This window comes from Harpia harpyja, chromosome 16 (genome assembly GCF_026419915.1).
Source record: "Harpia harpyja isolate bHarHar1 chromosome 16, bHarHar1 primary haplotype, whole genome shotgun sequence".
Classification (NCBI taxonomy): Eukaryota; Metazoa; Chordata; class Aves; order Accipitriformes; family Accipitridae; genus Harpia; species Harpia harpyja.
In genome coordinates, this window is record NC_068955.1 from 452,202 (window position 1) to 515,607 (window position 63,406).

Sequence of the window (63,406 nt, forward strand, 5' to 3'; positions counted from 1 at the left end):
GAAGGTAACATTTCAGAACCTAGGGCACCAGCCAACCTTACCTGTTTGAGAGAGGACAAGTGGGCTCCCTAGATAGATGCAGTCTCTTTCATACACATGCAATGTACTACTCCTGAGAAGAAGGAAGTCTAAGCTCTTGCTGAAGTTTTGGCAAGGAGGGTCATCTCGAGTGCTTTTCTGATCTTTAACCTCATGATGCTGCTATATGTTTCTTCAAAAGAGCAAATAAGCAGCCTTGCCACAGACTTGAAGGTAAAGCACAGCAGAGTTACCAGTTCTAAATAGTTCACAACCTCACAATAATACAACAAAAGTCTAGTCAAGAGCCCCCAAAACAGAGATGAAGATATTCATCAAATCTGATAAGGCTCCTATTAATTAGGGTTGTTAAGTGGTAGTTACACTTTTGTTAGTATTACCATTTGGAGATTTAACTAACAAACCTAATGGGGCTACTCCTGCAAGATGTTAATTAGATATGGCAATTCCACTTACCCATGCAGCCTCGGCACACAACCATCACACATCAATATTTAATTTAATTACTGATGTTGTGGTGCAAGTCACATCTGATTTAAGAGATAAATACGCTTAATTAATAATGAGATAAAACACATACAGTATGTCACCTTTTGTCATTTGAGCTTTATTAGGTAGAGTAAGAAAAGACAAATGTGAACATTGGAGAGGCCGTGACGTGGTGCTCTGCATCTCTGCATGATCCTTGTCCTTCAAATTACCTGAGCTCACACTGTATTATAAATACGACAGACAGAGCTGCAAGTGTTCAGGGCACCATTCTACAGGAAGATACACTTGTGTCTTGAATAATTCATCATTTACTTCATTTTTTTGCATAAATAAAAAAGTGAACATTCATCTTGGATTGTATGTAGCATCTATAGAAATTCATTTTATCAGGTTTGATCACAGTATTCTAATTTGTGTTGATGTGGCCTGGTACAGAGGCCAGGTGTGCACGAAATCATTCTGCAGCAGCATCCTTTGGAAGCCAGCCTTCGTTCCATTGGCATTGGACATTCTCTATTCAGAGCTTCCTGTAAGAGGCTGCTGAGAACAGCGTATATGGTTGTCATGCCATGAGGTAGAGTTCTGAGAAGGTGCATCCAGAAAGATTGCTTACGACTTTGTAAAGTATGGGGGGAGAAAAGGACAGAGAGCTAGTCCTTGAGGCTAGTTATGATGATTAAACCTATTAAAGCAGCTTCCAGCCGGGACTGGATCCCTATTTCATAAGGGGCTTTATAACCTGGACTGGCAGTCTTAGCCCCAAAGACTTGCAGTTAAATACAAAACAAATGAATAAACAGGTACCGTACAACCAGTGCACCAGATCTGGTGAAATTAAGGAAACTTCTCATGTTCATTTCTTTATGGAGGATCAAAGCCTTAGAAGGTCCCCCTCTGTACGCAGTGTCCTTTGTAAGCCTGTGCTTCCAGGGGTTCACAAGCTAGCACTAGAAGTTTGTGTGGGTTGAAACTTGCTATGCAAGATCTTTGCCTGGGGGCCATTTGGTTTGATGTGTTTGACAAAATTTTAAGAGCTCCTAAGTTAAGTGCGCCAAACAAATAGTTTCCTAGAGGCTGAGAAGATTTTTGGAACTTTCTTGCGGGAAAATTCCCAATTGGCAGAAAATCTATGAAAGCAAAAGCAACTCATGACATTGTAGCCTACTGAAACATATATTGCTCTCAGATCCGTCTGTAATCTTTTTTTTGATATTGTATATAACTCTTCTAGTATTAATAGTGAGATTAACTAGTATAATGGGAACCTGTTGGGCCATCAAGAATGGTTTGTGAAGGAGACCAGTTCAGTATGGTCTGAGAGCTCCTCTCAGAACCAAAAAGAGCCAGCCAACAAATCAAGACTGGGAAAGCCTTCTGCTGTCCAAGCCTGTTTTAATACGCACTCATCCAAAAGAAAATACATGGGAGAATAAGAGGGGGAAGACTAATGCACAAAGCATAAGTGGAGTAATAGGCAGGGAATAATGGAAGTGCCAGTGCTTGCAGTGAGAGAGACTGTTCTTCAAGGATAATAAAATAGAATTGCTGTTTTTTCAGCTCCATGACCAGGTATTGTAGGTGGTCATCACGGTTGGCACTGTGATCTGTTGGTATGATGGATGTACTACAGAGTTTCCAAAGGGTGTGACTGAAGTATGGAATTCAGCAGTGCTGAGCTCACACCTTCCATCAGCTGCCAGAAGTGGGAGAGGCATCCTGGGACCTGTTCCCTCTAATTACACTCCCTGGTCTTGACAAGTAAATGCATCCAGAATCAGAGAATGGGGGATGGAGGAATCTGTGGAACCCATAGCTCCACCAGCCAAACCTAACATTGAGGAGTGGTGTATTAGGAACGCTTTCCCCATGAGACCAGCAGCCTGGATGACTAGCCAAGAAATGTATGGGAGATAAGAACTAATCCTCTTTGAGAATAACCTGTAATTTTCCCCCAGGAGAGAAACAGTGCTACAGCTGGAAGGACAGGGTAAGAGCAGCACTGCCTCCAGCTCTGTCCGAGCATACTGCAAATCTACAACTTCTATGGGAACACTGAGGCTGAACATCACCATAATGTACATGGTAGTATGTGTTCATCTGAAGAGAGAGTGGAGGAGGTAATAGTATGGCTCTCAGTGATTTGGCTTTCAGAGAATATGCAACACAAGTTATATCAATACCACGGATATGCCCTGGGCAGAGACAGACTGTGGTTGTTGTACCAGGATCAGTAGCTAAAATGGAGGTGTAGGATAAAATTAAGTTCTTCTAATGAAGTTGCACAGGTTGATGGAGGCTTTATCCCACTGTGTGGTTAGCAGTTGTATTGATATGTGAGGCACAAGAGAGTCCCGTTCTATCTTCCTTACAGTGCTGCTTTGGTAAACATTTGTTTGTCCCCTTTTATTTCTGAGAGCTTGCAGTCTAATCCTGAGGTAGTCCTGAATGCTCCAGTTTTATATTGTCATGGGGAGATTTTGTAAGTTCTTCTGTTACAGAATGTGGGCTCTCTGTGCCACAAAGTATACCCATGAGCTGATGGAGAGTATTAGAAAACTGGCTGATCCTTCATGAAGCCAAAGGCATGCAGGGAAGTGTTAATATTCTTGATCTCTTCTTTCCTCTTCTTCCTTCCAAATTCCTATCTGTCCTCACTAGGGAAGACCTGAGGACAGTCTGGCCCAGACCGATGATTCCAGCGAGCACATGTAATGCCACTAGCACCTACATGTGTGAAATACCCCTCTCACTCTTTCTGCAGAACACTCTTCCAGAACAGGGCCTGGGCTGTCCCTTATGGTTCAGGCAGCAGCAGCAGCCACTTAACGCAGTACAGTAGTACTTCTCACCTGCCCAGCCTGCCTGACTTTTCCAGGCTTGCTAGTGCCTGTGGGAGATGAGCTTGATCCTCCAGCTTTCCTTGCCGTTCTTCCTAGAGACTTGCTTTTGTATTAAAGTACCTGAATCTGGTCTCAGGATTCGGGAAGGTAGCATGCCACTGATTATTACTGATAGCAATTACTGCAAATTAGGATATACACCCAGATGACATCCAGCAATATAGGCTGAAGCAGATTAAAGATTAAAACAGTCGTTTGACAAAAGAATAATAGTGACCCTATCCTTTCAGTAAAGAACTGTTTCTGGACTCTGCAGTTTAGAGTATGTGCCCGATATTATCACTGTTCTGTTCATTTATACTTGGACATGTTTCTGAGAAGCCACAACGTACTTAGACCCCCTTTCCTGTGAATGAGTAGTTTAAAATTGTTTCTTCCGATGTTCATTATTTTGCACTTGTCTATACTAGTAGCTAATGGAGTTGTGTTGCAGAAGACTCACAGCTGGATATGACAGTCAGAACCAGATGTTCACACCCTAGGCCAGACACAGCTGTTTCTCTGTAGCTGGCAAGGGACGTAGAACAAGTAAATGCAGAGACAGCAAGCCTGAAAAAAATCTAAGGTAATCAGGCTGAATATGCCTGGAGATTTAGGCCATCTGGAAGATTGCCAGAGGGCTATTTATTTTGATGTCTACACCTGCTGAATGGGAATGCTTTGTGTGAACTCAAAGCTTTAAGTGATACTGTCTCTCTCCCTTTTTCAGCACTCCACTCCCTCTAGGCAGTGTTGCTTGCTTGATAAATTGTGCTCTACAACTTAGGTTTGGGGGTTTTAAAAAAAAAAAAAAACACTAAAACTTTTCTTGTTTCCTGGCTATTGGTGAGGGTAGAAGGAAAACACTGCAGCACTGGAGAATAGAAAGGGAACACAGTGTCATAGACTGCCCCTTGGAGGGTTAAAGTCTGTAGGCAGTGTAATCTGCTAGATGTGTTGTGAGCCACTGGAACAATTTTCTTTGGCCCATTTATAGTGAATTGGGAGAGAAATTCCCATAAGCTTTTTACCTACTGTTCTGTGCACACTACACCTTCATGTGCTTAGTGTAACAGATTTATCTCACAATGCCCCATGTGGCTCAGCCCTGCTGCATGCAATCCCCTCTTTACAGACAGCATGTGCCTGCCTTGCTGTGATCTTGAAAGCTCTTGGGATTTTTATTTTACGAAAAGTTTTGGTGTTGATAGTGGTGATGAGCATGCTACATCTGTGACAAACAGTTGAATAGGATGATTTGTCAGGGCCAAGGCAGGATTTTTGGACAAAGAAGACCAAGAGGATCAGAGATAGAAGGACCACTGTCTTAAAGTTGCTTACAGGGTAGAGGTCTCCCAGAAGATGCTGGTTTCCCTAAGTCCCTGTGCTACAGTAAGGAAACGAGAACATCTCACAGGTGAGAGAGCAGTTACCTTAAGGAGCGATGTCCACTGCTGCGATAGTAATCTCTTCTAAACACACAAAAATCTGTCTTCTCTTGTATTTGATTTTTACGAATATTTTCCTGGTATTGTTCTGATGCATTCAGCATAATTCTCTGAGCAATCTTCTACTCTCACACTCTCTGCAGCCATTAGCAACATAGATTTTGCCATCTCCCCAGTGTGTGCTGAGCAGTAACCCTGTTGTAGCTGACATGCAGCATATGCAGCTGCACTGACGGTAATTGTGCCCACTGCTGTCAGTACCGTTCTGGGTTCTCAGCTGTGCAGCAAACAAGCATTTTCTTTTTTGTTTGTGCATGTGACAGTTCTTCAAATGCTATTATTGTTCTGTACTGGTTTTGGTGGGGATAGAGTTAATTTTCTTCATAGTAGCTCATACAGCGCTGCCTTTTGCATTGTGATGAAAATAGTGTTGATAACACACTGATGTTTTAGTTATTGCCAAACAGTGCTTACACAGCGTCAAGGCCTTTTCTGCCTCTCACAGTGCTCCCCACCAGCGAGTAGGGTAGGAGTGGGCAAGAAGCTGAGAGGGAACACAGCTGAGACAGCTGACCCCAACTGGCCAAAGAGATATTCCACACTTTATGGTGTCATGCTCAGCAATAAAAGCTGTGGGGAAGAAGGAGGAAGTTGGGGGATGTTCAGAGTTACAGTGTTTGTCTTCTCAAGTAACCATTATGCGTGATGGAGCGCTGCTTTCCTGGAAATGGCTAAACACCTGCCTGCCGATGGGAAGTAGTGAATGCACTCCTTATTTTGCTTTACTTGCACACGCAGCTTTTGCTTTACCCCTTAAACTGTCATTATCTCAACCCACGAGTTTTCACACTTTTCATCTTCCGATTCTCTTCCCCCATCCCACTGGGGGGGAGTGAGTGAGCAGGTGCGTGGTGCTGAGCTGCCTGCTGAGGTTAAACCACGACATGTCCCAAAGGCAGTAGTCAATTCAGTGGATTAACTGAAAATCCACCATAGTTCTCCTTCAATTTCCCCACCTTTGCTGAAGGATACAGTGGATTTCCAAACCTTATTCTTACGGAATATCTGGTTTTTATCCTGACCCGGATAGTGGAAGAACTGGTATGTTATGCTATGATGCTTTGCCAGAGGAAGAAGATACAGTTTTTCTTTGTTTGTTTGTTTGTTTTCCATTAGCACATAGGTGAACTACAGAGAGTACTTGAGCTGACACCTTTGAAGGACACCAGATTTTAAAACAAATAAAAGGAGTTCTACTGTGTGTTATAAGCAATAATCAATAATTAAAAGCCTTGTTAAAGCATTGCTGAAGAGTACTTCAGAAGAAAAGTAGTTATACTGCATTTCATGGTTAATTCAATGTCAATTAGCTGATTGTTAACTTCCCTCCAGCTAAATCTTGTTCAGCACAGAGAAGAGAAATCAAAAGCATTCTAGCTTTAACAAGCCTAGTGTTTCAATCATTCATCTCTGCCCGCAGGCTCAAAATCAATGTCAACAGACGTTTCATTGCAATTTTATCAGCCGTTTCTGCATGTCACTGTTTTCTTGGCTGCCCTGATTGTCCCTGAAAACCGTCTGTGGGAATCAGAATTCATCTTGAGCAGAAAGCCGAAGAGACTGCACTTACTCTTACCTAACTCATGGTCGGGTTCCCTTTCATCTAGGTAATGACGAGTGCTGGTGTCCACCTGAACGTGCTAAGCGGCTCAGTGAACCTCTCTACCGTGGAAAGGCCCGCGGGAAGCTGTTCGCTCCGCCAGCCACGCAAGCGCAGCCTGCGGTCCGGTGCGGCCCGCCGCCCGCGCCGGCAGCCCTTCAGCACCGCGGACAGCGGCCTGCCCGCCCGCGGCGCTGGCGGCCCTTCAGCACCGCGGACAGCGCCCGGGCCGCGCCGCTGGCGGGGCTGGAGCCGCCGGTCGCCGCCGTGGCTGGCGGGCATCGCGCCTCGCCCTGTGCCCTGGCACGTCGGGCTTTGTGCTGCTTGCACGTCGGCCCTCCTCTTCCTCAGGCACCAGCCAAGCAGCCGATTTCAGCACGCACAGAAATAGCTTTGCGGGTGTGAGTATCTCTTAAAGCATGAAGAAACTGAGGGGTGCTCGGGCGCAAAAGTTTTTCTGCCTACGTGTGCTTGAATTGCCCGTATAAAATTGTGTCCAAAAATAACAGGTCACCATATAAAATCTATAAGATGTCACAGACGTTCCCGTTTGCTTCGCAATGACATCACTAACTGTGAGATGCGGTTCTGTGAAACGTATCAAGAACAAGAGCTAGGTTGAAGCCTGGAGTCAGATGCTAGTGGTGCTTGGGTCTTGTCTAGCTGTTGCAGAACTTGAACTGATAACAGGCTGCTTTCTGCCTGAAATCAGAGTATCTGACTGCTGCCCTCATACTACAAGCAATGTAGTATGGCATGTTACACTCAGGAATGACACAGGAATGGTATTTCATACTTCCTGCTGACTCCAGACCTGGTCTGTGGTGCTTCAGCTTCACTCCTGTCTTACAGCAGTGTAGACAATAGATCCACAATAATGTTTTTCATCTTCTGTGACTGATATGGAGATTGCTGCATCAAAGAAAACATTGTTTTGGGCTTAGAAATCCATGCCATTTTCATCTTTCCACTGTACAGTAACAGTGTTATATATCTGGTATAAAGCAGCCAACCTTCTGGAAGCTTAAAATAATACCGCAGCCTGGACTACTGCAAATGCTACAACATTGTCTTCTCTCCTTTCTGCTGGCTTTCTATGCTATTTAGTAACGTTGTGCCACAGCCAAGCCCTCAGTCCTACCTTTCAAGGTATTCTACCTAATCTGCAACTCTGGGTGGAGGACCTCTGTTGTCTGCTTTTCATAACAAATGAAACCATCCATCACAAGGCAGAGCCACTGTCTTCACAGAATTTTTTAAGGTTTGGCTCACGCTTTTGGATGTTGCTTTCCAGACAGTACAAACAGATAGCATTTAAGTTGGAGCTATCTGCACCATTGCATCTCCTGCTTTTAGTCTGTGTGGTGGAATTCTTTCTGGAGCGTTGCATTATGGTTTTACTCATTTAAATTCTGTCTGAAAAACCTGCTGTTTTGACACCCACAATATGATATTCAGTAGTAGTGCCTGATCTCTTGATTAAAAAATGTAATTGACAAAACCAGTTTGTATCTGTATGAGTCACCTACATGTCTAGTTGCTACAACTCTTTTATTCCTTCATTCATTCACTCTGTCATGACTAATGGTTAGACAGGGTGTTTGTGGATATGCGGATCTCTAGGATATGCCTAGAAAACTGCGCATCAGTTCATTCTAAAAGGAGGTATAGGTGAATTACCAGAACTGGATCTGTATGTGTCTCTTCCCTGTTTTGGGGGGTTTGGCTGGGGTTGGGTTTTTGTTGGTTGGGGTTTGGGGTTTTTTTTGAGGGAGGGAGGGGGTGTTGGTGTTTTTTGAAAGTAACCTTTCAACTCAGCTGTTTTGCCCCTCTTTTTTTCCCCTCAAAAAATAAGCTCATGGACAATACCATGGGTATCAGCTTTACTTGTGTGATGTATTTGAAAAATAAGTTCTAGCAACATTGTTATAGATGCTTAAATTTGTGAGGGCTATGGAATTACTACCCTTGAAATGACCTCTGATTTATGTTCAGATAGGGGCCTGATTTTCAGTGGTATTTTAGATAATGTTTTAGACTTTAGATTTGTTTCTAACTCACAATGACCCAAAACAACGAATGTTTAGTTCCAGTTACTCTTGCCTTTGTCATTATTTTTGTGGCGCTCTCAATTTTTTTTTCACAGGAACCAATAGTTGGCGGTGAAGAATAGGCTATGCGTGCTGCTCATTAATACAGTGAATTAATGTGGATTTACAAGAAAGAGAAACCTTTATTTTCCCAGCTGAGATGTCTGTCTTCCCCATCATTTTATGATTCATTCTGTTCCCCTGCCCCGCTTTCAGTTTGAAACTGTTGTCATCAAACATCTACTAGGCAACCTAGCAAAAGCAGACCAAAGATAGGATTGACCTACTCATAGCTCAGCTCAGAAATAACTTGGCTGTAAAAATCTGTATCAGAAGGTGAGAGAGACTTAACCTGAAAAAATAAATTATGGGCCCTGTAGGGTAGAATGTACATACTCTCAGTGTGTATTATATTTACACTTCTGAAAGAACTGATTCACTTTTGGGCCTGTGGCTTTCTGCCTACCTGCTTCAGGAACAGTGTGTACCAGCCCAGCACCTGGTGAGAAGAGTGGAGTCACCGTCGTTACCCTTAACACACAAATTGGTTCTTCAGCCGTTATCCTCATTCACCTTGGAAAAAATGACTTAGTGAAATGATGTGATCTGAATCTGCTCACCAAAATTAAGAGAAACTTGGCATCTGTCCAGACAGCATTTGGTCAGTGTTGCTACTGAGGTAAATTGGAGCAAAGCCAACAAAATTGACGTTATTTCCCCAGCTCAGAGATGTTTGCTAACACTGACACAATGCCCATGGATCAGATAGAAGTTTTAGAAGTTCGTTAATTTTGATGATGGACAGGAAGCCCACTCTGTTGCTCCAGTTTGTGTCATGTTGTTGGGGAAGCATCTACAGAGAGGCAAAATAAAGTACAGGTCAAAACAACACTGTTATACCACTTGTGTCTGAAAAGCTGAATTCTACAGTTGATCTTCTAACAGTTTCAAACATATTTGCCTTAATGGCTAGTATTGAATTTCTGATTCTGTTTTCCCAATTTTGCTGCAGGTTTGATGGTAGTTTTATGACGCTTCTGTTTCAACGGGGCCCCCGATAACAGTGATGCAGAGGAAGAGACCAGTTCAGGTACCTGCTACTCAGAAGGTCCTTCATCACAGAACTAGTTTTGTCTGCTTCCTTTTCTTTTTTTTAAGAGCATAGATGCTTTCATTCCTGTCGCAGTAAGATAGAGTATTGTTGCCATTATAAAGCTTTGCTTTTGTGCTACTGTTCCATGCTGCTTTTCCTTTGCTTTTGGACATTTTGCTTGACCCCCTCTTAGATGTCGTCATCCTTCCTTCCCATATTAGAGTCAGAGGTAACCAGGTACCATGGGAATTCCAGAGCAAGGGGGCATTATGGCTTCATAATGCATAATATGTAAATTCACATCCCAGTGTCTGACCGTAGAGTTGAATAGGAGTTCAGAACGGGAAATAGGAGAGAGAGGCTTCTGACTGCTTTGGTTTAAGAAAAATCCTTTGTAACAGAATTTTTGTAAAGTACATACAGCTAACACTAAAGGTCTAAACTAAACCAGGCTGCATGATATTAGGGATTAGAGCTAAAGCAAAGTTTCTGGCTCTTCACAAGGACCTATTCTGTTGGATAGCAGATTTAATTCAGGCTGAAAAAAGTCAAGTTCATGTGTTATACTGGGTCTCCAGTCACACAATACACATGAACTAGGCTACTGGTACTCAGCTTTGCAGTCTGCCTTTACAGTGGCAGGGGGGCGAGATGAGTTGGACTGGAGGTGAATCAGAGGTTGCTATTTCCTTCTTAGGTTGAAACAAGATGCATGACGTGGCCCCTCTCTCTCTGAAAACATGAATGCACATTATCAAGGTTGTAGCACAACAATAATGGGACAGGATTGATGGGGAGGGAGTAGACATGACCCATGAGGCAAAGGCAGGGGAAGAATATGAATTGACCAAATGGAGTTCTTGGATTTTCTCTTCATGAAACACTGATATTCGCTCGGTCATTTTACAAACATTCCTTCACTGAACAGTGTTGCACCTTAGCTTGATCTTGTGACCATATGATATTTCCTTTGTTTTTTCTCATATTTCTTTTCCAGTGCAGCATCTCAGTTCAAACTGTGGCTACGTGTTCTTTGTCAGGAGATGCTTCTGGTGTTTATAGAACTGTGCAGAGACTAGCAGGGTAGGAACCGGATGCCTGGGGCCTGCAAGTGCCACCAGAATACCAGTGACATTACCCAAGTTTCATTGTCAGAGTTCCGTTTCTCCTTGATTCTGTCTCAGAAACAGCTAAAATCAAGGCTTCTTTCAAGAGCTTATGCTAACAAAAAGCTGAAGTGCAACAGCGCAGAACAACGAACACCAAAAGACTGCAAAATTCAAAAATGTTTTTCCTCAGGAAGATACCGATCTTGCTGCCATTGGTGGAACCAACAGTTTGCCCTGAACTTGATACTGCATCGACCTCTCTGTGGGCACACATCTAAATCTTCATGCAGATATATCAAAATGAGTATTTGTTTTTCTAGTATAAACTGCTAAAAAGAAAGAATCAGTCCCTTGTGGAAGGACATGTGAGCTGACAAGAGCCATCCTCTCTTTTCAGGTTCTAAGAAGTGGTGTTTTCAGTGCAGGAAGGCGATTCTTGTCTCCTAGGATCTCTTTCTCTTGGGGCTGCAGAAACAACAGCCATCTTCTTTTTAGCCTAAATTAGCTGAGGATAAAGAAAATTAATCACACTGGGAAAAATTCTGAGGGAAACAAAAAGGGGGGAAGAAAAAATTTTCATCTGAAAAAACGTGAAAGGTTTTAGAGTAAAATAACATTCTCCTATTTAGATTTTTCAATTTCTGGGACTTCTAGGCTAAAAAGAAGTGCCTTTTCCTATAAAGAAAACTGCTTTCACTTTCCTACAATGAACAGAGTTCTGTTTCTAATGATGGAAGAAGTTGAGTGTAGTTGCTGAGTAGCTGGAGTGGGGATCCGACTATCAATGCGTCACTAGCTAAATGTGATTTGAGATGCAGTTTGCTTTTCTATATCTCAGATCTCGGGGCTAAACCACAAACTGTACATGACACAACTAAATTAATATTTAAAAATAATTACTTGCTGCCTGAAGGTAAACAGAAAAAGGGTAAATAATTGATAGCACTGGGACTGCCACACTGTAAGTCTGCTGAGCGTTTATGATGTGCTGTGAAGGTTCAAAGGGATTGCTCGTCTGCTGCTTCTGAAGGAGGGTTTTTGCTAATCATTCCAGGGCTTGTTTTGTCAGCCAGCAATGTTTTCAGAGTTTGAAGCACCAGAATAGAATGCCAGCTTAATTTAGGCGAATCTCTAACTTAATTTACTAACTTTCCTTCCAAGATTTGCATTGTAAATGATAAGGTGATTTTCATATATATAATTTTTTTTTTTTAATCCCGTCAACATCTGAAGGGAAATTTCATGTGGTCTGCTGCCAAGAATGTAAAGTAACTTGCATTTAAGGAGTGCTTACATAACATGCCACCCTATGACAATACGTGTCTGCAGAGCTTGGTGATGCCTTGATAGTTGGCAGCTATTCACTTTTCCATGGTAAATATCCCTCCTCTTATAGCCCAACATCAGAATAACCAGCGTTCAAAGTGGTAGATGACCATAAAGAAAGGTCAGTGATTTAAAATTGATTCATTTTCCCCTGCAGTCAGAAAACTTCTTGCACTGATCATTGCATTGACAGTAAAAAAAAAAAAAAAATTGCTGCCTCCACACAGGACTTCACAGATTTCTGGTGTTAAAGCAAAGGATAAGAAAATACACTGGCAATATATGTGGGGAGTCGTCAGCTTCAGGGCTGCAGTGTATTTAAATAAGGTGCCATACACCCCTATGGGGCAGTAATCATTAGATAAAACTTTTCGAAGGAGAAGAAAAACAAAGCAGATGCTAGGATCTATCAGCAATGCCAGCTGGGCCACATGATCAAATGATTCCTAAAGTGTTACTTGCAAATACATATTTTACTCAGTGCTAGGGATGGTCTTTGTCCCCAGTCAGACCTTCAGTAATGGCAGCTACTTTAACACCTAGCACTGCATCACACTTTACTTTCATTGCTTGAAAATGCAATCTAAGCTCTCATTTGGATTTTGCAAAAAAAAATCAAGTACTGTACTAAGGTGGACAAGCATGATTGTCATTTGAAGACACGCAGCAATTCTTACACTCTATTGAACAGCAGTAAGGCTCTAAGTGGAATCAATGAGACTTTTTCCAGCTGATCTGCATCTGGAAGTGAACAGTAAGAATGACTAAATAGAAAACATGATTTGCAAAGAGGGACTGACAAAAGTATGTTTTGTTCAGTCCAAAGAAGACAAATGGGAAACGGTAGAGCAACCATCATATGTGTAAAAAGTTGCAGCAAAGAGGAGGGAGTACTCTGCTCTCCCATATGTTTCTTATAATGGCTTAAACTGGGCTGGGGGGGGGGGCGGAACACGACGCTTCTGATGGTAGAGATAGGTCACTGTTAGAGCAGATTGCTGGGGGAGGGGCTGTGGAATCTCTGTCACTGGAGACTAACAACATGTCAAACAAATATTGTCTATAAGGGATGATTTTAAGAGTACCTCAGTCCTGTCTCTCTTCCAGCCCTGGTAGTCCAGGGCTAAATAATTGAGACACAAAGAACCTGAGCACTGAGTCTCAAGTGGGACATATGGGTCTGTGTATATCGGGTCCAAGCTCAATGTTTCTGTGAAACGTTAGGGGGAGTGAGGTTGCCAGTTTTCATATTTTATAACTACTATCACAGTATTTGCATATTCCTGTATGTCCTGGCTCCACAGGTCCTTACTTACCTGAGAATCCCCACTCTCATTGCTAGAAATAATACTATTTCCTTACGGTTTCAGAGGAAGGCCTAAAAGTGTGGCTGTCTACAGCCAGGAGGCTCAGCAAGCAGAAGGCAGCACACTGATATGCTTTCATTATATCAGTGGTGGGGCAGGGAACTCCTGCGTTTTCATGCTTGGGGTTCCCAATGCAAGGAAAGGCAAAACAAAAAAGTCTACTCTGAACTCCGTTCCAACATTCAGGTCACCACCCTTCTCCTTTCTTCCCCACACCCAAGACCACACACTTGCACTTACACCTCCAGGCATGCATGTCTGCCTGCCAACACAGAGGAGGTTACCGATCTCATCACAGTTCTGGTTATCTTTCAAAGAAAAATGTCCTAAAAGAAACCCCGAGAGCTCGGTGGTGCAACCCCACCCCCTGCCACGGAGCATGGCCACACTGAGCTGCACACAGGCTGTGGAAAGGAGTGCTTTTCTTTGTGTTGGGAAAGCGGCCAAGGGGTTTTAGAGGAAGAAGCAGCTAGAGGCAAGTCATTTTTGTTAAAGTGTTTGCTGCTTTAAGGGAATGTGAAGCACTGAAACAGATTGGGGCATCTCTGGCCAGTACAAGAATCACAGGGGGAATTTCATTTTTCTTACTTTTCTCTCAAAAGTTATTTTATGTTATTTGCAGGTATGTTTTATGAGACGCAGGCTTTTGTTGTATTACCAGCTTGAAGAATAGGAACATGGGGATTCTTTCTTGAACACTCACGTGACCAAGCACAGGACAAAACCAGCATCACCTTATGGTATCTGCTGATAGCCAGATGTCCACCCAGGTGCTCTAGCCCTTCTGTTCTTTCTGTGAGAGCTTGCTGCTCTGAGTGGGATGTCAGTTTTTAGCTTATCCATCTTTTCTGTTTGATGCCCCTAGAAGAAAGTAGCTAATAAGGTGTTCAGAACTGCTACTGAGTCAAACCAGAAGTTCAGTCCACTTTTCCAACAACTGGCCCAGCAAGGTCTGTGTTTCAAACAGCTGTAACACATATGACTGACAAGCTTTGGCAGGTACTTAACAAGCTAAAGCTTCCCCAGGTACCAGGGTACAGTTTACCTTTATTTGCTAATACATTTCACCTTCCACGTGGGCAGTACCCCCCCAGTAAGAGCCACCGTGCTGTAGCTCTGTCTTGTAGAATACTCTAAGTATAGATAGATTCACCTGGAATGGGACAAGAGGTTACTGTCTAGAAGGGGATGCTTTCTCCTTCTGCACAGCAGCAGTGAGGAATGATTTTCTACACTGGGCTCTTAGTATTGGACAAGACTGATCCTTCTTCAGCAAGTTCCCATCTGATCAGCCTGCCAGATGGTGAAGGAAGAGCCTGGAAGGATCCCTTTATTGTAAGTAGGTCTTGAATACAGGGACGCATTGTTAACACTTCCATCAACTGCTGAAATAATTTCTGCAAAGGATTTTGGTCTGAAGTAGTAAGGTGATGTTCTTGTTCTTCTCCAGCTCATAAATACAGATACTTAAAATCCAGTCTTTTCTAGGAACTCACTCTCAACAGTGTATTGAAAAAGGCCTTTTATAAAGGATGTGCTCACTCATGGTAAATATTACAGACACAGAGGAAATTACGCTTTTTAAAAAAATGGGGGGGAAATTCGCAGAAAGCATGAGCCTTTTAAAAAACTGCTCTGTTTTGCAGGACTGGTAACATTATTTCAGTCAAAAAATAAAATCTCTGGGAATAGTTACTGGGCTGAACACTACATTGGTTTGTCTCTAACAGGGAGTAAATTGGCATTTCTACAAACAGTGAATGGTATTGCTAATGCGAATTTTGCTTGACTAGGTAGTAATTTGGTGTATTATGAGGTTAGTCCTGTAGAAAGGACAGTAGTGAAAATAGCTACTGAGCATTGACTGAATCAAAAACTAAAAGCTATCACCTTGAAAAGAACTTGCCTTGAAAACATTGAGGCTTTCAGAGGTGTATGCCAGCAGCAGTGAAGCTAGCTGTCCCAGCTAAGCTTCCCAGAGAATGCAGTAATACATGCAATAAAGAGATTTTGCTAGTGAAATACCCACTTGTGAACTGTTCATGGGTATAAGAAAAATGGATCTGAGGTCTTGCCACCTGAATTCCCTTCCTCTCCCTTGGTAGGTTATCAGCATGAAAACAGGAAATGAATTGGACACCATTAATAAAACATGAAGCCTTCGTGTTCAGGCTCTGTGCTCTGTCGTTCAAGTGTAGAAGACACTGTGTGAGAAGGAAACAGAGGAGTCAAATCCACAAGTTCATTTACTCTTTTTAACTACACAGCAAACTTTGTCTCAGACTTGGAACTAAACCTTTCTTTTCTTCCCCTGAATTAATTGAAAAGCTTTCAAACCCTCATACAGAAATCCTGAAGGATTGTTACTGAACTGTGAGTAGTCTTTCAGAACATGAAAGATTTTCCTAACAGATTTCACCAATAATTAGATATTGCCAATAATGTTTTTTACTCAAAAGTGTCTTTCACTGTGATGTAAATTTTTAGACCTTGTTTTTGTGCATTTGCTTTTAGAGCTGTTTACATGGTGCAGATTTTTTTCACTGTGATAGATGCCCTTTTTTGCCAGTTGCTTATGTTTGTGATTTTAGGAATTTTCCAAGATAACGTACGTTGCTCTCTTTCGGGGATTCATTTTGCTAGAGGGGAATGTATGATTCACCTGTCTCATAAAAATGTTGCTTTCCACCAAGGAACAAAGGATTAGCCTCAAATAATAGAGGTCTATATGAAGTAGACTGAAAGACACCCCCCCCACCGCTGCCAACACCACCACTTTTTCTGTCTGTATTTTAAAACCATCTCATGAAAAGCTTATGGTCACAGCAGTATGCAACCCAAGGATGAGAACTCACAAACCTGTTATGAAAAAGTCATGGGAACAAAAGTAGAAGACCCGGTTCAGCCAGACAAAGAGGCCTTCTGCAGCTATAATAAAGGCTTGTTTTGCTCTATGGGGGAGTTTTAATTGCAAAATACTTAGCGTAGGTGAATCATAAGGAGCCTAACCATAGGAAGAGGTTAACCACAGTTATAGGAAAGATTCATCTGAGGCTACAATAAACAAGTTCTTGGTGCAGAGAAACCAGAAGACTCTCCTCAGCTGTGGACAGGCCCACTCCTGAAACTCAAAAGGTTGAGTTGCAAGTCCAAAGCAGGAATTCTTCTCCTGACCTTAGATAGTTCTTTTAGGAAATAGCCAAGTACAAGGTCAGGTGGGAAGATAAGATGTTTATTGCTAGTGGGAATTTTTGTTAGGCTGCTGTGGCTGGAACCACCAGTTCATCTCCCACGGGAGACAGTGCTTCATAGTAAGGTCTACCACAACTGTAAGTGTAACCTGGGAATTATTAGGGCTTCCATATTTTTTAACAAACTGATACATTCTCACTGTTAAATAAATGTGGAAGTACTGCTTCCTGGATCATGTCAGGAGCAAGAGGCTCTAGTCTCATAGAAATTTTAGGCCAGGTCAAAATTCCTTTGATTATTTCTGTTTAGTCTCCTTTGAAGAAACCTGTTTGCTTGATGTGCCTCTTAATTCCTGAAATGCAGAAGTAAAACCTCAAACTGAGAAACCTGGACAGTGAGACAAGCCACACTTGGCAAAGCTACAAATTCAGTGTTATAGTTCAACTCAATTAAACATAATTTTCTTGGCTGCCATCTACCAGTTTGATGATAGGAAACTGGATTTGACTTATTACAATACAAAGGGGCAGTTTGGTAAATGTACATTTTCAGCCAACTAACAGAATAGAAACAGATTTCCATTGAAGTTTATGTTACCATTTGGTTTACTTGTTTTTGCTGCCTGGCTCCATCCATAACAAGTGCAGCCAAGCTCTAATTCTCAACTGTTTGAAGTTATTCAGTCTCATGAGAGATATGCCAGACAATTCATTGGACAATATTCAAAGTATTAGTGAGGTTAATTCTAATTGCACAGAAGGATCTATATTAACATTTCTGTTTCAACACATTTTTTGTTACTTGGATTTTAGGTCATATGAATTGTTTTTCTACATGATTGCATTTCTGTTGTCAGAATAAATATGAAATATTAAAATTACTATACAATCAGTTGCTTTGCCAAAGAACTCATATTCCTTTGGTTGTGTCAGAATATTTTTGGGAAAATTCTGAGCCCTCAGAATGACAATCTGAAAAAAAATATTGAAACCATTCTTTTCCCTCAGAAGGATTTGTCTGAAAATGCCCATTTCCAGTGTTCCCATCCAGCTCTAGCCAGTACTTAGACAGTGGGCCATGGCAGCACTTGAAGACAGCTGAGATGCTCAGGACCATCCCAGGGGTGCTGAACACAGCGTGGGTGCTGAAAGCCGCACAGCAGCCCCACTCCAGCAGTGGGGGCATGCATGTGCCAGGGGCTGTGCAGCCCAAAGGTGTCAGGGTTGGGTGGGGATTCCGCAGCAAGGGGGGATCCCCCTGGAATGGGCTCGAGTAGAGCCACAGGGCCAGGCATGAGCTTCAGAGAAAACCTGATAAACGGGCCCATTCTCACTGTTGGTCTGCGCACGGGTGTGCTGGTCCATGTGCCATCTTACCACTGATTCCTGCATGGCTTCCACCTGAGCAGGGTCTTGCACTCTGGGGAGAAATGGCACATAGTAAATTAAAGAAATGGATGAAAAAGGAAATGTTAGAGACAGAGAAGCACTGCTCTGAAAAACCCTTTTGGACAAATCCTTCCTATCCAGGAACCACCTTCTGCTTGCAATTTGAGGTTATTGGGAATAGGAATTGGAAAATATTGTGAACAGTGAAGAATAATGCAGCTAAAGCCTTGCTGCTTGAGATCGTCTGAGTGAACATGATCAATTAAGTGGAAGTCTAACTGGATGTGTTCACAGAGGGGTGCCTTAATATGATTGAGGGGATGTGGGACTGAGCATGATTTATTGAGAGTAACTGAGTATTCGGTACTGGAGTAGGAACAGGAGTCACTTAACTTAGATTAAAATACAACAGCACCTGGTGCTTGCTGCAAATACAATTTTCCTGGAAAAAGAGATAGTTAGAAAGAGCCCTCATTACCCCTTTAGAGTGTTTTCTAAATAACACACCTCTGTTCTTTTTGAAATATTAGTATGTTAAATATCCAAATGGTTTTTGCTGAAAATGATGCCTCTGTTAAATTACTAGTGCCCGCTCATTTTCCAGGTAGAGGTACTAGGTACCCAGCGCCATTTGGAAACCACTAGCAGATGACTAACCAGCAGGGAAGGCTGGGAAAGACCACTCAGTCCTGCCAAAGGGTCCGAACCAGGCCCTTTTGCTGCAGTCATTCATTGCAACTTGCCTGCTAAAACTGCATCTGATTTCCTTGTAAGTATTTCCTGTGACTAAGTTTTTAGCCTCTTCCTGTAGGAGTCTGTTTTATGCCAGTCGGGGTTTTTTTGGTTTGATTGTTTTGTTTTGGGTTTTTTTTGCATCTAGCCTAAACTTTTCCTTCCCTAGCTCCGGGTCAGTGCTTCTCATGCTTGGTGCCTCCTGCCCCTCCCTCTCCTCATCCTACTGCTTGTTCACATTAACTGTAAGGTAATTAGAGACTGATCCTGTCCCCTGAGTCTTTGTTTCTCCAGACTATAGCTAAATCCTACCCTCCTGCAGCAAACCCCACTGAGATCCTCAGGTTTGGTCCTTTTGGGGCTGCTCTTGCTGTTGTATCTAGTTCTCAGCACAAAGTTCTTTGATATTATAATGTTGTAATGGCAGGAGACCCTGGTTAAGCAAAAACAGAACCAGCCCGCCTTCCCTCCCTCCCTCCCTCCCTCTGGGGGTTGTGGGTTATTAACAGAGCTTTGCTCAGCTGAGCAACATGGAACCATCAGGTCTCTGCCCGCATTCCTGTCTTGCAGCTTCAAAATTCTCATACTATTTAAAAAAGCAGGAACAAGGCACCCTACATGGTCCCACCAGATCCTCATCCTGGCATGGCTGCTGATCTTTTGAAGTTAGAGGCTCACAAAATCCTGTTGCACATCTCTGTTCCCCAAGAGGAACAGGTCTGGGAACTAGATCCTCTGTGGGGTCAGCCTGCACCCTGCTACTGGCTTGGCAAAGCCGGCTCCAAGGGGCAGGCACCCCGTTGACACCCATGCCCATCAGGGAATCTGCTGTGCGACCAGACCCCTGCCTGCTTGCCAGCCAGCCTGCCGTCCTCCACCCCTGCTCTGCCCTATGGAGACTTTTTTGTTTAGTATTACCTGCTTTAAGTTCATTATGCAGCAGTATATCAACTGTTTTATTGGAATAGAAATTAATTCTATCATCTGCAAAATCAGTGTCTCGCGTGAAGAAGTCTTTTGGACTTGCTTGGCACAACCTATTTTTAATAAGCCCCTGTTACATGCTAATTGTTAGACCTTATTCCCAGGTGTTTCACGCCGTTCACTGTGTTGTGTGGAGCTGATACCAGGCTGGATGGTTCGCAATTTCTTGCTTCTCCCTTTCCTGGTCATCCTGACAAGCCACAAAGTTGCTTCATGTGCTCACTGCAAACCCTCCAAAACTCATGCTGGACTGTTCCCAGTGCTGGGAATCCTGCCAGAGCTTCATCCCCATCCTATGCTCTCCTTTTTGGTACATGGACTGCTCTTTTAAGTCACATTGACAAAAGACACCACATCTGTGGTGCTTCTCAGCCCTGTAGTGGGGACAAGTAGCAGTATCGGAGCCAGATGAAAAGTTTGGTGCTTTAGAACCAGGTCTTGTTGGTTTGGGATCTTTCCATTTGAAGGCTTCTGGCACATTAAGAGCCCTCCCCTGAGTTTTTCATCGTCTTTCAAGCTGCTGTAACAAACTTTTTTTCAGTTGGCTCAGCTAGCAGTCTGTGGTGGGTCTCTTGCATTGTGCACATGCGTGCCCTGAGACCTGGACTGAGCATCACCAGACTCATCTCATGCACACACTGTAGAGAAGCTGCTGGCCTACAGTGCGCTGTGGAGTTGAGTGGATCTGGCAGCAGCAGCTGAATGACTGAAAGCTTCGTGTCACATATGCAACCTGCTATGCACCCTGCTCTGCTGGAGTTATGGGTCTGTGCAGCACCTAGCATTTGTCTCCAGTAAAGCAGGCTGTGCAGTAAGGCTCGGGAGTGCATTTTACATCGTGCGCATCATAGACTGGGTGCAGTCCAAGACTTCCACATGTCTAGCTGTAGCATAACCAAGGGAGGAAGTCCAGGAGACAGCATCTCCCTGAACAACAGCACCACTTACAGCCTGGTCTCAGATGCCAGTCTGGGGCTGGAGCCACAGAGCAGCAGTCTGCCAGCACCAGGGAGGAGGCTGGTATCTGCTTTTTCTGTGTGCCTCGGGATTAGTCCACCACAGCTGAGCATGTCCAGATCCCTACTCAGTGGCATCTGTGGTCTGCACCAGTCTGTGCTGATGATGGTCTCTGCTGAGTGGCTCTTCCTGCTTGAGGGTGCCTGGGACATTCAGCTGAGCAGGGTGCCTGTGCCCTGGACAGAGTCTGAAGAGTGGAGCAACGATTTGAGCTGCTGCTTAAAAACATCTCGTTGGAAAGCTTCTACCTGCTGCAACAAAGAAGGTGCCTAACCAACAGGAGAAAACATCATTGCTTGTGTCTTGGTTTGCCATAGTGTAGGACAGTGGCCTGCCAGACAATTACCTGGGCATAATTTCTGGCATGAACTTGAGATAGCTGGAACTGAGGGTCAGACTTCAGCCTCTTCCAGACAATCCCAGTAGCAGAAAGTATCTGAAGAATCCCACAGACTCACACCCAATTTTCAAGGCCAGCATTTCTCCCAGCATACACAACCCTGCCCAGGAGGCTAGCAGGGTTACATTATCTGGAGTTTGAATCTGGACATGAGGAGGCAGGTGCTGGAGAAAACAGGCAGGCACATGAGCAGTCAAAGGCAAGAGCAAGCGTTTCAGGTCTGCACAGTCAGCACATTGCATCCCATCCAAGCAGAGCTGGGGATGTTGAAGTGAGACAGCGAACAACTGGGGATGTGTTGCAGGGCTTCTGCCAGACTGAGCACTGGGAGTAGGGCAACATCAGTGCTCTGTGAGACAGGGGAAGGGAACTGCTTCTTAAGGTGAGATTCAAGGATCGAGAGGAAAATTATAGTGGAAAAAACAAAGCATATTGGGCTGCAGTTTCTGAGGGCTGTGATGAGAGACCCTCTGGCCCCTCCACATGTTCGCACCATTGCTGGAGTCTCGACAGACAGGCATGAGGGAGGATGGTCACGCCTGGAGCGGGTGTCTGCGGGAGGCGCTGGTGGGGAGGTTAGGCAGGGCAGGGCATTCAGGGCAGTCCCTCACGAGGGTTGCTTTTGTGATTGTTGTTGCTCTAACTCATCTGCTTTACGGGAATGTGTAGGGCAAAGCACAAAGCTGGAGGCCGGCAGTGCTGGGCATGCTGATACCAAGAGCTGCCTTGGCTCCCCTCCTTTGGTGCAGTTTAGCATGACCTGCGGCAGCCACAGGGAGAGGTGCCTACCCCTTCTGCGGGTCAGTGGCTGCTGGAAAATGCTCCTCACAGGCCCCCGTGTCCTCCGTGGGCTCACAGCTGCCTGCTGCCCCAGTGGGGCTGGTGCCAGCCCAGCCGCAGAGCAGACCCGCTGCCATGCCACCCTGCCTGGGAGAAAAAAAAACCAAACCTGAGTGCTAAGCGTCACAGGAGCATGCCAGCAGGGAAGGCAGCAAGGGATCCAGCCAACGTGGGCAGGCATGCCAAGGGGGGAGCACCCTGCACCAGACAGGGTGTCCCTGTGGGGTGCCCAGCTGCAGCTGGTGCCTGGAGAGCTGGCACCAGGGTTAGCACCCTGTCAGGCCTTTGCTTGTGTGTGAGTGTTAATCCTCCAGGAGTTTCAGCAAAGAGAAAGTTGATACAACTTAAATGAATGGTTTAAGGGCCGCCCTGTACTGGGAGGGGGCTCAGGCCACAACTGGCTAAACATCAGGTGAGTGGCAGAGGAGATAGTGCCTGTGGTGGGAAGCACTGCCAACACAAATCTCTTAATAGCCTTTCAGTCTCTGCAAGGCCTTAAAATCAATCAGAGGATTAACTAAGCAAAGCTGGTTTTATGATACATGATCCAGCGTTGTGCAATTGGATCTAACTTTGCTTAGGCCCTCCTCTGTGACTGGGCTTGCTGATGTGCCGCCTGCAGCCTCGGAGCCTTGTGGAGGAATGGCAGCAGCCTGAGGAGGAGCAGGAGAAGCCCTGGAGGAGTGGGGGGTCCCATCACCACAGGTGTAAGCTTCTTGGGAGGGATGGCAGAGCCGCAGCGTGGCACTGCTCATGCAAGCCAGTCACTTCCACTGGCATCTTCTCTTAATTCAGCATTTCTCCTTGCGGAAGTTCTCCGAAGGTAAGCCACTGACCCCTTCTCACTATCTACCAGCTTCCTGTGGCTTCTGTGACACCTTCCAAGGAACAGGTATATGTTGCACTTCCCCTTTTCTCTTACTGTAGTGGCTCCTGGGTGTGGGTGTTCAGGGCTGAGCAGAAGCCTGGGAACAGGTATACCCTTCTCCTGCCACATGCACTGGTAAGCCTCATCCTCGGAGGACCGCTTTTGAGATGCCACCAGTGAGGCAAATGATGAGTCTCCCTTAAAAGCACACTCTGGCTCCTGGCAGATCAATACTTGAATTCATTTGATGACAACAGGAGCAATCTGCCCAGCTGACACCAGGCAGCATCTCTGTTTCCAACCAGGTGTAGGAGTGTTTGTTTAGCTTTTTGCCAAAGCAGTTTGCTTTCTCTCAGGCTGAAAGTTACTCCTAGGGACAACGTGTGCATGGGAGCTCTGTCAGGTCCCTGACGGGAGTCTGAGTCCCCCAAAACACGCTGTGGCTGCACAGCACGGGCAGATCTGGATGCTTCCACTGTACCTGCTAAGCAGTCATAGTGCCAAAGTGATGTGAGGAATAATGAAATATGCCCTCCAGGACCAAGCAGTCTCAGTTTTCTGGCAAAATTCTCCTCTGCCCCTTTTTTCCAGACTCGCTTCCGCAGTCTGGGGCCAGGTTGGTTTGGTCCAGCAATGCAGAGGTCGTGATGCAACATAACACGAAGTGATACCTGGCTGCTGAATTATCCTACTCTCCAGTATCTACGCTGACTTGCGAGCCTCACAGCTTTAGGCCTGTCAGCCACCAGGAGTTCATCTATGCAAATTTGCTACAAGAAAATGAGGTCTATAAATAATAGACACCTTGGGCCTGCACGTCGGTACAAGGTAATCCATTGTCTTGCTTGAAATGTATCTGGTTATATTTCATGCTTCTGTGTGAAAGTTACAAGGAAAGAAAAGTACCCAGGACAAAATCCAACCTTTACTCACCTTCTGACCTAAAAAAAGAGAGGAGGGGAAATGTTTCTTGGCTGAAACTGGAACTGGTCTGTGAGGAAGCCACCCCCGGGACTTTGCTCTGTGCTCAGGGCTGCTGTAAGAAACACTCCTGCTGCTTCTGCCTCCTTTGCGGTGGTTGCCTCCCTCCCCTCTGTTTTTTTCAAAAGAAATGTGGGAAAGCTTATTTACACCATTTGCCCAGCAAAGGGCTACTTTAGATGTTAACAAAAACCAAACTGTTCCTAAGTTGTACTACCTTTAAATCTTTCTAAACTGAATGTATTCACCTCACAGCAGTCTTGGCTCTTGGGAGGCACTTCTCTCCTGATAGCTGCTTTGGGTGGCCCAGTATTCTTGGGAACGCAGGCCACAGAAATCAGGTGAAATCATTTAGTTCTCTTTCTATCCTAGTTGTCGAAGCATTTATATACCTGGAAAATATTCAGAAATGTGCAACAGGGCTGATCAAGGGTATAGAATAGCATCCATAGGAGGCACAGCTCCACAGACTGTGATTCTTCAGCCTGGAAAGGGGTGACTGTGGGACAAAATGATAGCAGTCTCTGAAATCGTGAGTAGCATGAAGAAGTCACCCAGAGGTGATTTGCTCACTGGCTCTGGTTCTTCAAACAGAAGAAGGTGGTTCTTTGCACAGTGTGTCATTAATCTGTAGAAATCTTTGGTGCAGAATGTTGTGGATGCTGAAGGTTTACATAAATTTAAAAAAATAAATTGGATGAAGTTGTGGAATGAAAAAAAAACCTAACAGCTATTGAATAACAAACCTCACTTCTGTCATGGGAAATCTCTGCAAACTGTCAGACTCTGGGACCGTATTCTGGAGAGGCATTGCTGCAAGCTTTGTGCTGTTCTGACAGTCTTCCCTATGCCTCTGTTGCTGGACAGGGCATCTTTGCTCTGACCTCCTATAGGCATTTGATGTTATGTTCCTATGCCTCTCCTCCCCCGTGATTTCCACCCCCATCACCTTTTTTCTAAAACTCACAGATTTAGTGTTACAATTAAGTTCTGCACTGAATATATTTTTGCTTTGAGAAGCATCCAAACAATTCTTTGTGAAAGCGCCTTCTGGCTGCCTGTATAGCATTCTGAAAAGGACGAGCCTTTAGATAAGCTGGCAAGTCATATAAATAGTAAATACGTGGTTCTGAGAATTGAAGTTTCCCTGGGAAGCCTGAATCTCTAGTTCTGTAACGGCTTGGTTATCAAACAGATGATTTACATCTTATTAGGTATTTCCATCTGTTGATAGAAAAATGCTCTATTGCATAATAGTCCTTTTGCTCCTGATTCAGTTCTCACCATTGCCAGAAGTGCTTTTGGGCCCCCAGACCAGCCTGTTTAAATAATCAGCTCGGAGCCAGTGGCACTTTGGGGTGCTTGCTGCCAGCAGGCACCCGGCTGCATGCCCTAAGGCCAGCTTCTGCCTACAGCTCTGCCCGCTGCCTGCTGATGCACCTCCGGAGCACCTACCTCGGGGCTCGGTGCCCACTGGGCTTACTGCCACCCACTTCTGAGAATGTATTTTTCCAAGCTTGGATGCAAATCTCAAGTCTCTTCTTTTTCAGCATTATGTAAATTTGTTCACTTTTGGTCAAGCTTGTCCAAAGGACAGAATCTGTCTTTATTGCAGTTCCAGGGGAACTTTGCAGTCCAGTTGCCTGCGGATGTTCAGACTTGGAGCCACAAGATGAAAAGGACAGTGTGTGCAAACCTGAGTGCACTTCATGTTGCTCTCCTTTTGTGTCCATTCCACTTTGCCAGTCTGTATGTGGACTGCTGTACTTCTGGAGGATGAACTGAAAAACTAGCAGTGCCAATAGTAATGCATTTGTTTGTTGACACAAATTCGCATCTCCAAAGAACCCTGAGAACTTTAATTACTCCGAAGTATCCCAGAATGCATTGCTTTGTAGCAGTCACTGGGAATATATTATCCTTACTTGTGAAACAAAGAACCTGGAAACTGTATTCAACAGGCAAGTGAAACAGGGAATATTTTAATCAGCAAAACGAGGGGAGAGTGTTGAGATGAGTGAAGGGAGGAGGGAAATACTGGGCTCAATGCCTGATTCCTAATCCCTAAACTGTCTTACTATAGTATTGTGAAAGCCAGGAGGAATAAACCTAATACCACAGCTTCTTGCCATCAAGAAACTATGTATTAATACAGTGCTGCTAAGGTAATTAACAAAATCAGACTTAGTCCGGTGCTAAAAAGGATTTCTTCCCCCAGGGATAAGCAGATGTCTCAATCTAATTATACAAGTTATTTAATCAGAACCAGAGGTCAGGTATCTAATGAAAATACTACCTAATGTGGGGGAGAGAGGTTGTAGCTCTGAAGCAGTGCAAGCAGAGGGTGGATACAAGCTTCCAATCCGGTGCAGTTTCTAGTGCTCTTCTGCCTTATTTCTATACATGACTTTAAGTAAGATCTTAGGATAGGAATTGGGGGGGGGGGGGGAATCACTTGTGAAAAGAACACATTCTAGCAAAAGTTTGCTTCACTGCCTGGTGTGAAAAGAAAATTCTTCTATAAATGTCATCAGTGCTTCACCCACCCACAGTGCTGACATAGGAACAAACAGCTGCGTTTTGTCTGAGGCAGTTGATGGCTCTAAGTGTTACCGTTTTGTTAGCCTTGCTTCAGCTAGGTAAAAACTGTAACAGATGCCTAAAACCTGCCAATTGTTCTGTGTGCATGTAGCTAACAGTGAGTGTGCAGTTCTTAACAACTGGAAAGTGCACACACTGCGGGCTTGCGGGAAGGGTGCTTACTGTGTTCTTGGGGACAGGCAGGGCCCCTGAACCTATGATTCTTGTGATATGCAGGTGTCTGAAAAGCAAGTGGAGAATCACTCCCACCGGGAAGGCCGTGTTGCTATCACCAGGAGCCAGTGCGTGGGCTTACTGAACAGTCACAGGATGGGACACATGCATGCTCCAATCCTGAGAAGACAGAGGAGCTGAATAATTTTATTATAATTGAAATCCAGGTACTCCTAACAGTTGTCAGGAACTTATCTGCATGCAGAGACCTTTCCCGCATGCTTGGAGGTAGCTGCTCCCAGGTGGAGCCGTGCAGTCCCCAAGGAGGGACACGAGGCTCCGGGCAGGACCACCCCTCTCTGTGCTGGCAGTGCTCACTCCAGGTTCCTGCCCATTTCGGTTTAGCACGTTCCATGACGGTCTTCTGTCTTGATTTTTTTTCTGACAGCTTTGTCTGCATCTCCACCACTGCAGCCCGGTGCCTGATGCCAGCCACGGGTGCTGCTCCTCTTACTGGCTTGCCAGCCCCTTCCGTTTCGGGGCCAGACTGGCCAGCAGTGCCACGTTGCCTAGCGATGCGTTTCTGGCTGTCCCACCTCATTAAGCTGTTCAAGCCGCATGCACCCATGGGGGAGTCGGGAGGGAACGCTGGCCCTGGCTGCTTTAATTGGCTCTTGTGTGTGTGCACACATGCATTGCAGATAGTGCTGAGTCTTGCCGAGCGATCACTGACGGGCAAGGAGTGAAAATGTACACCTGTGTGGCCAACCAGTCGCTGCCTTGGAAGCTTTGTAACTGAGGGAGTGTGGGCAGCACCCCCAAAATTAGGATTCTGCCCTTTTTTTATTGCTGGGACTCTCTCCCCCCCCTCATTTCTACCAGTCAGTTTCAGCAGAATTGGTCCCACTAACATATGGATGGGCACAAGGAGGCTCCTGCTCCACATTCTAGCGGTGAGCGCTTGCAGGCTCCTCTCTGACAGGCAAGAGCCCAGCTCCTCTTCCTCGCTGGGGTGCCCCTGGCACCACGCTCAGCCAGAGACTCTCAGCCTTTGTAGGACTGCAGGGCGATGTAGATGCCCAGCAATGCCTATGCATGTTTGCACGCACGACATACCCCAGCCTCGCTGCCACTGAGTTGTGTGGGCGTGGGTCCTCCTGAGCGAAAACAATGGAGCCTGTGCAGCAGCACCAGGCTGGGGGCTCACGGCACATGTTGCCCTCTCCCAGAGAGAAAGGGAGAAAAGAGCAACATGACAGCCACGTATTTTATTTTCAATTAAGTGAGAGTCCAGAAAGATCCAAAAGGCTTTACGTTTGCTGGCCATCCATAAGCTTGCCAGGTTGCTATTGTTTTTATGCTGCCACCTAAAAAGTTGTCCTTCTGCCCTTCTCGTGCATTAAGAGTTTAAAATAATAGCTTATGATCACATTGATTAAACAAGGACAGAGGGAAAATGCTGTTGAGCTGAAGATTTCCTTCAGTTATTTAAACTTACATGTATTTTTGTTGTTTAGTTTCAACGAATCTTAACCTTATATTTTGTCCAGTTTAAATGAGATTATGTGTTTTCTCTGTTGTGTATACGTATGAAGTGACACGCGCATCTAGAAAAAACAGGCAACCTTCACGGACATTCTTTGTTCTGAAACATAGAGCACCTGTTCATAACAGCCGAACTGAAGAAATATGGCATTTCTGAACATGTAGTTGTAGACAAATGGGTTGTGATATGCTGTGAGACTGAATGAAAGAGGGGAGGAAATAATGCACGTAGGCCACTCGAGTTTACGCAGGTATCAATTCCATTCTTTAAGAATCTGCTCCGCAGAGACATGTTTGCAAAGTGTAGTTTCTCTTTGTTCATACAGAAGTCTGCACACAAAAACTTCTGTGCAAAAATGGTCTGCTTTTCTACTAGCACCTACAAATGGCAAAACTACAAATTGAGCACAGATTGGGGGCAGAGGGCGGTGTGTGTTAAATTTTTTGCTGTGAGCTTATAGCTGTGCAGAAACAACTGAAGCTGAGGTGAGGCACTGCAGCCATTGAAAATCTGACCCTGGATATTAAACAACCCTCCTGTGAGGTAGTCTTCATCTAGGGGATTTAAACAATTCTGAATTGCCAAACCACAGTGCCCCGAAAGAGAATTTACTAGACAATAGAAAAGGGATTGACAGAAAAAGAAATCAAGATGAAATGTGATCCGTTTAACCTATTTTTCTTACTTCCATACTTTGTTATGTATTCTGACTCCTTTAACCACCCTCTTATTGAGAACTCTTCTCTATTTTTATATCCACCGTGAATGACTGAAACACTGTCTGCCAGAGGCTTGCAGGCTCTCCCCTTCCCCAATCCACTGCCCTTTCCCTGGGAAGGACAGATGTGTGCATCGGCAGACAGACCTGCATCTGACCATGTCCGTGACGTGACCACCTCTGCAGACCGCCAGAGTGTTACCACCTCTGCAGACTGGAGCAAAAGTAAAGCAAGTCTCCTGCGCTGCTGCTGAGAATTTTGTTGATGAGGTTCTAGGAAGCGTTGACCCAAATAAGTAGGACTGGGAAGAAAAGTGTTCAGAACAGTAGTAAGAGTGAAGAGGTGACACATCATTGCACCATGACTCAAGAGAAAGCCTAGATGCCGAGGGCCTGTTGACTGCAGTGGGAGTTTGTTGGCCCACAGTGCAGCTAAACAAAAATACAAGAAATACAAGCTATGGCACAGATCAGAGCTCAGGTGAGACAGTCCTGTAACCAGTCTGAGAAGTACTGGGCCCTTGCCAATGAGCTACTTGCAACACACAAGGAACAAAGAGAAATTTGACTTTGAACTATGCTGTCCTATATCCAGAAGACCAGTTGCATTTTTGTATGCTGTATAAATAATACCTTTCTTTTATCACCTTGTACCTATTCCACACCAAATACCTAAGCAATTTGCCCGTGAATAAAAAAACCCAGCTGCTTATGCATTGTAGAGTATGTGGCATTATGGCATCAGACCCCATGCAAAGACATGTCTGTAGTGTTGCACCAGATGATGGTATTTAACTTGTTCTTGTAACAAAGCAGGATCCACTCCTGCCTTGTCAACTGTGCAGTCCAGTATGACACAGCCTGCATTCAGTCCTCTGACTTCTTTGAAACACTAATAGTTTATGAAAAGGAGATTGAGGAACAGTTCTTTTCTAAGATTTGCCCACTTAAAACCAGCCTTGCGGAGCTATGACTTAGTCCCAGCTTGTGAAGATTTCTCTTCTGGCAGCAAAGCTGTAAGTGCTGGGAATGATCTGAAGTCTGTCATTTCAGATGTGATGATCACTCTTTGAAAATCCAATTAATTAAAGTCCGTTCAGCTTGGAAGGTGAAAGGCTCAGGTTTTTTCTTTATAGGGAGCAGCAGAATGAATGTTTAAGATAAGGTATGGGAGCGAGGTTTTGATGGTAACTACAATGTATGGCCACTGGGAGGATGGCCACTTGGTCCATTGTCACTGGGACCAGCAGAAATCATTCTCCGCAGACAATGCACCTCCCTAAGGCAGGTGCTGATGGGGAAGAGGGACTGCGTTCAGAGGGACAGCCCTCCTGGCAGTGACCCTGAGTGTGGCCATGCTCCAGGCTGAAAGCAGACGTGGAATTAATGCCTCCTCCCATCCAAGTCTGTGGAGAGCTTTTTACTGGCGTCAGTGGCAACAGGATCAGAGTAGAGTCTTAAGGCTCTTCCCCTGGAGCTTAGAGGAGTTTAATGGAATAAAATCTAAGTTGTAATTAATTGGCTTCTGCTTCTCCTGCAGGAAAGAGTTAATGAAGGCAAAGCTTGTCTGGCCGAGGGGCTGGTACGGCTCCAGTAGAGCTGTGACTCACAGATGGAACATCCTGCCAAAGCACCAAGCAGGCTGCTCATCCTCAGCTCCTCCTATCCCAACAGTAATAGCACGAATTGGTCCTGCATCGTGGCTGGAAAGGTTTGTCCCTTACAGTACCTGCTCTTCCCACTCAGTTCAATACTATTTGTTTGCACAAGAAATCATTGTCTGCCAGATAAGTCCTTACACATCTACCTGTATTATGTTGTTTCTATGGTGCAGACCCCCCCCCGGTAATCTTGTAAGGGCTTTTCTACAGGCCTAAAGGAAGCAGAGGTTAACAGAATAATTTAAATGTGTAAGGAAATGGCCAAAGGGAGGACAGAAGCAGGTAGACTGCTGGGAAGCAAGGCACAAGGAGAAGTTACTGGGTGAATTGGTCAAAGATGAGTCTTGGAACTGACGAAGTTTGGTAGTTTCATCATTGAGCTTGGCTCAAAAAGAGTAGTAGAGAAATGAAGTTTGTTGGTGGCATCATCCTTACAAAACAGCCCACATCTAGTGACACGCTGTCCCAGGCACGATCCTCTACCCCAATTGCTCACCACTTCCCTCTCTCTGGAGAGAATGACACCAGCAAAAAGCCAGCAGCAGTGTCACCTCTCCCTGCTGCTGAGTTTCAGCCTGTACTGCCAGGCCCCTGTTCCCGACATGAGAAGAGCACAGTGAGCAGGGGGCTTGGGGTGCAGGCAGGGAGAAGCAGAGATGGGTAGTCTGAAGGCTGGTGCCTGATTGCTGTTCTCCAGAAGCACGTGATCACCCGAGAAGTGAATTTCATTAAAAAAATGATGTTTTCTTTCTGAACTCTTGTCCTCTGCCTCAGTTACCACAATAGGGATGATAACGAGTCACAAAAAGTGCAAAAATTATGATAGAGTGACAGCGCATGCAGAAGATAGGGAGGACTCTTGGCCTTCATGATGAGCTAAATTATACCACTTTGAATCCAGACTAGCAAAGCATAAATATGTGGATTAGCACCAGTATAACAGATCAAAACCTGAGGTGGAGAGTTTAAACAAGGCATAATTTGTAGTAACAACAAAATTACAGGGATTCAGCCCTTCATCTCCCGAGCCTCGCACCTCAACCTTGCCACAGAGAAAATTTCTGCCTCCCCATTCTTCTACATCTGTACATTTTTCAAAACACCCCATTTTGGGTAGCCAACCTAGGAAGTGTGGCCTGTCAATATTGAAAGACCAGCTCTGGAACTGTGCAGCATTAGGGTAATCAATGTGGAGTGGGGAGAATAAAGGAACACACATGTCCTACACCACATCTGTTTGGAAAATGAAAAAACAAACCATTCTCTGTGCAATTCCCCTTTCTCAGCAATCGGACATTGCAGGTTGCTACACTGACTGTAATCAATACTGGCTGACTTTGAGGGACAAGCACGTGAGAGCTCCTGAATTTGACCAGCTCCGGGTGTGGTGATTCCTGAGATCCCGTTACTCACTCCACTCCAGTAAAATAACGGTTGCTTCTTCTCCATGTTCGAGTTGATATTAGATTGACAAGATCAAGTGACGGCACAACTGTAGACACCTTTATCTGCTGTATGCATAATCTTTCTTGCTGAACCCCCGCCAAACTCATCCCTAGGTCTTATCTTTTCTAAACTGAGTATTTATTCATGTGGTTGTTTTATGTAAACTGCAAAGAGCCTCATTAAATGGAAACCTTAACTCAAGAGCTTCATTATTAAGGTGGAACAGAGCTCAGAACGCACAGGGTGAAATTACCAATCTTTTGTGTTATTTTGGGAAGAAATGCTTAGTGCCTCAGGCACCTGACACAGGCCAGTGCTGAGCCCTTCTGTTACCCCTAACACTCAGGGAACAAGTCCGGCTTTAAGGTGAAGAGTTTTACTGGCCATTACGCAGGAAAGAGTTCCTTAGGGCTGAGGAGAGCAGACCTCTTCAGAGACGCCTGGCAGCACTGCAGGTGGCTGCCTCAGCCCCTGCTGAAAGAGAAGCTGAGGGGACACTGGACCCTGCCCTATGCCAGCAAACCAGAAAAATCCCGTTTGGCTTCTGGAGAAGGACTGGACCAGCTGGGAAGATGGCTTGGGCGTGCAGCTGTGCACCAGCTACTCCTCCCATTGTTGCTTGGCACGTGGTGCCTGCAGGACCTTCGGAGCTGGCTGACAACCCGGGAGCTTTGGGAGAGGATGAGATTTTGCAGGCAAAACTCCACATCACTTGAATGCTGGCATGCACTGAGGGTAAATAACAACATTTCTGTGCTTCCATGTTCTCATTTATATTATAAATGCTAATGAAAGAGTTTGAAACAAAACACACACACACATGGTTAAGAACGTACAGGCAGTGAAGGCATTTCTCTGAAGCTGGAAATTAATTCTGCAGTATTTTCCCTTTCCTGGTTTCACTGAAGCCAATATATAATTTACCGAGCCATCAGAATTGCGAAACTGGTGCTTCAGAAGACAGGAGTCACAGCATTTTGTTCCTAAACAATGGACAGTTGCTAAACAGGGTAAAATTAAAGAAGGTAACAAATCAGCATCCAAAATTTGCATTTCTTCTGGAGAATCAGCTTTTCAGGGACGGCTTGTTTTCCACAGTAAAGAACAGCTTTTTTTAATTCAAACCCTTCAGCAACATTAACATGCTTGGTGCAGATCTATACCCTGTCATACTTCTTATCTCAAGGACAGCACCTCTGACAGCAAAATGCCACATCCATCACATGGGAATATTAGCAAGTGTCCAGTCGTCTTCAGTATGAATAAAGCGCATGACCCACTGGCTTCATGCCAAGTCAGCTGCTTTCTAAAGCTGCTACATACATCCCGAAACATTAGTACAGACTATTTGTTTCGGTATGGTAATGGGTATACATGATTAACCAATATTACATTTGTGAAAAAAGGCTAGGAAGGCTGAGAGGGACTTGATGCACAGGGACACTGCAGTATCATGCACATGCTCAAAGTCACACTGAGCCACTTGTAGAATTCTGCATGTGTTCATGCTTGTGCACATGCACAAACACTGTTGGAGGTGGAGGGGGGAGGTGAGGAAAGCTAGTATGTCATTCCTACTTCCTTCTGTGTGTGCTAATCTCAAAGATTGTGATGCCTGTTTGTGGATGTGTGTGCATGGGTACATTTTACTTCTCTTTGTTTTGTTTGGTACTTTTAATCCCCTGGGGCATATCTCTGAGCTGAAGAACTTTAGAGCTGATATAGCTTTTTAAAGTGGGGATTATGTAAATGTATATTATGGGGCTTTCATAAATAGGGATTATTTGTCGAATACATTTGAGTGCTTCCTTTGGAGCCATTAAGGTCTGTTGTGTAAATAGGAATTTAGTGACTGCCTAATCTAAATTTCATTGATTCAATAAAAGATCACAACAGCATTTTTTGCCTTCATTTTGGCCTTGTGAGAACATATTTCTGGACAATTTTCAAATAATTACAGGACCGTATACAACTAAAGCTAATCATAGTGAGCATACCTCACACATCTGTATTAACTGTTCTCTGCGATTCACTCTCTATTTCTCTTCCTCTCTAGTTTTATGATTAAAATCAATGTTGTCGCAGCCACTAACTTGTTACTTGTCACTCACTAAATTAAGAGTTCTGCAAGTTTAGATGAGCAAAGCAAAAAGAATATTTTGCCAAAAGATGTAACCATCCAAAATGTTGTAAAAATTTATTATCTGTGCTCTAGTCCTAGATGAAGGACATTTAGACAAAATGCTAAAAATTTTGGCAAATGCTGCCTTCCCTCGAGGGAGTTTCACACTTACAGAGTTTACTCTGAGAAGACTTGACTTCTGGACTCCTCTCTCTCAGCTGACAGATAATGCTGGTATCTTTCCTTGCTGCAGAAATGGTGCAAACCCACTGATCCAATGGTCGATCAAGTTGTTTCAACTGGTGTCTGAGATGAGGCCCAGACACTAACAGCAGCTGGCTTCACTCCGTGCTGAGCTGCAGGAGACCCGGATGCAAGGCACACTTCCACCATGAGCAGAGGAGCTGCAATATGCCATGGCTGTTCTCCTGCCGGTGACCCCCGGGTGTTAATGTAGCTTACGGTGTAAACGCTGCAGAGGAAATAGCAGCTTCCCTTCCCAAGAGTACCCACAGTGTGCTTGGAACTGAGTGACTCCTGAAGAAGTGAGCCTAATCCTGTTCAAAGAGAGACTACAACCCAAAAGGACTTTCTCTCTTGATTGAAGATTGTTGGGGCGACCATGACCGTGTTTTCCCAAATGGGTGGCTTCCAGGACATGCAGTTGCAGGGGGAGAGACTCTCCCATAATTCTGTTGTTTGGCACTTGCCGTATCTCCCGGACCCAAAGCTCACGGAATCCGGCTCATTTTGTTTTCTCAAATTGATTTTTGTCTTCTGTGTGGGTGTCTTGTTGACCTGGAGGTAGAAGGAGCAATGTCTTTGTTGTTTTGCCTTAGAAGAGAAAACAGTCCTAACCCCCAGCCAGGTTAAAGCTCCTGCAACACATTTGAATTCACTGGGTCAGACAGGATTTGTCCGGAAAGTGAGGACATGACATTGTGTGCTTGCTTCACAGGGTGTTAGTAGATATGTCATTCTGCAGTGTTAACTCCAGAACAGCCTTCCGGTCTGTACCAGTGTGGAAGAGAAAGCTGGTGCTGCTCAACCCCCGTAAAACTGGAGATTGGAGGGATTCCCTCCCTCCGAGCCCCTCCTGCTCCAGTGCGTGGATTCTCCTGCTACACCTGATGGCACGGCAATGTCAAGCGTTGCAGATCCTTTTGGCATTACACATAGGAGCTGAACCTAAACTGGGAGGGAAGGGGAGGGAGAACTGGCATGCCTGTACGTCCAGCACAAAACTGACGGGGAGGATTCCTCCAGCTCCTTTGAGACAGGCTTCCAGCCGTGATGTCCTGACATGACATGGCCCCTTGTCGCAGATCATTGCCAAGCAACAGCAAGCCAGAGCATCCCTGTTACCTGGACCCGCTCAGGGGAGCACAGCATGCGCTGCATAGCCAGCTTCCCCCTCGCCATGCACAGCAGTTCGGGCTCCGCTTTTCTACGTGCTGAGCTTGCCTCGTTATTTCAGTCCTCCCATCAGTCTCAGATCCAGCTGCATTAGGCAGGTTTTGATGCTGTCACAGCCACACAGAGAATGAATCATATCGAACATTGCCCATGGGGTTGTTTATTCCTTGAAGATGAAGTGGACTGCATGCCAATATTCCTGGTAAGGCATAATGAAGGAACTAGCTTTTGCTAGGAAACCTGGATGCCCTCCTACAGGGATTTGCTGAATGATATGGCTCTGGAAAAGCTATGTAATAATAATAATACATATAATTAAAATAATTTTAAAAAAGAAAAGTCATTTTCAACATACTAAAATATTGACAGTGTCTTTCAAACAGCACACTTCCTCAGTAGCACACCTCAGTGGAGACAGGGACACCAGCAACACAAATATGCACGTCCAACTCTTGAACTTAATGCTTATAGGGAAATATCCTGACCCTTCCTGTCCACCTTTCTTAGGGTCAGCACTGTCCTTTGCTTTTACTTCCTTCATGTTGTTTTACAAAAGAGATACTTTGCCACCTGGCTCTCACTTCTGGAGTTGGAGTTGCTGAGGAAGGTGTTAAATGGGAACTTCTGATCTTCCTCTATTCTTTGCTGTTTCCAGTCTTTAAAATAAAGTTTTATTAAGCAAAACAAGCCCAGAGCACAATCTGTGCACAATGCCTTGGTTTGAAAAGATCATTTGATCAAGTATAAACCAATACTACGGCATAAATGGTGTGTGATGGGGACCTAAGTTATCACATACATTGTGTTTTCTCCTTCGGTGACTTCTGAAATACATAAACAGATAAAAGTTTGAAACGCGATCCAGTCCTCAGCCTTTGGCAATTATTCATTTCTATTAATGATTTACTGATTTACACACAGCTTATTTTGCATAAAGTTAGAGCTGGGCACATTTATTCATTGTGATTCCCTTAAAAATGGATATAAATATCAAAAGCAATTGGCTACCAAAAATTTGAATATTATGGCACTGTATCATGGAGACTTGACATGAATGCAAGTCTAGGTCAGGGGGAAAAAAAAAAAAACAAACCAGAAGATGCTTAACCAAGTATGATATTTTACAGCATGTCACTGAATCATCTGAAAGGGTTATATTCATTACAAAGTATGCAGTGTTTGCAAAGGATTCCTCAGGAAAAAAAAGGAGACCATTATTCTCTTAATGAAATATGCTCCATGATCTATGAAACCCATCTCTCCTGCAAAGTCCAGCCTCTTTCTAGGGCTGTATACCTGAAAAGAGATACTGGGTTCAGTGAAAGGAACCAATTACACATCATTCCACAGCCAAAAATGCACACGTTCAATCCTAAACTTGTCAGTTTTGGCAGGGACAGCGCAGAACTGAGCCTGCCAGCAGCAAGGTATGTCACTCATGTAGCTGTTCGTTCCGTGATTCAGCGAAACAAGGGCCAGCAGCTCCCCAGTCCCCTGACGTGATGCCTGAGCCCTTGCAATGGGCAGGCGCTGATCCTGTTGCTGAGGGTTTGGCCCTTGGCTGTTAAAGGGCAGGAGCTCTTCCTGCTGGGTTGGGTGTTGTCACCTGGCCCGCTGCAAGCCTGGAGGAGGAGACGGACCTTTCCAGCCTGGCGTGATCCCACCCAACCAGCAGCTCCAGGGGCTGGGCGAACCAGGAGGGGGGTCCAGTGTGCACCAGATTGGAGTGATCACAGGGTGGGCACCTCGGTGGGCACAGGCAGCACCTTCACCCTGCCACCCCGCGGCACCAGGGGCTTGATTCATCACAACCTGCAGGGCTGTCACCACACCGGCACGAGATGGGCAGTGCAAAGAGGGGTCCACACTGGTCAGCACACTGTCCTGCAAACTCCCTGGCATTGGGTGTTGCAGCAGCCCTGCTCGGTCCCCCCAAGCCCAGAAGCCAACCTTGGCTTTTCTGTCTGTTGGCTCCATAGTGGCAGCGCATAGGGCTGGAGTCACCAGAGTCCAAATCAGTGCTTTGATGCACTGAAATGGCAAAGTGCCTTCAATACATAGGGAAGGGATGTGGCACACCTTCTCAGGAAAAGCCTTTTGGGAGGCAGCAGTTAATGTCCTTAACAGCGGCCAGCCGCCCTGCCCAGGCGTCTCCTCTCTACTGGGAGAGAGCAGGGCATCTGTGTACGGCCATTGACATGTTACACTCGTACACATATTGATCCGATGGTTCATTGTTCACCCAAGCCCTTGGCAAAGGTCACTGTCTCTGCTCCCATTTTACAAATGGGAGCACAGAGGCGAAGATTAATTTTCAGAAGTGATTAATGTTCCTGGTGCCCATCCTGATTCACCTTGGGCCTCAAGCCCCAAATGAAGTCTGGAGCTGGGTTAATTAAGGTGTCCCTTGCCCCTCTCCCAGCACTGCCAGACACGTCCGTTGCTTGTTGCCATTGTCTTTTCCCACAAACTCCTCCACCCTTTATCCTGTGCCAACCCTCAAACCGGCTCAGAGACTTGCCTCTGAGGCTGCTTCCAAGACCCACATTTCCCGTGACGCCCAAACAATCTCAGATCCTCGTTTCTTGGCCCTCAGTGCTTTATCCTACGGGGTATTCAGGAAGGAGCTCCCACCTTTCCAGGGCCCAGGGGCCAAGTCAGGGGCCGAGTTTTACCGGGAAGGAAAATCAGGGCTTTCAGTGTCCGAGAAGCTCTTGATTACTACAGGGTTCACTGGCTAAGGGCCAGGGGCTACCCCTGCACAGCAGCTGCAGGAGGCCGCGATCCCCACCTGCTTTGCAGCAGCCCAAAACCACAGGGCAGAGGGGACAGAGACCTGCCCGGTGCCCTGCAGGTCTGCGAGGCGCAAACACCGCGGGGCAGAGCCCTGCACCGTTGGGCAGGCTCTTGAGCACACCGGTCTGGATCGTGCCGGGCCGTCAGTGCCGGGTGCTGCCGTGCCGTGCCACCGGCACTGCTAGGCTCTGCGCCCTGCCGTCGGCGCCACTGCTGCCGTGCCCGGCCGTGCCGTGCCGTGCCGTGCCGTGCTGGCGCGGCGCGGCACCGTGGGGCTGCGCCGCCGGTGCTGCACGGCAGCGGGTCGGGCCGGGCCGGGCCGTCGGGGCCGCCCGCCGCGCCGAGGCACGTGCCCCCGAGCCCGCCGGCGCCCCGGCCCCGCGCCTCCGCGCTCGCGGCCGGCCCATGTGGCCGATCGCAGCTCGGCATGAATGAACCGGCCTCCTCCAATCGGCGGCCGCCCCGGCGGCGGGCGCACGCGGGCTCCCCCGCCGAGCGCCTCCGCCGGCCAATCCGTCGGCGGCGGCCGCCCGCCGCCGGCCAATGGCGGCGGGGAGCGGCGGGGCGGCGCCCCGCGCCGGCGGCGCCCTATGGCGGAGCGGCGCGGGCCGCCGCCGCCGGCGGGCGGGCCAATGGGGCGCGGGGGCGGGGCCGGCTGCGCGGCGGCCCGGCGCCCCGGCGCGCGGCTCTAAAGCGCGGCGCGGCGCGGCGCGGCGCAGACGGCCATGGCCGCCACGGCGCAGTACCTGCCGCGCAGCGCCGCGCTGATGCACCCCGACGGGGACCGCTTGCACCAGGGCACCACGTACCGCGAGGTGCAGAAGATGATGCACCACGAGTACCTGCAGGGGCTGGCCCCCGCCGCCGGGCACGCCGTCGGGCTGGCGCACCACCAGTGGCTGCCCAGCGCCGGCACGGACTGGGGCAGCGGCGGCGGCGGCGGGGGCGCGCACCTCCCGCCCGCCGAGCACGCCAAGGGCGGCCCGCCGGGGCCCCGCGAGGAGCTGTCCGCCGCCGCCGCCGCCTTCCACCACCGCCCGCACCTGGTGCACCAGCCGGCGGCGGGCGGCGCGGCGGGCGGCTGGGCGCAGGGCGGCGCGCACCACCTGCCGCCCATGTCGCCGCCGTCGGGGCAGCCGCTGCTCTACGCGCAGCCCTACGCGGGCCTCAACGGGATGCTGGGCCCGCCGGCGCCCGCGCTGCACCACGGGCTGCGCGACCCGCTGGGCGCCGAGGAGGCGGGCGCCCACGAGCTGGCGGCCTCGCCGCCGCCGCTGGGGCCGCCCGAGCCGTCGGACGAGGACGCGCCCAGCTCCGACGACCTGGAGCAGTTCGCCAAGCAGTTCAAGCAGCGGCGGATCAAGCTGGGCTTCACGCAGGCCGACGTGGGGCTGGCGCTGGGCACCCTCTACGGGAACGTCTTCTCGCAGACGACCATCTGCCGGTTCGAGGCGCTGCAGCTGAGCTTCAAGAACATGTGCAAGCTGAAGCCGCTGCTCAACAAGTGGCTGGAGGAGACGGACTCCAGCACGGGCAGCCCCACCAACCTGGACAAGATCGCGGCGCAGGGCCGGAAGCGCAAGAAGCGCACCTCCATCGAGGTGGGCGTCAAGGGCGCCCTGGAGAACCACTTCCTCAAGTGCCCCAAGCCCTCGGCGCACGAGATCACCTCCCTGGCGGACTCCCTGCAGCTGGAGAAGGAGGTGGTGCGGGTCTGGTTCTGCAACCGGCGGCAGAAGGAGAAGCGCATGACGCCGGCCGGGGTCCCGCACCCGCCCATGGAGGACGTTTACGCACAGGCGGACACGTCGCCGCTGCACCACGCGCTGCCCGGCGCCGTGCAGTGACTGCCCGGCCCCGCCGCCGCGGCCCCGGCGGCGGCGGAGCGGGCGCGGGCGGCGGGAGACGCGCTTTAATTTATTCCTCAGACTGGCCCGGCCGCGCCCGCTCCGCGCCCCGCGCTGTATTTATTCGCCCGCCACGGGCGCCCTGCGCGCCGGAGCCGCTCGCGGCCGCAGCAGCAGTAGCCAAAGGTTTGCGATCTCTAATTTATTCCCTTCCTCGCGCCCCCGGCCCGGCCCGGCCCGGCGGACGCTTCGATACCATTTCCCGGCCCGTTTCTATTTATTTTCTAACCGCGCGCGGAGCTCTCTCCCTCCCGTTGGTGGGTTCGGTCCGGTCCATCCCCTTGGGTTTCGGTTTTTGTTTGTATCTTTATTGCAAAACCAATGTAGACTGCGAGGGTACGTTTCTATTTATGTTATAGTAAATATTTTATTACTTACATAAACCATTTACCCAGGAACCGGTCTCGTGTCGTCTTTGCGGACCGCCGGGTGCGGGCCGGGCCGGGGGAGCCCGGCGGCCGGAGGAGCCCCGGGGCCGGGACCGGGGCTCGCTTGGGCGCGGCGCTTCGTTCCCGGGGCCCCGCCGAGTTCCCCCCCCCCCCCGGCGAGACCGCCGTGCCCCTGCCGGACCTCGCCCTCCCGCCGCCCCCTCCTTCCCCGGTAGCCGCGCGGTTGGCGGGAGCGGGGCTCGGCGGCGCCTGCCCGTCCCGTTAGCTGCGCTTGGGCTGAACTTGCCTGCGCTGAGGCACTCGTGTCCGGGCGGCACGCGTGGGGGTGGCCGGGCACCGCGCTTCGGCACGCGGAGCACTGGTGAAGTGGGGGGCTCGGGGTCTGTGGTGCTCCGGTGCTTTGCCGAGCTCGGCGTAACTTTCTGCGGGGCGAGCAGAAACCGTTCCAAACGTAACTTTAACTTCCTCCCTCCTTACCGCAGAGGTGATACGTGTGCGCTAGGATAGCTGAGAAGATCCCTTCTTTCCACTCGAACCACGCTCGGTTTTTCTGATCTCACCAGTTTTCCCTTTCATGGTTTCGTGCCCTAATGTTTTGTGGTCATGCCACGAAAGGCTGAAAACTTAGTTATTGCGTTCTCTACTTCTAGAAAAAATCAGCTCGCGTCTCTACTTTAAACCTCTTCTCCTTCAGCAAACGTCAAGAAAAGTCGCACGCGAGGATTGTGTTTGCCTTTGCAGGTCCTTTGATTCCTGCGGTATTTTGTGTGTTTGGAGAACTTTTGAAACGTGTACCTACCTATACAGAGCTCTTGCACTGATGAAATACTTGGTCGAAATCTGGTGGTAAAGCACTAAATTCTTTTTATTTAGCAGAGAACTTGCCAGTGTTCTGGAACATCTAGCACTTGCTAGTTCCCCTACTTGACTCTTGCTACAAATTATATGCTGTGAAAACAGCAGGCTTGAAAGGAATTTTCTAGTGATAGCACTGCATCCTGCATAGGAATTCGTATATAATAATTTTTTTATATATATATATAAATCTTTAACATATTAAATGTAACTTTCACTTGAAAATTTATACGTGAAAATTCTTCACCGTGGTTTGATTTTGTTGCAATTTGTGCCTTTGGGTGTGTGTGTAGTACTTGTCTAAGCAACAATACATTTGCAATAGATAATATAAATTACATTTTCAATGTCTCGTAAATTGTAGCTGTTCTACATCAGCTAATACAAAACTATTAAGTTCTCATTCAAAATTCTAGTAAACTGGTTTTTGAGAATTTAAAATAAAGTCACTTTGAGCAGTTAGTTCACTAAATACTATGTTTGATGCTCATAAGTATGTAAAGAAATGGTTCACTTTGTGGTACAAAAAAGCTAGCAAATGCTGCAGTTTAGTGTATTAATAACTTTCCTTGGCATGCAGAGCGTATTAAGAAATCTCACTTAAAGGATTCCATGTGCATTGTATGTTTTGTCAGCTTTTGTTACAGACTTAGCTTCCTTTTTTGTAGTTAGACTGGTTTTTATAGAAAGGCACAGAATTGTAGGGCTGTTGTTGAGATCCTGAATTCCAAAAGTTTTGCTGTATTTACTGAATATTTACTGATTTCTAAATAGCTAAGCATATGCAGTAGCTTAGGTGATACACTCCAGTAAAAAAGTAAAGGAGCATAATGATTCAAGGGTTTGAGTCAATGTATCATGAAAGCATTTAAACTGATTTTCAACTCTGAAGATCTTTCCTTGGCTATTCTTTTGTGTTTCACACACATGTACCATTGTGTTTAATGTTTGGTAACGCTGTAACTCTGCAGCCATTACTTAAGAATTTCCGTGTGATAGCCAGGCTTTAAGGGAAGAAGAAAAAAAATCAGAAGTGAACAAAAGAGGGTTTATTTTTTATTTATTAAAGAAAACAAACTCTTGTTTGCATTGAATGATTAATTGTACTGCTTTTCTATACCAGGAGTGATTTCAGTAGCCTCTTCATTCTGAACTAACCTGGCTGGCAAACAGTATTTATATTGATACTTAGAAGGGAAGGGTCAGTTTTCACATTGCGTTCTCATAATGGATGAGATGTGCTGTGAGTGCTGGGGAGGACGAGCACCCTTGGGTTGTTCGGTTTGTCAGATTGTATAAGGCGCTGGCAGCCCCACTGCATTAGCTCTTTCATGATGTTGAGCAGCAATAATAAAATACACTTTATATTTCTTATTTCTGCAGTGCCGCAGTGCTCAGCTGTTCTAAAAATCAAATGGCCCAAAGGTTTGCCTCTCTTAGAACTTGTTAGTTTTCTTGGTCAAGGATTAAGTAGCAATTACTGGAGGGAGACTTGATTTTTTTTTTTTCTTTTTTGGTGGTGGTTGTTTCTTACTAAAGTGAAAGTATGAGCTCATACTGCTACATCAGGAGTAAAGCACACAAAGGTAGGACTGTGATGTTGGTTAAGAACAGCAGATGTACAAATAGTTATTTAACAATGCACAAACAAAGTAAATAGTAGAATATGCAAAGTAGGAAGTGTAGATAAGGAAAAGGAGTTATGCGCATTACCAATATTAGAGAGGTTTAGGTCTGCGCTGATGCAAAATCCTTCCTTGTAACCCAAGGACAGAGGGAGCTGCAGGGGCTCTCTGCTGTTGGGCAGTGCGTGGCCCAAGTAGATGCTCTTCAGCACATCGTCACTTTTGCACTTGCATTCGGGCTGTGGTTAGTCCCTTGATAGCATCAGGCTGTGCTCACCACACTTGGGATAGGCACCCTCCTCCAGCGTGCCACCTGCCTTCAGAGTGGCTGGGGATGACCTGTTTGCCTTGCCCGCACCAGGTCCCGTGTGCGCGGTCCAGAGATGCTGGTCCCGGCCGGTGAAGCATGGAGTCACATCTCAGGCAGGTGAGGTGAGGTCACGTAGTGGCAATAGGGTCTCTGGCCAGCTGGGGCAGTTGGCATGAGGGAAATGTGTCCCTGACGAGAGCTGAGCCCTACCCTTGTACTCGCAGAAAGGCACAAGGCTGGGCTGTGCCTTCTCTGTGCTGCATCCTTGCTGGGAGCAGAGCAGCCTGCCTGTGCTCTCCAGGTACTTGGGAGGGCAGCTGCGCTTTCCAAATGCTGTTGTCTTATCGGTTATCAGCAATCCTAGGAAACTGCTGTATTCTGTAAGGCAGACTATATTCAGCAGAGTATCACTTTTTTCTTCCTTTTATTTTTAAAAAGGTAGACGGTTGCTTTCCTGTGTGCTTAGGAAAAGGTTGTGGTGTCCCAGTATCCAACTTCCTTTTCAGATTTCTTGTCTTAGAATATTACTCCTGCCACTTGCAAGAGCAGGGAGCACTTGCTCTATAACAACTGCAGAAGTGAGTATGGCACAGCAGTTTGCCTTGCTAGGCACAGTCACACATAATCATTGATGCCGTATTCATCAACGCTTTCAACAGAATCTGGTCTCTTCTGCTAACTGCTGTCCACTCAGAGCCTGATCCCAGCAAAGCACCGGCAATGCAAACCGTCCCCTAACTAGCTAAAACAGCAGCAGAAACGCTGTAATCTCTTTTAATGTAAATTTGGAGCATCAGTGTTAACACCTTGGAATCTTGTTCCTAATTCTGCCCGTCCCTGCTCCGTCTCTCTCCCACAAGGAAAGATTTCAGCACCGTCTGGTTGAGCATATATTTTAATTCTGTGCTAATGTTGTTTGCATATATTTTAATTTTATGCTAATGCTACCGTTGTTTGGTTGGAGCTGGATCAGCCCGGGGAAAGTTCAGCATTATTTCACAGGTATTGGAAACAGGCTTGGGTCATGCCCGCAGGGCAGAAGCCCACAGCTGTGGAATTGCTTCTCCCTAGCTGCCTTGTATTGTTTCTTACAGTTGCGTTGTTTACAGCCAGCATATCCTGGCCAACATACTCCAAGCCGGTGCTTGTAGCTTGTCGCATGTGTTCAGGACAGGAGCGCAGCCTGCCGTGGTTCTTGCCGGCGTGCCCTGCCTGCAGCGGGGATGCAGGCGGACAGGCTGCCCTCCTGCTGCTCTGGGAGCACATCGGCTCCAGGCAGGGGCAGGAGCAAGCTGAGATGTGGTGGGGGCTGTTGTGGTTTTGTTTTAAAATGCTTGATGGCCATAGATGAAAGAAAGTGTCTGGTCTCGCTAAGATTTATATTGCTGCTTAGAGAGACCTGGCCCAACAGACCCTCCTGAAATGGGCAACTCCAAAGAGCAGGATTTCTCCAGGCTTACACCAGTGAATACAGTGTGGGCTCTGATCAGCATCATCCCTCTGTTTTATATGTAGGTGCATATATAGGAAAAACACAGAGAAGGAGCTCGTTAAGTCTTTCATGTGAACTCCCACTGCGCTTTGCAGAGCTGATTTATGGGCATTCAGCATCTCTCCCACTTGTTACTTGTTGATGAGCGTAACTGCGTATGTGTGCACACACAGCTCTCACCTGAGCACAGAAGTAGAAATACAGCCAACTGCACTTAATCAGGTGTTTTCCTTTGTGATTCATGTAAACTCTACCCATGAAAGTTCCCCCTAGTTTCAGTTTGAACTGGTAAGACCAGGCTTCTCCGTGTAACCTACCATGCTGTGCATGGGAATTAAAAGGTTGCAAAGGCAGCGTTAAAGCATATGATACTGTATAGAAGATACAATGTTCATGTTAGATCAGACTTCATGAATATTTCATGTTCCTTGTTACCACATTATTTTTGGTGTTGGTCAAAATGAGTTATTTCTTGCAAGCCTTGCAAAGCTGTTTTAGTTACAGAGGTGCCCTGGCTCATACACCGCTGAAAGCGCTTGCTGCAGAGCAGAATGCTGTCAGTCCCAAACCTTAAAGATGTTTTTTATTTATTTTCCTCTTTGCCACCTTTCTTTTGGAGTGTTCTGCCCGATAAAAACATCTGTGCAACACCTCCAGCACCCAGTTGTGTTTCCTTGTGGGCACATTGACTGCTTGCAGCTCCACAGAGGGCAATCTGCTTTTGATCACTTTGCCAGATTATCATTCTTCCAAGTCTTCCTGCTTTTTAATTCCTGCAACAGCTGCTCTAGGGCCAAAATGGACAGCACTCACCACAGCCAAAGAAGAGCATTTCTTTCGTAATGTTTCCAAGCTGGCTTTTCTGTCAACATGTTTAAGAAAGGCGGATGGCTAGCTTAAACTGCTCGGCTCCCTGTCTCAGGAGCTATACCCATAACAGCTGAGTGCCTTGAAACTAAATGAATGAACAAATGCACAAAAGTCTTCTTGCAGATGTCATGTATATGCACCAGAGTTGTCAGATGCTCCGTGGAAGTGCCTGCTCCTCACTAGCGGATCGATACAAGGTATGAGAAAGCCAATGGGCATTTTTTCATTTCACTGTAGGTTTGTTTTTTTTTCCTGTGGAAATTTGTCCTGTGGTTTTTCATTACCTGGAGCTCAATGTGTATTAGTACCTCTCACTCACCCTGGAGGCTGTGTGACTTTGAGATTATGCTGGATCTTAAATTTGTAGCTAGCCAAAACTCTGGGAAATGAATTTGATTTACATGTTTGCATCTTTTTGCAGTCATTTGCAGGATTGGTTTTAAAGAGTCAGGCTGTTGCATCAGATGTGTTTATGTATTTTTTTTTAAATGTATAATTAGTTTTAAATTGGAGAAGTTTTTTTCAGTCGTGTTTAAGACTAACCTGGTTACAGACAAAAGAAGTGGTGGCTTTTCAAATAAACCAACAGAAGTGTGGGCAGTGAGAGAACTGTAGTACAGAAGGGCAGTTATCAGATTTGCTACAGTGGAGACTTTCCTCCAAAACAGTATCAGAGCTCCTGGATTTTACTCCCAGATCTCCTGTTAATTTCCCTGAGGACTATGAGAAATGTTTTGGGGTTTTTTTCCCAGTGTTTTTACTTCTCGTGAAGTGATGTAATAAATCTTTCCTTAAGTTGCAAGGGTTAATTTCTCTGGAGTGCTGAGAGGATCTCAGCAAAAAGAGCTACAGCAGTGTAAGAAGCTCCCTGGTGAGGTGTGTGAATAGTGTGGGTTTGAAGGCAGCTTACTCGGTAGCTCCAGTGGAAAGAACATTTCCATGTGCTGGACTCTGAGGTGCAGTGCGGGCAGAGCTGTACTGTAGGGATGCAAGAGCTGCTCTCCTGCTTCCCCCTCTCTCACTAGTCTGTATATAGGTATTTTCCTGGTCTGGGCAAAGTGTTCCTGACCCTGCTGCCCCAGGGCTGTGGAAAGCAGGACAGGCTGGCTGTGTGTAGGACAGGCTGGCCGTGTGTTTTGAGGATAAGTGCTGTGGAAGGGCATCACCCACTGCTGAAATGGTGTCCGTCAGCCCAGGAGCCCCGTGGAGCTCCAGCTCGTGATGACAAGCACAGCCGAGTGCCGTCTCTCCAGGTCCCAGCTGACTTGCATCAGCACAGTGTTATTTTTACTTACGTTGCCTGTGGCGTGTATCTGGCGAAGCTGTCTGGAGGAGCACCGACGTGCTGTGGTGGCTGGCCCTTGTCCCCTGCCCTCTCTCCCAGCCAGGTGGGCGTCGGGTTGCAACTTTGAATTTCTCTTCTTCAGGACCAAGGTCTGTGCCCCTTATGCCTTCGTGTCCTCTGCAGAGCTCGAAGTGCCAGGAGCTGGCGAATGCTTAGTGCTCAGAACAGTTTTAATCACACGTCTTTTCTCATGCCTTAGCACGGTCTCGGGTGTCGGAGCATTATTCAGGAGCAAAGGGATGAAAACTGTTGCCAAACCTGACCTCGCACGTTGCTTCCCTTGTCAGCCCCCACGGTGTTCTCCTGAATGAGTCCGTGTACTCGTGCAGCAGAGAGTCGCAGGATCTGCTCGAGCGGTGAGGTTCCGGGGTCTGATCCACTGTGCCTCAGCCCCTGCAGCTGCCAGCCCCTGCGGCAGTGAGGGAGAAGCCTGATGGACCTGTTAAAAGGCGCAGAATTGCAACAGGCATGGGAGCGATCTAACAAACCCATCATCACAGAAAAGCCTTGTATCTTGTGGTTCAGGCTACAAATCACCACAGGGCCTGGGTTGGTTTTTTTTTTCCTTTCTTTAAACATTATCACTTCAGAGAATGGAGCTGGAGTCATCTGCAGCCGTCTAGTTGGAGGAAACGAGGGGTTTGCTGAGCCCCACGAGAAGCAGGCTGAGCAGCATGCTTGTCAGCCAAACTTCGGCATGAAGGATGCTGACTCTTCAGCAAATATGGGCAAGCAAAGAGCAGCAGGCAGTTGCAGTGCTGGATTCATTCTGTCCTGTAGTTCTCTCAGGTATGTGTGAAAATCATGCTCTCGCTCATAAGATGGTTGTGACACAAAGGGTATTTGCTCCTGATAGGAGGATTCTTATCTCTTTGTTTTCCTGAAATTACTTCATTTACTCTCAGCAGCAACATGCAATTTTATTTTCAAATGAGAATATATAACAACTTAGCTCATCAGTAGCAGAGCTTGCCACTTCTGACTGCAGCAAGTCTGTGACAGTCTTTCTTCAACAAGCCTCTTACTGGTGTATCGAAGAAAAGAGCTTTCTCAGCTTTGGAAGCATCCCACTGTTGGCTCTCACTATCTTAGTCTTACTGATTGCTGGATTGTTCTGCTGCTTGCATGGCACCAGGGACTTTCCAGCCCCTGGATCATGAAGATCAGTGCAGGGCCAAGCAGTAGTGCTGTCTCACCTGCTGAGCAGCATCCCCATCTCCTTGCCTCTGCCGAAGGTGCAGCCAGTGATATCTTCTGCTGCAACCCAGAAAATGGCTATACTCACCAGAAATGAAAAACCTGAAACTGTCCCTAAAGTCACTGAGATGCTTTTGCTTGTCTCAGGGTGTGTTTGCCCTAAATATGCTTTTAAAGTGAAAGACAAATAGGCAGATCTTTGTGGGGTTTGTGAGCCAGGGTTCTGCAGCACGACAGGCTAATGGGTTGCACAATTGGTATATGCACCCTGACACTTGCCTTGCATTTGCTTTCCTGTCGCTATTCATTTTCAGTCATTTCTTTCTAGTGTAGATGGCAAAAACAAAGCACTCAGTGATACTTCGCTGAATGTATTTGTCATCCAGCGTGCTCCCACTCTGTAGGTCACCTCCCAGTGCTAGGTCTGGGGGGAGCTAGGAGTGCTGGGGCACAGCGAGGGCTGGGAGAGCTGAGCGGGGCGAGGAGCGGTTGGCACAGGCATGTGCCTGTGTTGGGGCATTTGCCTGGTCCGATGTTGCTGCTGGCCCGTTTGGATCCTCCCCAGGAGGTGGGGGGGGGTCAGCCTGGCTCTGTCCCCAAGCAGCCTGTGACAGCCGGCAGCGCAGGGCAGAGGCGGGAGCCCGCAGCTAGCAGCAGGACAGAGCCAAATTGCCTGTCCTGGGACTGGCCGGCCGGGCTGCTGCCCACAGCGTGTGGCTTAAATTCGTGGCCACATCTGCATGCTGAACTAGCTGTGGTCAGCTTCTTGGGAGGGAAAGCGTTGGACTCGGTAGGTAAAAGCTTTCCATCCCAGAGCCCTCCCTGTGCCGCACTTCGGCCGTGCTCCCCATGTCTGCCCAGGGCAGGGGCTGGCTGTGCCCCCCAGGGAGGGGGCTCGTCTCCCCAGCCCTGGCTCGGCAGGGGGGAGCAGCCTCACAGGCTGGCCCAGCCTTGCTGGTGTTGGGGACAGGCGCAGGTCAGCATCATTAAGAGGGAGAGTATTGAATCGATATCTGGAGTGTTTGATATTCTGCTTAGTGGAACACTTGTTATGTCTTTAATTACTATTTCTAAAAGCACCACGGGATGGAAAGCAAAAGGCAGAAATAAATAGCAAGGGGTGATCAATTGGGCATGAAACCCTTGTTATTGATCACCTTTAACCTCTGCTTAAACTAATGACAGAGCTACCATTTAACTGTCCCCAGGCACAAAGCGCATCAATTGTACAAGTGCCACATAAATCATGGTGGGTTGCAGTGCATTGCCGAGTGGCCCAGGAGCCAGCCTGGTTGGCGGGGAGGGCGAGGGTCCTCTCCAGAGCTGCAGGGGGGCACTGGCCTGTGCTGTGCTGCTGGAGCACCCTCAGCCAGTTTTCTCAGGTAAGCCGCTGCTCTGTGAACTGATATTTGACACAGAAAGGCTCCCAAGAGCAAAGCCATGTCACAACTCTGCATGTAGTGCAGGGCTGCATAAATGACAGTATTTCCCCTGCCTGCCTCTTTCCCCAAAGAGCTAAAAAAAGATTTATGCTATTAAAGATCCCATTGATGCCTGCTCCTGACCTCCAGATACCATGGCTGGGGGATGGTTACTGAAGCGTGGTGAGTTGGCAGGAGGAAGGGCAGACAGGACTTAGGTGAAACAATGATCCCATATCTAAGCAAGTATTTGAAGCAGCAGAGTTTGAGGAGGGAGTGACATAGGCCAGGCACAGAAAGGATCACCTTTTCCCATATGCCTTCAGTTGGCTTCCTGAATCATCAGCTGTGCTGGAATTGCCCTTTCTGTTTGGTACAGGGGTAAAAAAGAAAAAAGAAAAAAAAAGATGTGCAATTGGCAGCAGAGTGAAGTCAGCACAGCCTTTCCAGATAACAACAATAATTTTCATTAACATTCAATCTACAAATTATCCCTTGAAACCCCGGCCTGGAGATTTGCCAGTTTTCAACACAAAACAATGTTGTCTGTTACATTTCCAGCATGGTAGCATTTCCAAGGCTGTGTCTGACATACGGCATCACAGAGCTATAAGCTGTACCTCCTGCCATGTGCAGGGCAAGGGGCTGCACCCTGCCTTTTGAAGGGAATATTTGTATTTCATTGAAACAGGATGGCTGTTCTGCCAATTCAGCTCCCCAAAGAATTGGGAGGTGATCTTTTCGTTGATGTTCCCTACTCTTAGTTTTGGTGGAAGCAGTGGGCTTCTTCAGCAGCTTTCAAAAAACTATTTGTTTCCAGAGCTGTTTAGTAAGCATTCACACTGAGCCCTGGATAGGGAAGGTGGGGAAAAATCGCAGCAATTTGGAAGAGTCCCATTGAGCAGCGTGTCTGTGTGTTCATCCCTCTCAGAAAGCTCTCAGGATTACTCGTGTCTCCATGGGGACAAGGAAAAGGTCCCTTCTTGTCTGCTATTAAATGGGCTGTCCACAGCATGATGCTGAGCACATACTCTGCCTGCGCGTGGCATTGCCGTGCACATCCCTGGAGGACTTTCTTAGGAGACCCTGGATTAATACATGCTTTGCCTTTGTGCTGCCATTTGGAGGGTTTCTACTGAAACCTTAAAAATCATTTGGGTGTCCTCATCCATCAGCTATTGGAAACATTATTGATAATACAATCATTCCTCCTTTGGTCCCTCTGTTTCCCTTTTTCTCTGCTGCAGATGCTGTAATTAGTCACTGCTGTCCCCCTGAAACGTCGAGAGATTGGAATCTGCCCAGGTGCAGCATGGGAGCATTGCAAATGCAGCACAGGGAGGTCTCCTGCATCTCTCACAACCCACACATACAGCTGGGGCTGCAGCATGCTTAACTGCAGCTGGGGGACAGTCTGATATGGCCCTGGGGAGACTGAGCAGCCTCTACATACGGTCAGGTTCTGCACTGGCCAGGCTGGGGCTCTGGCTGGTCTGTGCCAGCAGGACCCCACTCTGGGGTGTTACAAGTTTGGGTCTCTGAAGTGCCTCGTCCCCTCAGCTCTGGGTATTTCATGGGGACCTGGATGATACGTGGGTACCCAGGTATGTCTGCTGACCCTGGCAACGGGGCTGCTGTAGAAGAAGCCCAAGCCCGCAGAGGTCCAGCTGGCATTGAGGAGGGCAGCGCTGGGCCCTTGTCCCAGCCCGGGTTTTGGCCAGCGCAGAAGAGCCGACCTGTTTTCTTGTGGCTGAGCAGGAGGCTGCTGGCTGCCAGCCACAGGGCTGCTGGATCATTTCAGGTGGGACAAGCACAGGACCCTGCAGCCCTGGTGCACAGGTCTGCCTCCTGCAGAGCTCCCGCACTGCGCCTCTTAGATGGGCTGGCTGTGCAGGGTTGCTGGTAAAGCCACCAGCACATTAGGAAGGAAAGGGAAAGGTCTGCCTGCAGAGCTCTTCCTACTTCTCCTAATGCAACTAGTCTTCTCCTAGGGCTTCCCTGGAGCAAGTGAGCTCCATGTGCTGAGAGTGCAGAGAACAGGGTCAGGCTCTGCTGTGTCCGCTTCGTTGTGCCCTGGGACCGAACGCCCCTCCATGCCGCTCCTGTTGTACTCCCTCACTGGGAGGGTCTGTGTGGTGCCCAGCGTGATGCAGCCCTCACAGAATTGCTGCAGGAGAGTCCCTTCACTGGGAAAGCCTCCAGCTGGGCTGACATTGCACCTTAGCAGCCGCTTGTGATAGATCTGAGACTGCAGAGGCCCCTTTTCTCAGGTAGTACTTTGCTTTCTGGTTTCCATCAGCCTGATGCTGGCAGGGTTGGCTTGGAGGGGTCACTGTCCCACTTTGCTCCTGCCCTGGAGCCCAGGGCTCCCTTCAGGTGGGTGCTGCGAGGTCACCTTGGGGGTTTGCTCCAGGTCCCCAGAGGGTTCCTGTTCACTGCTGCTGTAACCACTACAGACTACTAGTGATACAGGCAGTGCTGCTGCTCCTCTTATGGTCAATGAAGGAATAAGCCGTAGGTGTCATTAGCTTTAAGCTGGTAGTTAGCTTTCACTCTCTAGGGGCTTCTAAGGCCTGGGCATCTCAGAGCAGAGAGGCAGTGAGTGCCATCCTGCAGACCAACCCCCCCCAAGCCCTGCTCCTCGTGCAGTGCTGCCAGAGAGAATTCGCCCCAGACGCCTGTGGACGGCAGATGCAGGCCATGGGGGACACCAGTGGCTGCGATCCCTGTGCAGTGAGCGGCTGCTGGTCTGGCAGAGGGAGCGTCTCAGTGCACAATAAAATCTTCTTACATGTCAGTCCAGAGGGGCAGAGCTCCCCGCTGACAACAGCTGCGCGGAGAGCTTGGCATGGATTTGCATAGATGAAATGATTTCTCCTGCCATTCATTCAGTCTTTCTGTCTGCCGGCTTCCCTGCTCCTCTGTGGAATCTGGGGTCCACACAGAGAGCATTCAGCTGGCCGTGAGCTCTTTGCTGTGCATTGCTTTGCACAGATGTCCCCGAGCAATTCCATGAATTGTTGCTCTATAGTCACTAAGCTGTTTGGGAAAACATTTCAGATAACTGTCCTACGCATTGGGGTGACTGAATTAATGGCATTTGAATGGTCAAAAAGATAGTGTGAATTGGAAACAATGCTGTCCCTGTAACAGGCGGCAGGAGAATTCCAGCTGGTATTTTCATTGTTAATGAGCAAACCCAGGGCACTGTGCGGCCTCGCTACCTTGGAAGGGGCTGGAGAAATCCACAAACCAGCCTGTCACTTCCCCTTCTGAACTTTTCAAATGCCAGGAAAGGGAATGCTTTTCAAATTGTCTTTTAGAGCTCCACACGTGAGACACTATACCTCAGCTGCGAGAAGGGAAGGGGGAGGACTGTGGTGATGGCTGCCCAGGTGTGTGCTGCCTGAGCACTGTGCAGCGCGATGAGCATTGATGTACGCCAAGTTCAGGAGTTCCTCTACCCTTGGGTGCCAAGGTAGCATCTCTGACTGAGGATGCCCATGAAGGTGGGAGCAAACTCTGCAGCACTGTCACCCTTTGCCCAGTCTCACACTCCTCCCTGCATGTCCCCTACCGACTGGTGCTGGAGTTAAGGTACGGGGGAGTGGGGAGTCCAGGGCTGGGGGGGGAAGGAGAAGAGGGAGAACGGCGTGTGCTGGCAGGACTGTGTGGGGAGCTGAGACACACCTTCACAACTGCCGTGGCGGAGCCTGTTTCCCTGCTGCCTGAGCAGCCACCTCAGAAATAGCACGTTGACCACAATCATTATTTTCAAATACATTGCACACTCCCAAACACAGTTTTCACTGTGCGAGATGACCGTCTGTGCCAAGAAGTCCCTGGTGTGACAAGAGGTGTCCTTTGCGGCAGGAGGAGGGGAGAGCCCACCTGTAGCTGGCCAATGCATCCCGTGCGGTGGCAGGCACCGCTCCAAGGAGGGTGCTTGGCAGTCAGGAGAGTTTTGTTGCATCTGGGCTTGGCAGAGCACAGTGATCCCAGCCATACATCATCGGCAAGAACGTGTGCTTGGGTAACACATTAGAATAATACATTATTAGAGCACTGTTGCTATGGTGATGTATTAGGGCAATATATCATTAGATACCTTCCATTGATGATGTATTACTCTAAACATGGCTCCTGCCAGCACCAGCACAAGGGCCACAGGGGAAGTCTTGTCTTTTTGCAGAAACTCTACCCCTTCCCTAAGGAAAAAAATCCAAGTGTAATGGCTTCATTAAGGGGATACAGGGCAGGGGCTGGCCTGGGCCACGCCTTCCTCTCTCCCGAGGCCCTTTATGGTGATGCTCGCTCCATGCTGAGCCACTTGCTGTGTTGCCTGGGGACCCGGTACCTGCATTTTAGTGCACCCGGGCAAAAGCACCTGCCTGTGACTGCCAGGCAGAGGGATGAGATCTGCCCGGGCCCTGTGCTGAGCTACAGCTGAGCTGAGGCATTAGTGGGTGCCTCCTCCGGTGCAGCATGGAGTGCTGTCAGCTGCAACGCCTGCTGAGACCCTCTGGTGAGGGGGCTGCTCCGGGTCCTGTGCTCCCCACGTTCTTCACACTGCGCTCTCGTGCAGGGACCGGATCTGCACGGGGCTGGAGCATGGTCCAAAGCAGCTCGTCCTCTCCTGGTCCCCAGGTGGCCAAACATGCTGGTGGCATGTGCTGGTGCCCAGGCCTATGGTGGAGGAGACAGATGGACCCAAAACGGAGCCCAGGGCATGGGTGACTGCTGCTGCTCACCTTCCCATGAGCCTCATTGCTTACTGTCAGCTGGGCTCAGTTCGCTTGGGATCACTCTTCCCGTACACATGCCGCTGGGTGAACTGCACCTTGCTGGGCCAGGTCTCTCCCTGGGTACAGGACACAGGCAGATGTTACCATTTGCTGGCCCAAGGCAAGAGGGACATGAGCTGCAGCCAGAGTGCCATTTGCAGGCCTCCCTGGGCATGGGTTTGTCACCTGCTGGAGGAAGGAGCTGATGGCAAAGTTGTGAGGGCTGTGACACCGGCAGCAGCTGTCTGCTGCATGCAGCAACATGCACCACCCTGCCTAGCAAGCAGCACTTTGCACTCACAAGGCCATGTCCCATTCGAAGCATGGAGCAGAGAAGAATTAATGAACTGCTCAGTGCCAGAGCGTAGTGCAGGGAGGCCCCTGACACAGCAGACTGAGGCTCATGAGTATCCACTCTCCTCTCTCTGCTGTGCCTCCAGGTCCCATGGGGCAGGCACCTCCTGGGGCTGTGGGACAGGTGGTAGGTCAGCATTGGCACTCCACAGGTGGCAAGGCATGGCTGGAGATCTGCATGGGCACTTATGGCCCTTCACAGCCTCTGGTAACACCAATCATTACCTTCCCCAGCTGCTGGGCAGCTTCCCCTCACTGCCAGCTTGGGGTGAGGCTGTTGGATGCTGCACTGATGCTCTTCCCCTCAGCCCTGGGGGACTCTGGCCCCAGCCTGGCATGAACATGAGAAGTGAAGCCCAGGAGAGGCTCCAGCCAGCTGCGTCCTTGGGCACCCCCGTGGTCTCTGCAGGGCTGCACTCTTTTCAGCTCAGCAGGCTAAATAAGTTGCTCCAGCGTCAAAGGCTCCAGAGAGCAGAAGGGGAAAGCAGGTTGCTTTCACTGCAAAGTATGCAGTGTGCATCACACATAATTTGATTTTAATTAGTGGAGAAGAAAGTAGCAGAGTTAATAAAGTATGCACTGGCTTTTGCAGGGATGCCAGTGCTGAATTCCTGAAAAATGCAACCAAATCAGAAAGACGAGCAGCGCAAAGTGAGCAAAGGCTGACCGTACCTGGGCAGTGGCATTGTAAACGGAGTGCAAGGATAAATTTCCCCAGCCCCTGTGATGTCCCACAGTCAGGCTCACTGCAAAGAAGCAGTTTGCGCAGCACATGCTGTTACTTGGTGTGGAGATGCCCCAACTCTGCAGCCCCAGTCAGGGTGCTGTGCGTCAACTGCGCTCAGGGACTTTTCGACTGGCTGCTGAGAAAGCGCTGGCTCCCCTGCCTGGCTCTCTCGTCTCAGGCATGACTATGCAAAGTGAAGGCTGCTACTGAGGCTGTTTAGGTGCCCATTGCTTCCCTCCCCATCTTTTCCCCATGCCTGGAGGGGCCTCAGTATCTGCCCCCCTTCCCTCATAGGGGACAGTTGTGGTAGGGCTGCTCCTTGATCTCCCTCTCTCCAGCACTGCTTGGGGGATGCAGGTTCACAAGCAACCCTGGATGCAGCCGCTCATACACACAAGCTTGTGTTTGGACAGCAGGTCTTCTGGGCTCCGTTCCCAGCAGTGTGGGCTAGTGGTTAGACCACTTAAGAGCCAGGCTGCCCCCACATCGCCCTGCAGATGCACACTTCCTTCCCTTGAAATCTCTGTGGGAGCAGAGTCTGCCCACTGAGGGCAGGGGGAGCAAGAATAAGAGGTTGTTTGTGCAGACTTGAAGTATGAGAAGTAATATTCCCCTAGAACTGCCCTGCTGCTGCTGGTTCCTGTTCATAATAATGATGTGTGAGACACTTTAGGAGAGCAAGACTCTGTCTGCCCTTGATGCCAATGCTTTTAAGGGTTCAGCATGCTGCCCTGCTCCCAGGCACCATCTGCAATGCTCTAAGCCAGGGCTGCTTTTAGCTTCTCAATCAATTGGATTCAATTAAGTGATAACGTGAGCCTGTGGGTAGAGAAGTGGTTGCTTATCCCTTGATCAGCAAATTCTCCCCAGGTAGGGCAGAGTGGTTTGCCACCCAGTATCCATGCAGTTTTAGTGCAGATGTCCTCTGGATGGCAGCTGGGGGTGAGAGCTCCTGGCTCAGCCCCCTGGAGCCCTGACCTCTAGCTGTTGCCTCCTGCCCTCGGCTGAGCCAGTGGCGTGAACGGGGGGCATCCTGCTGCCACGGGCTTGGCTGCCTTTGCCCTCAGAGGACACTAGTGCTGGGCCCCAAGGCTGAGGGTGAACCCTTTGCCATTGGGGTTGCTGCCCCACGCTCCCCGGGAGAGAGGACCAGCAGCACAGAGCCGAGGCTGGGGATGCTCAGCGGTGCCTGCACAGACAGGAGCAGCCACCTTGGGAAGCAGAGGTACGTTTATTTAAAGCACTCGCTTTTTTTACTCTGTCCTCAATGCCATGTTTCCACGGGGAACACTGCCAGCATCCACCCTGACACGTCTGGGAGCAAGTGTGTTAGGGAGGCTGTGGGCATCTTGGTGAAGCGGAGCTGGCTCTGCCCATCTCCCCGCTCCTGCTCCACGGCCATGGGATGCGCAGGGCACCTCGGCTATCTGAGGCCAGACCTGGCTGTAAGGGATTTCAGACATCAATAAACATCAGTGTCAAAAAGGACAGGAAAAGGTTATTTATCAGAAAACAGGCCAAGAGGTAGGATTGCAGCAGGGGTGACATGTGCTCCGGCCGTGCTGCCAGGGCTGCATCCTGTGGTGGCTCAGAGGGGTCAGAGCCACCACTCCAGCACTGCTTGCATCTCCACACCAGCTGATAACCGTGGCTCGGCCCTGCAGCCCCCGTGCTGTGCCTGGAGCCAGACTGTTGCCACCAGCCATGACAGCAGCCCAATATTTCTCTCGCTTCCTCCAGTGTAATTAGGACTCTGTAGGAGTGACAGTCTCCTCGGAGCAAGTCAGGCTTGGAGGGGACTGAGGTTTCAGAGCAAGCTCTGCTGCCCCGCAGTGCTCTCCTGGCTGCTGGGCTCCCTGGGCTTGGGGGAGCTGTTGTTTCTGTGCAGAGACCAGGGGCTCTCTGGCTGCTGGGGAGCTGCAGAAAACTGTTTGTGGGTGCATGCATGGGAGCGTGTGTGTGTGTAACACGGTGGAGGTTTAAGAGAACAATGTTGTACAAAGCAAGGATAGAAGACGTTATTAATTTTCAAGATAACACCAACAAGAGGAGAATACTGAGTTGCTGTTGAATTGTTGATGGTTTTCTGGTGGCTATCTAGTAAAGACTCTTGTGTGCCACGTGGCCTCATGTCTCTCCTCTGCCGCGGCAGGGGATGTGTGGGCTGTGCCGGTGCTGTGTGTGGGGCTGACTACAGCCCCGCTGACTACAGCTGGGTTAAGCCCTGCTGGTGGTGGGGAAGGACCCCCGGGAGGCCCGGTGCTGCAGACCTTGGCGCGGGAGCAGCGCAGGGGACAGGCGCAGGACGTCTGGCGGTACTCCTTGTGCCGGGGCTGTTCCCACAGGAGCACATAATGCACCAAGGCCTCAGGGATGCCGTCAGCACATCCCTGGCATGGCTGGGAGGTTCTGCATCCTCCAAACCTGTCCTGACACCGCAGTTCAAGGTACAGCTCCAGTGCTGTACCCTCCCTCCCCCCCCACCACCTACCTCTGATTAGAGCCCTCAGAACAAACCTGCTAATGCCTTTCCCAAGCTCTCGCCCCCACACTTTTGCCATATAAATCACTATAATTAAAGTGTTTGGAAAATGCTTTGGGAGCCCAGACAAGCATCCCCACATGCTACACACCCAGCTCAGCAAGCCCGACTTCCTGCTGCACCCACCCCGCTGCCCCGGGCACTGCATCCCTTCCCTCCCTCCCAAAACACCCGGCAGGACAGGAGAGAGGACCGTTCCCAGGCTGTGCTCGCCTGGGGCTGCAGACCTGCCTTCAACTCAGCTCCCGGCCAAGGCTGCGCACCGAGCAGCCTCCCCCAGCAGAGAAGAGCTCGAGAGACGGGGCAGGACCCACTGTGGGCCGCTGGCACTGCCAGCGAAGTCTGGACAAGGCAGCCCGCGAGGGGAGACAAAGATGCTGGGGCTGCTGGGGAAGTTGCCGCTGTTCACAGCTCTCTGTTACAAGCTCAGAGAACTGGTGCTCTCCGCTGGTTGCTGGCACCTGGGTGCAAAGGAACCCAGGGAGAAAGCCCCATCGAGAGGGCATGGAGGGCACGGCACACTCCACCCTGTGCTGGCCCTTCTGATAATTACAGGGGAATGAGCCCCAGCGGCCCGTCCGCGGCCCCTTTCTCGCTGGTGCGAAGGCGGCAGCAGAGGCGAGCCCTGGGGGTGTGGGCACGGCTGGCGGGAGCCACCGAGCGCTGCAGCCCGGGCAGGGAGGGCAGGGCTGCTCTGGGGACTGGCAGAGCCTGCCGGGACAGCCTGGGCACCGTGGCACGGTCACAGCTTCTCCCCACTTCGGCGCAGCTCCGTGGGGCAGGAGCAGGTCCCATCCTGTCCTGAACTGAGGCACGAGGAGCCCAAGAGGTTTTGTCCCCATCTGTTTAACTCTGAGCAGAACAGTCCTTCAGGAGTTGGTGCGAGCCACTACCTGGGGGAGAAAAGCCATTTTTCAAGCCATGGGCAGCAACATCCATGAAACATTAATTTTTAACAGTGAGCCCCTGGAGTGAAGATCAAAGCAATTACGTGAGGAGGCAAAGGCAAAGGGAAGAAGTGGAGCGGCAGATGAGGAGACGAGAGCTGCCTGGGTGGGAGCGGCGTGGGTGTGCGGTGGCTTTGCAGGAGCCCCTGGAGTGGGGCTGAGCAGGGACGGGCTCACATGCTGCCTGGGGCACAGTGCCCCACGCAGAGCAGCTCCTGGCAGGGTGTGAACCTCTCGGGACACTGGTGTCCACACGCAGGGGGGTGGTTTTCTGGGCTCGACGAGAGTACAGTAATTGCACACGCGTCAACTTCCCTGTTGGTGGAAGAAGCACTGGCTGGGGGACAGAAGGAATCGGGGCTGGAGCTAGCCATCAGTGCCCCGCTGGGCCCTGGCATTTCCCAGGGCAGTGGGGGGCATCTGCCAGCAGGAAGGTCCCTGACCCCAGGGCAGAGTGTGGCATCCCAGGAGCCATGATCCCTGCCCGCTTGTCCTCCTCTCTCATGCTGTGATCAGCTGGCACCAGCTGTGCCCTGTGCCAGGAATCTTTGAGTCACCCGGACTTTCCTGTTCTGTTCCCAAGAGCCCCGCTGCTCCGTGGGTGCCAGCACTGCTGGCCCTGCCACAGCAGCCCAGGTGCCACCCCGCAGCGAGGGCACCTTCCCACCCAGCATCCCAGACACTGCAGCTGGTGTTGAGGGTGGGGAACCAAACACCCCAGCCTTTTCCACTGGGTTCAGCTCCAGAAATGGGAGCTGATTCCCTTCCAGCCCTGTATGCTGACTGGCAATAGCTGGCAACACCTTCTAGGCTATCAGACGCTGTCTGAGTGGTCTGGTCCCAGGCAGATCACAGCCATCCCACTGCCTGGCCCAGCCCCCTGCCCACCTACGCCAGGATCATGGTGCATTGGCACTCCTGCATCCCCTTCACCTTGATGCTCCCCCTCAGCTTTCCCAGTCACCCAACAAGACCAAGACCCACATGCGAGGGTCCGCAGGCTGTCCTTGAACAGTAGGCATCAGGAGGTATTTCGCAGGCTGACAGAGTCCGTGACCACCTGAAGGTCTGTCTTTTGCTGCCACTTTCCCTTCCCCAGCAGGAAGGGTTCAGCAGCCCTGCTCTCCGTGCAGACAGAGCTCAGCCCTGCTCTCAGCTCCTGCTCAGCATGTATTTTTCACCTTTTAATGAAAGCAACTGAACTGTCTGAAGTTGACTCTCAACTCTTCTCTGGGGCTTGGATTGCCAAGAAATGATTGACGCATTTAATAGAGGCAGTGGGTGCAGAGGAATTTGGCAGGAGTCCAGCCTCATGATACACAAAGGACACTGCCGTTCCTGCTCAGGTTTTCTGAGCTCCTGCTCTCTTGGAACAAGCTGTCCTGTGTGGGGATATTTCACACTTGCTGGATAGCTCTGTGAGCTCAGGAGCAGCCCTGAGAACAGGGCAGAGTCTAAGCCATGGGGATGTGGGGTATATCCATGCGTGTGCAAATGTTTTGGGCAGGCAGGGGTTTGCAGGGGCTGCAGGACACAGCACTAAGCACAGACTGGGGAAGCCAAGCCTCTCTCAGTGCCTTCCTGTTTTTTTTCACCACTGCTTTGAGATATAAGCAATCTTGCACCCATACTGAGTGTGAATGTGTATGGTGGATGCTTGCTGCATGTTTTTGCATATACATGCTCATGTGTGAACCTGCATGTGAGAGGTTTTTTTCTTACATTTGCTAGAGAGAACCCCCCCTGCCATGCACAGACTAGTTTGGGAACAGCCCGCACAGATTGCAGTCTGCATACATACCACTGCATGTGTGCACCTAAATACACTTGCATGCGTGCTCCTAAATACACTTGCATGCACACATATGTGCTCATGTACACATGCAGATGTTCACCCTGCACCACCATGTCCTTACAGACTGAGCAGCTGGCATATGCTGTGTGACACTTGCATGCAATGCAAATGTCAGTCTGAGCTAACCCATTACTTAGCAGTAAACAATAGTCATTACTTGACTCAGTGTCGTGGTTTAAGCCCAGCCGGCAACAAAGCACCATGACACTCAGACAGCCTCCCCTTAGCAAAGGAACACTTTGTCAGCCAACTCCAAGGTTTAGGCCAGGACAGTCTGAAGGCTTTCGTTTCTCCAGCCTTCCTGGGAGGTATCAGGGAGTGACCCTTAGCCATTTCTTAAGCTCAGGAGCAGAGTTAGGAACAAAGCCCCCTGTCAGTGCCTGACCACAGTAACTGACCTCGGCTTAGCTTTATCCCATTGAAAGGCACCATGAAGCCAGCGCTGATATTACTAATATCTCTCTACAGCAGAGGGAGCTCCCTTGGGTATTTTCAGAGTGGCACCCATTTCAGATATCCCTAGAGAGTTACTTCCAGGAGCAGACTAGATAATGGGTTTCTTGTGCATTCAATGTGTACATTGCTCATCCCCTGGAGCTTCCTGTCTCCCACAGATAAAAAGGGCAATTTGTGAAGCTTACACAGGCTTATTAAAATATCATTGTGAAAGGGTGACATAAGTACCTGAACAGAAAGAATAAAAAAGATTTGTCACGCTAACCAGAGACCTATAAGTCTTGTTTCCTCTTCCTTGCGTCTTCTTCCCATAGGAGTATAACAGTCATTTATTATCTCATGTAGAAAAAAAGCCTTAGCTCTTTGGAGGATGTGCTGGTTTCTTGCAGGAGACCAAAGCCACTGTATCTGACTTGTGATCTGATGCAGGCAGGCTGGTGAAGTGAGAGTGCCTGGTGCTCAGATGCCTGGCACATTCTTTCAAATAATGCCAAATGAGCAGCATTATCCTGAAAGCAGTGCAGCCCGAACCTTGTTTGTGTGGCCATGGCAAGTGTGGGCTGGAATACAGCTCGGGCTATTATCATGTAATGAGCACAACAATTACTCTTTAAGGAGGGAGAAAGGGTTAGGGCCAGATAGAGCCTTAAGAATAAAGGCTTGTTTGGGAGAATTATTCACTGGATCCCTGCTGTAGGTGGACAGCAGCAGATTAGAAGGAAACATTATCTCTCATGGCAAGTTCAGAAGGACAAATGAAGCCAAACTGGCACGGGCTGAGAGTCTCAATACATCATTCTCTTTGCTCTACAAATCTGTGAGAACAAAGTGCTCAGTGTAAATGCTCACCAGGGCCTTTTTTTCCTCTGTAGGACCACAAAAGTTCAGCATGAGACGAAGGGCCACGTGTTGGCTATTAGTCCACTACAAAGAGCATTTGAGTTTAGAATTTAGAGTCTCATAAAAACATTATTGTCTGCATCCTGGGACATTTGTTTGTTAGGGCAACACGGACTGAAAAAATGTGACCTTCTGCGCAGCTGTGTGCCTCACTGCTCTTGTCATCACTGGCCCACCTAAGGGGCTACCTCAGGCCAGCCCCCCTCCAGCCCGCAGACAGCCCCTGCGCCCTCGCTGTCCCAGCCCTCAGCGCGAGTCCTGCTGGGCATGCACCTCCTGGCCTTCCTAACCCCAGGCTCCCCTTCACCGACCTGTCTCTGTCATGGGACTGCTCTAGCTCAGCTCCACAGAGAGCCCCGAGGGGCCGTGCAGTCCCACTGGCACAGGCGGCTGAGCCAGAGTGACCATCAGCGAGGAGCAGCACCCTGGACCAGAGGGACACCAACCACCGGAGCAGCTTGCAGGAGACTAAGCTTGTCCTTCCTTGGAGTCCTCCTGAAACAGGTCTGACACCTGCTTCTGGGAGAGATGCAATGGGAAGGCTGACCGGACTCGAAGTGGTCCCACCTGGCCAGGGATCCCGGTCATCCACCACCTTTGCAGTGTTAGAAAGGACCAGGGAGGTTTGCATTGCCCTCAGCAGGCATGTAATGCCTGCAGCTTATACAGGCTTATAATCAGAGCTCCTGCTTTGGGGCTGTCCCCTGTCATCTCCAAAGGTGAAGAAGGATTTTTGCCCCAATGAACAGTTGGCCTGATGTATTTTGTTGGGGCAGGAGGTTGCACCTTACCCAGAGGCTTTTCACACTACATGGTGTGAGGCACAGGACATGTGCAATGGAGCAGTACCCTGAAGCCTCCGTCAACATTTCTGGCTATGCTCTGCTCACATACATGTATGGTTTATATGTTCACCAGGTTTGAGGCGAAGAAGAAGTTTACGTCCAAGTGAAAATGCCAAGGACTATAGAGGTCTTCCCCTCCTCTGCCCCAGGGGTCACGATTTTGCTCTCGGGAACACGCAGGCATCCTTCCCCTCAGCACTTCTCTGCTGTCACCAAAGCCC

General features: G+C 48.5%; 1 protein-coding gene across 1 annotated transcript; it reads left to right on the forward strand.

Annotated features, from left to right (window-relative positions):
- The first annotated feature begins 39,071 nt into the window (after positions 1–39,071).
- On the forward strand, positions 39,072–40,663 carry POU3F1 (POU class 3 homeobox 1). Its single transcript, XM_052811918.1, has one exon. The coding sequence runs from the start codon at positions 39,090–39,092 to the stop codon at positions 40,209–40,211; it is 1,122 nt and encodes a 373-aa protein (XP_052667878.1). The 5' UTR covers positions 39,072–39,089; the 3' UTR covers positions 40,212–40,663.
- Positions 40,664–63,406: the final 22,743 nt, after the last annotated feature.

Excerpts from the sequence above, each read along its gene's own strand:
- POU3F1 (XM_052811918.1), top strand. The coding sequence starts at position 39,090 with ATGGCCGCCACGGCGCAGTACCTGCCGCGCAGCGCCGCGCTGATGCAC.